General features: G+C 34.7%; 1 long non-coding RNA gene across 1 annotated transcript; it reads right to left on the bottom strand.

Annotated features, from left to right (window-relative positions):
* Positions 1-28,712: 28,712 nt before the first annotated feature.
* LOC150099582 (uncharacterized) lies at positions 28,713-53,945 on the bottom strand. The gene is made up of 4 exons (XR_016549385.1): positions 53,890-53,945; positions 45,953-45,985; positions 32,100-32,144; positions 28,713-28,862 (listed from the first exon to the last, which is right to left on the bottom strand). It is a non-coding gene; the product is annotated as an uncharacterized LOC150099582 (long non-coding RNA).
* Positions 53,946-72,089: the final 18,144 nt, after the last annotated feature.

Genomic DNA, 72,089 nt, shown 5'->3' with positions numbered 1-72,089 from the left:
ATATCCACAATCACAAAATATTAAGAATTATTTGAAATTCTTATTATTTTGTGTATTTTTGTATTATTAATAATTATTTGAAACAACATATTTGTAAGTTTCGTGAAAATTTAACGGCGTAAACAAATGGTATTAATGACAGAATCCTAAGAAATAATTCGGATTTAGAAAGGAACTTCATATTTTTTTTATTGTTAGAATGTGTGAGTAAATCTACGTTTATCTGTTATGGTTAATTAAACAGAATTAGTGGAGAGATATTATTTATTCGACAACAATTAATTCATTATTAATTATTATTTCTATCTTTCTTCACTCTGCAGTCAATTTATATTCCCTATTCCTTTTAGTGGCTATAACATTAATAGGAATGGAAAACAGCAATAATCATAAACATATTCAAAAAAAAAGGTAACAGAACGGACTGTGGAAACAACAGAAGAATATCCTTATTAAATGCAGGCTATAAAATATATCAAGATATAATTAAAAGTAAATTAACACCATGGGCCGTGGAAATTATTGGAGAAGAACAATGCGGCTTTAGGAAAGGAAGATCCTGCACAGATCCCATATTTACACTCAAACAAATTATAGATAAAAGAATAGAGTTTAACCTACCAAAATATATGGCCTTCCTGGATTCTGAGAAAGCATACGATCAAATCAAAAGAACAAAATTAATCAATATACTGTATGAATTGAAAGCTCCACCTCAAACCACAAAATGATAAGAAACGAAGAAATAAGAAAACAGTTATCAATAATTAACTTAACAGAAGATATCGCAAACTTTAGAACGAACTGGAAAAACCACATAGAAAGAATGGATGAGGACAGATAGCCAAATATTGCCTAGAAATATAAACCAAAGGGGCACCGATCAAGAGGAAGACCCAGGAGGAGATGGGCAGAAGACTTTTTAAACCCTTGAAAATTACAGGCAAACAATTTCCTAATTCTCGAAGACAAGAAGAACATTAATAGAAAACCTGAATAAAAATCGTATAAAAATTTAAACAAAAAATACTATTATAACAAAGCCTAATCATTAATTAACTGCACTGAAGTCTGATCAGTCATGCGGCAAACACTATCATGTATCACTAATGAAGCATTTCTTGCAAATCAACTACTTGTACTGCGATGTCTAGAACATGAGAAATTCCATCCGGGATTTTACTCTAACTTGACATTTATCTCACTACTGCCAGTAAATCTTTACTTTTTCCTAACTCAGACTGTATTAATTAGAATAAAGTGGAATTAATAATAACATTTTATTTAATAATGTATTAACTTTTGCTTATAAATTTTGCTTATAAATCATTTGCAAAACTTTAACCTTATAGTAATGTATCAGCTGTTTCCATTTTTTTATTTTGATTGAAATAAGTATTCAACTTTTAAAATAAATTAAAATGCTAAAGGAAATTAAAATGAACTGTTATTAAAGAATTCTAAGATTGTACGAATTTCTACAGACAAGGTATAATCAGCACAAATATTAATAGAGAATCTAAAATATAGCACTTACCACATGTTGCCTTACAACCTCTATCTATTAAACTGTGAACACGAACCAGGTCAACCGATGATTTCGCAGCTACGTACAGTGACATTAGGAATACATACTTAGTAAAAAGTATCATTTCGGATGGAACAGACTGGACGTGTAATGTTAGCTACACTGGAGAATATCATGTCCCTCACTACACGCATATGAGCTTTCCTTTTTTAATATGTGAAAAGAAACATGCGCAGTTTGGCTGAATAACAGTACCGTAAGAGATTAAAAGGTTAACAACGAACAAAAAAACTTATTTTATTGTTCGAATGAACCACCTGTAGAACTCCAAACACTGAGATATTGTTATTCTTCATAAAAAAAAAAAAATAAAATAAAATAAAAAACATATTATACAACCCATTATCATCGCAGTACATAAAACGTAATGTGGAATCCTCCCATTCAAGGAAGAAAACCTTCGAAGGATGCTTTCACGGGTATCCCCCCCCCCCAGTAATAATAATCCCTCATTACTTGATTTTTGATATATAATATAAACCAAAATGAGCAGGATACTCATTTCGTTTTGGTAAGCATTTTTATTGGTGAAGCATATTAAGGGTTTCACGCCCATAATTGCTTGAATTTGATCTAATTAATGCTGAAATAGACAACAATTTACACACAGGCTGTTATGGATAACTAGGAATAAGATAAAATGTTTAACACAGAGCACATGCATATTATTTTATGAAATTTTACACAAAATTGAAAGATAACTATTAACACACTTAGCTACTTTGGGAAGTCTAGAATTGTGGAAATAGTACAATCACTTTGTTTCCTATCATCTTTATCTATTTTTTAAAGATAAAATAAAATTTCCGTTCCATTTTATTTTTATCGTTCCAACCCCCAGGCCGTTGATTAGAGAGGTTATCTATTCAGCCAACCAGGCCAGAATTTATTATATACAATATAGTATATATAATCGAAAATACCTGGCATTATATGTTTCATAATTACTACAGCGTCACGAGTCTTTAATTAATGTACTGTGAGGGTAATATAATTATCACAATGGATCAAGTTCATTGGTTTACTTTATTTACGCTCACGGCTGTAGCTACTTACCCTGAGACTCGGGTATTATATCTGTTAAATGCGTGATGAACAACCCGAGTTTCTGAACGAGAGAAATCCCTCCACCTCCGTATCACACCGGCTATCTCATCTTTTGGTGATAAGTTCAAAGAAATATTTTAGATGGGATTCGTAATCCAGATGTTTTCAACCAAATTACACCGTCGAAACCGACTAAGCTACGGAGAATCTCCATTTCAGTAGACCACTAAAAATCTTAAAGAAATTACAAATTCATTATGCACAATCGCATTCTGTTTGCTCGTGTAGAACTCAAGTCGATGACCATACTGTAGAAAAAAACAAAGAAGAAAAGTAAAAGGAAGAATGATTATATATATATATGCATGAAATCAAACTTTACAGGTATACTTGTGCGCCTTGCGGAAGCGGTATCTGAGAAAAAACAGTAATTCCAAATTTCATCACCAGGGGAGTTGTAAACACCAAATGCATGGAATTTGCATATCTCACAAATCGGCAAAGATAAACACAGGATTTGCCCTTCATTGTGGTTGTTAATACCGTTCACAGTGATGGCACTGAGTTTTCTCCAACATGCTTTGCTCATAATGCTATACTACCTAAACAATTGCAATGCTGTATGCTGTGCCAAGCAAATTCCGTCGTCTGAACAAGTATCAACGAGGTCCACTATCTTCATGTACTCTCCAATGAATAATTAGTCGTTTTGGAGAAAAGGGATTTAGTTAAACCTGCAGATATCACAAAGCAATCAGTTCACAACAAGTGAATGAAGTAGCTACTGCAGTTGTGGAGCAGGCCATGAATAACACATTGGTTCTGCAGTATATGATGCTCTATCACGACACATGGAGGCTCCTTATCAACTGTCTGGAAAATTCTATAGAAGATTTTTCATTTCTACTTAATCAAGATAACCCTGACACAGGAGTTGCGATCGCAGGACTTTAAATGTTGACTAACTTTCTTTTTAACATTCCTTGCTCGTGTGAAGTTGGAGGCTGTGTGGCCGTGATTGGTTTTGTGAGAAGATGTGGCTCACTTTCATCTGATCGGGGCTGTGATTACCCACAATGATCTGCAATGGGCTACACACACCCGACTTGCAATTCAACAAATTCCTTTGCATTCTCTGAATGTTACTGCCTCTTGCGGGTTTACACCTTTCTTTATCGTTGGACCATTCTTCTTTGAGGACATTCGTCAGTCGGACGAATGTCCACAAATTTCCATGTTGGGCTTTAATTCTGTCTCATTCTAACAAACTAAATATCCCTCAGTCGTTATCTATCAGATTATTATGTTATCACAGTAGCATTCCCAATGAAAATGTCATTCTAAAAATGTTAACTTCATTTACATTCGCGATGTTTTAATGTTCATAACCATCATCTAGTTTATCTTTTCTAACAGCTGAGATCAAGGTATCCGGGGAGTTCATCGAAAAACAGTTTACCGAAAGACAATTCATCGAAGGCAATTCATCGAACAACAATTCATCGAAAAAGCAATTCACCGAATAAACAATTAATCGAAAATCAGTTTATCGAACAACAATTAATCGAAAAAGCAATTCATCGAAAGACAATTCCCCGAAAAAGCAATTCACCGATGAGCAGTTAATCGAAAAGACAATTCATCGAAATGCAAATGATCGAAAAACAACAATTCATCGAAAAATCACAATTCATCGAATATACAGTTCACCGAAAAATGAATTATGAGGCGTGTGTGGGCGAAGATGTGTGTGCAATTTTTTTTTTTTTTTTGTTTTGAATTATTTTGAGAGGTATATATCATTTTATTATCCTACTATTTATAACTACTATTTATCCTACTTCGTTTGGAAAGCGAATTTTTGCTGGGCATACTGGTTGCAGTGAATGATATCCACTGAGGCGAGTATAGTTGAGATGTTAAAAGAACATTTCATAAAGGGATTTCATCCTAGTGAAATTTTTTAGCTCATATTCTAACCGTTGATGAAACATGGCTTCGTCACTATGACCCAGAGAACAAACAACAGTCAATGGAGTGGAGACACAAAGGTTCTCCATGGCCAAAGAAGTTTCGAACCAAACAGTCAGCAGAGAAAGTTCTTGCCATTGTCTTTTAGGATATGGATGGTGTAATCCTTACCTTACCTGAAGAAAGGCGAAACTGTTACAGCAGCTCTGAAGGAATTGAAGGAGGTACTGAAGGAAAATCGGTTCGAGAAACTAAGTAGAGGCGTGTTGCTTTTGCAGGACAATGCACCTGTTATGAAATCCAACAGACAATATACGACTTGGGATTTCAATATCTACCTCAAACACCATATTCACCAGGACTGGCCCCATGGCCAACCTGGGGCGGTCCTGGTGAATATTTTGTCCTAGAAATTTTGTCGCCATGTGCAGTAGCATATTTTTCCACCCCTTCCCCTTAAAAAAAACTCTTTTAATGACGTCTTAAAACCCATAATATTATTCTAGGCTTCAACATCTCTGATCATAAATTCTAAATAGCAGCATTAGCTATTAAAAATTCATACGTTAATGAAAAAGGATCATAAACTATATTTTTTACAGAGAGAGAGAGAGAGAGAGAGAGATTTCCTCTTAATGTGCAGTATAATAAAATGATTCGAAACGTGTTATTGTACTTCGGGATCTTTTAATTTTTAAAGGGGGGGGGGGCACAAAAATTTTGCACTCAGGCGGCGCAAACCCACGGAACGGCCTGAAGATCAGTCACTAAGAGTTGTGTAGATTCTAGTTAATTGTTAAGAAAAGTTAATTGCTCTCCACATCTTTACTTGTGGCACCAAATAATGAATGAATTATTCCAGGGGAAAAAAAGTTTCTTTTCCAGGCATTAAAAAATACACAGCCTATATATTTACAAATGAATTGTAAGAATAAATTGCCGGTAGACAGTTTCACTTCCTGATCATGTTATCAGGAAATGAAAGTTTATGCTAAGAAATGTGTGAATATATATATGTGAATATATATATATATATTCAAGATACCAAGTAATTTTATATTAACTTGATTTTAATCCTATTTCCGAAGTAAGCAAACAGACAAGAAAGTCAAGTTTGCGCCTGTAAGTAGTGCAAGTCCAAGGCAACTCGTGGTAAAGGTGGATAAAGCTCTGATCACTTTTCTTAGTATACTTTATTAGTATATTACTTTTTATTAGTTATTATATATATGTATATGTATATATATATATATATATATATATATATATATATATATATATATATATATATATATATATATATATATATATATATATATATATATATATATATATATATATATATATATATATATATATATATATATATTAGTTAGTTAGTTATTAGTATATTAGTATTATACACACTAAGAAAAGTGATCAGAACTTTATCCACCTTTTCCAAGCGTTACCTCGATTGGCACTACCAAGAGTTGTCTTGGACTTGCACTACTTGCAGGCGCAAACTTGACTTTCTTGTCCGTTTGCTTACTTGAGAAATAGGATTAAAACCAAGTTTATATAAAATTATTTGGTATCTTGAATACATAATATACCCAAGTTAAAAAACGTTATATATATATATACAGTTCTGTAGTACGCAAGTTTACATTACTGAAATACATGAACTTAATTAAGAAAGGAATATTAGCCACATTTTTTTACAAAGAGAAAGCAAAGCATTCACTATGAAATTTCTTCACGTACCATGATGAACGGATGTCAAAAATAGACTGGACGTATAAATGCTTGTAATCTTTTTTTTTTTTTTACTAAATTTAAAAAATTAAAATAAACATCGATATTTCTTAGGCAACCAAAACGAAACGAGAGAGAGAGTGTTCGCTATGAAATAGTAAATTGACGGAAAGAAGAATAAACATCGATATCGCCCTACCTAAGTAAACTCAAAGAGACCACACATAACAATCAGAATTACATTAGTTGGCATGTCTTTCTAAATATAAAAAATGAATTCATTCACGGCGCCATACCATTTTTGCAGAAAATGTTGTGATATTTTCAGCTATTTTGCCTAGTTAAAGTTATGTTTGCAGCTTAGCTTCATTCTACATGTCTAGAAAGAGTGATATCTAATGTTAAGGGAAAAAACAATAAATTGATCATTTCGACTGACTGCACAGGAGCCATAAACTATCGCGAGAAAGTGCAGTTTCTGTGGACATCTGACCTACGGTTCAAATCTTTGAACGATAGTTGTTTCAGATGTCGAATAAACTGTAGATTACTAAGTGTGTGTGTGTGTGTGTGTGTGTGGTGTTTTCGTTTTCTTCCCAACAGTAACCCTACCGGGCGGTTATTTATTGTTTATCGTATGGCAATCTACATAAAGTTATAAAAGTACATTTACAAAAATGGGTACAGATATGTAAAAAGTAAAATAAAAAAAGGTGTAAATGATAAATAATTACAATAAAACAGGCAGTTACACGTTTGACGGACAAAGCACTTATAAGTTAAGATCATGTTCTCTGATCCAGTCTATAGAAGGCGGTGTCGCCTCTAGGAAGTCGCTCCTTTGACCTGTATATGCGCGAAGACTGCACTCAATGCAAAAATGATGGATTGATTTGTTCAGGTGTCCACAGTCACACTCCGGTGAGGGAATTTTCCTCCACTGGTACAGAAAGCTTGCACATCTTCTATTGCGTACGAATCCTGTTCAGTGTTATCCATGTCTTTCCAATTCCACACCCGGGATACAGGGGCACGCCGGCCATATGTGCAATGTGTGCGACGCACACAGGCGCCAGGATAATAAAGGCGCCAAAGAGGAGGAAATACTTTTAAAAAAAAACGTTTTTTTAAAGTGATTTTTTTATTGGAGGGGAGGATAGGAGCGCCAACTAAAGTTTTGCACACAGGCGCCAGACACTACTGGCGCGCCCCTGCCGGGATGTTGAGGCAGCAACTATCAAACTAAATTTTAAGTTGGACATTAGTATTTATGCTCCACACTCGTTTCCATTAATTTTTAGTATTTTAATTAATCATTCTCAGATGTTTATCTTCACGAAAAGGGGGCTTTCTTGATTTCAATCTGTTAAGCTATGGTTCTGATATGTCATTATGTATAGGCAATACAATATTTCTGAGTACTTTGTCATATTCTCGTGACAGAGCATCACTTCTTAAATTTGGTGGTATTATGTTGCTTAGCATTGTAAGCCAATAAATAGGAGTTGTTTTAATGGTTCCAGATATAAGTCGCATGGTGCTGTTAAGCTGACCGTCAATTATCAATGGTAGTATAGCTCCTGTATATATTGTTTTCAGGGCTCATCGGCCTAATCCCTCAATCTCAATTTTCCATCTCTTGTTACTCCTAGATATTTTAGCTGACTGGCTACCTCGAGAACTTCGACCTTTGGAAAGACCGTTATAGGTTGTTTTGATTATTTGAGACAGATGTGGAGTATTTTAGTCCAGCGCATCCCAAACTGTGGGCTGGCCCCCGGAGCCGTTAGTTTTGTTGAGAAGTCTCAGATATAAGTTGCATTGTGCTGTTAAGCTGACCGTCAATTATAATTGACGGTCAGCTTAATTGTTTATTTATGAATAATTGTTTATATATGAATAATTATTCACTTAAAAGTGAATAATTATTCATGTTGCGGAAAAGGTAAATAATAGATAACATATTATTCATTAACTGTTATTTGTGTTTCTTTCTGGTTTATCTTTTAAAAGTTCTTATATTATCACATTTTTGAAATCAATGGCTGAAATCAACAGTTTCACCATTGAATATAAAGTTGCATCGTAATCGAAGAATTTAAAGAATTTTTGTAGAACGCACTTAGAACTTTTACTAGATAGCTACACGCATCACAGTTTTCCTTAGTGTCAATAGTAATGGGAAACCTAGAGCATGCCGCCTTTCCACAATTAAGAAAGAAATGTAATCAAAAATTATGAAATTAGCTCAGATTGAGATTTTAATGAGAAACAACTACATATCCTATTCTCTGCAGTTAAAGGAAATCGTAAGGAGAAAGATATTTAATATTTAATATATTTAACATTTAATTTCATTTCCATCTCCTAATGGGGTATTAGGGTTGAAGTTATTTCCATTGTCGAAGTTCCTTCAGAATTCAGAAGTTTTGTAGAATACACTTAGAACTTTCACTAGAAAGCTACAAGCATCATAGATTCCATAGTGTAGCCCATATTTATTTATTTATTTATTTATTTATTCTATCAAAAGCAAGCAGGCCAGAAGAACATATTTAATATTCACTTAGACATTACACAGTCATCGAAGGCTTAGTCCATTCGGTCGAAGCATATTTATGCCGCAGATGTTTGCATATGGAAAGTCATTAGTGTGAAACCCATAAAATTCAAATGAAGAAACTACACATATGGCATCCTCGAAAACATTTAGTTGTTTAGGAATATACCCTAAGATAGCAGTTTGAGAGCGATCAACCACAAACAAAAGAAGAAACCAAAAAAAGTCACATCACGAAGCTGCAGACAAAAACTCAAAATAATTAACACAAACAGAAATCTTGAATGCGACGGATTTCACGCCCGTTTGTATCTTATAGCTTGATTTGATTTTTAATAATTTGTAAAATTATTAAAACTACACTTTCAACTTGTGAACTACACTTTCCAGTTGTCATGGTGGATAATCAACAGCTTATAATATAATATATATAATATAGTATAATTATATGTAATATAATATAATAATATATATGTGAAAAGTTTTTTAACTTGGGTATATACTATGTTAAAGATACCAAGCAATTTTCTAAACTGGGTTTTAATCTTTTTTCACAAGTAAGCATACAGACAGATAAGTGAAGTTTGTGCCTGAGGTATTTTCAGGTATGAGGCAGCTCGTCGTAAAGGTGAAGTAAGTTCTGATCACTTTCCCTTAGTATCTCCCCTAATGATAATAATCCTCTAATGACCACATGCAATAATCCAAAACAGGAAAGAGAATTGGTATACAAATGCAGTGTTTAAAATGAGTAAGTTAAAGTGAATAAATAAATAAGGATGCACTAACAAAGATTATCGGAAACTAGAAGACTAGATTTCAGAAAAATAGGTAATAAAAAGAAGTATAGAAAACAACAAAAACGACTGTCTTCAGTTTACAATGTAGAGTAATAATGCTTAAGAAACTTGCAGTGTTATGTTTTGAATAGTAGTCTATAATAAATGCACATTATTGCAAAAATTGAAATGTAACATAATGTATAATATAATATGTATAATAATATATATAATATATGTCACTGAATAATTGTATTTCCTTACTAATTCTCATATGATTAATTTATTATCAGTATACGAAAGTTGCTGGTAATTGCAATTACATATGGAAAATAACGGGAATATAAAAGTAGGGCAAGCAAGAGGAAATGCATCACTACCAGCCTAAGTATAAATAAGTCACGTAAACTGAATGAAAATGGAAACGTTATTTGGGAAAAAAAAGCAAAATCAGATAACATACATATAAACTATATGATCCATTTACAGTGTAATATCATATCACTGAAAACCAGTACGCGCGGTTAGCCTAGTGGCTATGTGCTTCTCAACTGTACTCCTGGGGAAGGAGTGTCCTAGGTTCGATTCCCGTCAATGACGTGAGGAGCTTAAGGATCTGCCATAGCCAAGTTAGCCGGTCTTGGGCGTGAACAGCAGGGTTTTTTCCACCAGTTTATCTGGAGTTTTTCATCCCGCAAGCAGGCAAACCGGTCCAGTGAACATACATGGATTACAGTCAGGAATACTGACCCGGCCATAGGTCTGCTTCGTCAGCTGTTCCGGAGCCCGGATAAAATTTTGGGGGGAATGAGATGGTACCATACCTCCTCATAAAGGGGACTCACGGCAGTGTATCATCATACGATTATTATTATTACTTTGAAAATCAATTAGTTTAAATACTTGGTAAATAAATTTGTTGACAAAAATGATAAATTTGTTGGTAATAGGAATTTTTATCTACAATATTGAGCTTAGCATAAAAATGATAACTAAAATATTTAAATAACATAAAAAATATTTAAGATGCACATGCAAAAATCTTGTCTAATTTTAGTTCTTGGCTAATTCTCTACAAATGATATGTGTATGTATACTTGTAAATTAATAGTAAAGAGTTATGTAAATTGCATAAAAATGAAAAAAAAAAAATAGAACAATTTCGGCTTACAGTAGAGGTCAATTTATTTATTTATTTATTTTTTTGTATATTCTTAAATAGTTTAAACACTTCCACAATGGGCAGGAATGAAGTCTGCTGACTTGGAAGATAAGATACAAATTGAAGTACAGGTAACTCTATATTGAAGTAACTCTATAACGCGGATGTTAGGTTCCACAAAAATACCGCGTTGTATAAATCGCGTTATGCGAGACTCAAATCGCATAGAAAAAGTAGATTTAGGTTCCCAAATCGTTTTTTCTTTTTTTTTAAGATTATATAAACAATGACATATTCAGGTAATTCATGTAAGTTAAGAAAACATAAACTATGCAACAAATACATAGTAAAAAATTATAAAAATTTTAAATTGTATTTATACTTCATAGATGTTCTTTATTTATATATGCAATAGTTCTTATTGCATACTTCGGCTGGTTTAGTTATCAATTCAAGAAGTCAGTAATAAGACCTTGCTTACCACTATGCTACAATTTTTTATTAAGTTCATAATACAGAACTAAACAAATATCCAATTGTCTCGTAAATTTTCTGGAAAGCTCCATTGAGAGATCATTATCCATAAAATAACCTTCTTGCCAAGTCTAATCCTATTGCTAATTTCTTTAAACTAAATTCTTTAACGGACTCATCACAATCATAATCTTTGGCAGAACTTTCCCCGCCATTTGGTTCGACGTCATCTATTAATTGTACCAGTTCCTCCTCGTTTACCCCCCCTCTCAACCGGTCAGGACGTCTATAGACGTCCAGATAAATCTGGATACGATGAATGCTATCTGTTGAAGTTATAAGAAGTGCAATTTGGCCAGCATGTCCATTAGAAGGTGTGATAAACCCTCCCGCTGAAGAGAACAGTTAATCGGATTATCTCACGCTCATAGCTGCATCTCAGTTGTCTATAACAAGGAATGTAGTTCCTCGTTCTATGCTGGGTAACTGAATCCTAGTTATATTGGATAAACTAAAAATATAGAAATTATTTTTATTTTCTCTTTTTATTGTACAAAGCAATTTTAATGCCTGGACAAAATAAAGGTTTTTGCATAGTTTCTTCATTTAAATATTGCCTTACCTTGGAACACTAATTTCATTTTTATTTATTTTTATTTTTTTGCTAATTTTTTCTAATCGCTTACTCCACAAAACATTTTCTTTGTTCTCGAAAAAAATTAGTTCACGATAATTATTTGATATATTTGAATTATTTTTGAAAAAAACAGGCTGCGGAGGTTCAAGATTATGTTATATTTTTGTTCAAAATCATGTTTCGAAGAATACTTCGCAGATTTCCTGAAGGACCTGCTTGAGCGACTCTGCTTTACAGAGAATAAAATGAAATTCTTTAATCATATCGCTAATTTTTTTCTTTATTTTCTTTATGTTGTGATCTTCTTGGTTTCCTTGTATAATTGGTCATTACAAAATTAAATTAAAGGTTATGATTTAAATTGATATGTATATATTTTCTGCTAGTTCAGATATACTAATTGTATCAGATGTTATAATGGCAAAAATAGTAAGAAAATAATCATTTACACTTTCCTTCCAAAACACAAAGAAAGGACATTGTATATTCACCCAATGAAAAAGAAAATATTACATATTTTTCTTGTGTTATCTGATTTTTTTTCTTGTAGTACAAAGAAGAAATCGCTGCCCATAAGATGGTAGAATACAAGAGGGCAAAAATTTATAGATTGATTACATTATAACTAATAGAGATATGTCAGAAAAAAAGTATTTATGTAAGAGTTCTAGCATCAGCAGATTTATTAGACGTTATTACTCTTGTATAAATATTTTTTTCTTCCAGTTTAGATACATGGCATTGCTGAAGTAGCTAAACCTTTGCTACTATTTACACTAAAATGAATGGACATGTTTCCCCAAGTGATTTACGTTTGTAACAGTTGTTTTACGAACGATTTATAAAATAAATTCCCTGAAATATCTGCAGATTGAATAAGTCTATAAACCCCCGCCCCACCCCACCAAAAAATAAGATTATGCATATGTTCCTTTTCTTTCAAAAACAATTGAAATCTTCTTTTTCTTTTTCAAGATAATTGAAAGAAATAATTTATAATTTTTCAATAATAAAAATGAAACTGATCATTACAAATTAAGAACTTATTTTAGCATAAATACTGTATCAGCCTGTGAAAAAATGTCTATATTTATTTCTATGTTAGGATGTCTACTAATAAACAATTGAAAACAAAACACCACATTCTTGATGTAATTCGCACTACAGCTTGAGGCACTTTAGTGTCCCTTCTGGCCAAGTGTCCTCTCTTTTCTTTCTCAGTAGCACCCAGAGTAATCTAAGCCTTTACCCTTTCCCTCCAGCTAAGAGGATTACTATCAAATATTTCTAAGACGTAGTATTTCTAAGACGTAGATTACTTCAGAAGTAGCAACCAGCATCTGAAGTAGAAGTAAAAATATTTAGATTATTTTAAGAAAAAGAAACAAAAATCTGAACTTTCTACTGAACTTTCTTTTGTGGTATGCATATAAGCAGTTTTAAACGTTGAAAATATAGCATAGTGTTTCTAAAATTTCAAATAATTTCAGCAGACAGTAGAACAGCTGATTTTAGATGGCAAAGAAAGATTACAGAATTAGAATCTTCACGGTACAACAATATTATTCTCTTATTTCTTCTGTCAAAATGGTAAAATGAAGTAATAAATTTTGAATACTATCTGGAAACTTTTTCAAACCTGTAGAAATTTAGAATGGTTATGTAATTGAATTGCAGGAGAGAATAAGGAGGAGAGAGGGGAGTAAGCATTAAAAATTCTTCAAAATCAGCATACATTTTGAATCATTCTGTATATGATATCCTTCATATTATATATTCAACATATCTGCGATGGTTACGCACTGGATATTATCGTAATGTGCATCCTACAAGAAAAAAAAAATATATATATATTTTGTAATATATATATATATATATATATATATATATATATATATATATATATATATATATATATATATATATATATATATATATATATATATATATATATATATATATACACTCTCATATAAATCAGTATAAGTCTGCTTGCCTAAATAAACTGAATAAATGCTGTATAATTAAATTTGGTATGAAAATCAACAATAAAAAGACGAAATGTGAACTGCATCCTGAATGGAGAACTTACAGAAGAAGCATAATATTTCAGCTATTTAGGCACAATTTTTAGTAAAGTTGGCAAATTTAAAATTTTAAATATGGAAGACAACAGAATTAGCAAAACTGGTATGGTAGGAAGGAAAAAGAACAAAGTTTCATGGAATTAGAGAAATTATTCAAAACACTAAAACTAGCTGTATGTTCGAACAAGAGTGTTCGAACCAGTTTTAAAAAAATATAGATCTGAAAGCTGGTTTAGAAAAAAAAAACACTATCAAAGTCTAGAGACCGCAGATATTAGAGAGAAAGATTAGAAGCGTGAATAGAGGGCATCAATGGCAATATCATATTAAAAACAACGATATGAGGAAAGAACTCAACATTGCTAGCATTTAACAATTTGTTAATCTCAATACATTAGGTTTTTTTTATTTTATTTATTTTTTTTTTTTACTGTCAGCAGCTCTTATGTCTTATCAATAATAGAATATATCTCAAAAATGCTAATATTTTATTGTAAATCAACTTCTTTTAATACACAGAAGTATTCATTTTTACTCAGGAATTGATAAATTTTTATTACTTCTGTTTTGTCCGAAGACTACAATGAAAATGTCCATGTACCATTAAAGAAACTTTCACTTCAACAGATGCTATAATGCAGAAGCCAGAAAACAGGTTGTTTAACACTGCATACATGTAAAAAGACATTTATGTATTGCGATGGCAAATAAGTTTGTTCAGTTTATGCGTTAGTAAAAGTTTACGCCTTTACGAAATTTATCTTCACTGCATTTACTTTTCATATCGGTATCAATGCAATATCATTTCAATTTTCTAGCGAATAACATTTTCAGCGAATTTTTTCTGCAATCAATAGTTTGCGAGATGAATTTTTCTGATTTTTCCTCGCGATGAATTGTTCGGACACGAACATAGCCATATGTAAAAATCGGAAAAAGTAATCATTTGGGAAAATAACTCTTTTACTTAATTATTTATACACAAATATAAATATACGCAAAAGAAGAAATCCATCGGAATCAAATCGGGACTGCGCGGTGGCCACAAGCAGTGGGATACGCGCAGTCGCCATAATGTGGAGTTGCTCCATCATGTTGGAAAATGAGGCCCTACACACATTCTCAATCTGGGGAAACACAAATTTCTCTAGCATATTTAGGTATGCCACTCTCGTAATCGTCTCCTCATGGAAAAAATGGCTCAACAATGCGATCATGCATGATCGCATTGTTGAGCCATTTTTTCGAACCAACTCGAAAATTCCAAATCAGAAAAATCAACTTTAAGAAACATCTCATCTCTGGAAAATGGAAGACTACAAAAAAACTTGGCGTGAATGTATAAAAAAAAGTCCTCCATCCTAAACTTATTTTCATCAAAACTGCAGAAACCGAGAAGAGAAAAATTCTACAGCTCATTTAATGAAACTGCTGAAAAGGACTTCAGCATCCTACGTTTATCAAGGGTGTCAAGCGCCTTTATCAGGGCGTTTAACCTGAAGGTGAATTAGCCTGTCTCATACGAGGATGAAAGGTTTTTCCTCTCTGAAACTTGGTTTTTTTCTTGCCGAAAAACAAGCGAACCGAATTGGAAAAACACGCAGGGATTTAAGGCCAGTTGCTTCTTCCTTAATTCAAAACAACTCAACCCAATTCCGATTTCTTTTAGCACTGTGTTTTCTAACTGTGATCTGCCGCCACTGGCATCCTTCAAAAGTCGAATAAGACTTCCAACCGCTGCTCATCTAAATATAACACTAGATGAGTATGCTTCTAAAAGGTTTACAGGTTTGCTTTTAAGACTTTTTATTCATCATTCCTTATTTTATTATTTTCCTTTCCTAGAGAATATTTTAACCTTTTTTTTTTTTTTTTTTAACAAACTGCACCGATCACCTCCTTAAAACCCAGAAATATACCCACACATATACTCATTAGTATTCTTAGCCTATTCTTTCCCTTATTAACTGCAATTACTTGCTTTCGAGGTTATTCGAGAGATAAGTGCATGTGGCACTCCTATCGTTGAGGAATAACAGAAACAGGAGTAAATAAGTGAAACATGATTGAAATATCTTCAGGAATAAATTTTTTCAAGTTTTCCAATATTTTTACTCTGAATTCCTGTATATTTTATTATTATATTGTGAAAAATATTTCCATCAAAGAATCAATTTATTATTATTATTAGTAGTAGTAGTAATATTAATGATTAATACTATTTTCCCTCATCCTCCTCAATATAATGATTGTTGGTATAGCAATGCTGCTTTACTAAGGAATAATTACAGAACAATATGGATTCTTATTGTCTTTCTTGTCCGATTTGCCTATTTCCAGAAGGAAAAGCCTAGTCATCTCAGTATTAGGCCTACTAACTTACGTTCAGTAAATTTATTTATTTATTACATTTATTAATGAAAATATTTTATTTCGATTCCGTATCTGAAACTTTTACAAAAAAATGTCGAACCCTTCCAGTTTTCAGTTCAGCTATATTCGGGGCGACAAAGAAAAATGTCGAAATTATGTATTACAATAACTCTCTGATTTAGCAGAAGTTTTCAGTACAAGAAGCTGAATGCACGGTTCAGTTTTAGTTCGTAATGGATCACTTTTATCATGACATTTCCGTAAAGAAATTCCTAAATGATATTAGCAATTTCGCTCTGGCTGGATGAAATTTAATGAAATTTTAATTTTAATCGACTAGACTTATTGTGACAAAATTTGGTAGAACGAATTTCTTAGCCTATTCCTCCCCTTATTAACTGCAATTACATGTTTTCGAGGTTATTCGGGAGATAAGTGCATGTGGTACTCCTGTCTTCCCTACAGATAAATCGCTAACTGTACAATGAAGCAGGATGTACACTTACATTAAATGCTCTAAAATGCAAGAAAATAACTATTACGTTTCAATGACCGCTTCCATATGTTGTCTGTATCATGAGTAACGTTCCGCATTGTTACTGAACATTTTCTAAACAATAGTTTGCAAGAAAAACGACTTTTCGATGAATTATGAAAGAATTCATCGAAAAATTTTCGGTGAATTGTTTTTTCGATGAATTGCATTTTCGACGAATTGTCGTTCGATGAATTGTCATTCGAGGAATTGGTCATTCGATGAATTGCCTTTTCGACGAATTGCCATTCGTTAAATTGTCGTTCGGCGAATTGTTTATTCGGCGAATTGCTTTTTCGATGAATTGTTGTTCGATGAATTGCATTTGGTGAATTGTCTTTCGATTAACTGTTTTTCGATGAATTTGCCTGTAACCGAGATCAAGCAGACTGAAACGGTGAAACGTTTGATATCCACACAGTTATATAAAGTGCCCACCTTCCTACAATAATATTAGAAAAACTTAACCCCTCCTCAATTTCTCTAGATCTCTTTCTTATTAATGATACTTCTGAGTGTACTGTAGATATTGTTTGTCGTGAAGCATTTCAAACAACAATCTATTGTTGATTTCATCTCATATTCAGAACATTTACACAGTGCCTCTCATCCAAGTATTTTCTTTTCCAGTAGGTTCAATCCTGTAGTCCTCAAATTAGCCAATATTTTTCATATCCCTCAGAAAGTACACAAACATTTGTCTCCTAGTTACTATTCAATTTTATTCTCATTGATTCTTTTCAAAGCAAAGAAAAAACATTATTCCTTAACATCTATGATACTTTGCATCTTATTAACTAACGAATCACCTACAATATGAATTCCGCCACTAATGATAAATGATGTATTTTCTTGCTGATGTTAAAGAATATGAAGTACGAGTAGTTTCTCGTGAAACTTTAAAGTTCTAGGCTGGGAGTATATGGACTATTAAGTAAGTTTCCGTCATGTGGTCTATCTGACTTGTGCATATCGAGAGAAATCTTCTGTATAGACTCCCATGAAGTATAATGGATGGATCTACTTTGTATGTAATGCTGGTGTTCCACGAGGCTCTATGTCTTCACATTATCTCTTTCATTTTTATGTGATTGACCTCTCGTGTTGACTGCATATCCAAGACACAGTTCTTGCTGAAGAAAGAACACTGCATTCCTCGTTTTTATTAAGCCTACTTTGTGAAACACAAATGAACCGAATTATAAAATATCTAATTTAATAATAACAGTCATCCGCAGTACTTACAGGACCTTGATGCTCACGACCTTTACAGAAACCTAATATATAAATATATATATATATATATATTCGGATTCTGCGAAGTTGCAATTCGGTGCAATCATGTAACCATTATCAATTCCTATTGGTTGCATGATTGTAAGACTGTCTAGCAATGGCTCTTCTTTCCCATGTCACTCCTGCAAATCTAATGATTTCTTCAATCCACTATGATTTTCTTTGGCGCAGTGGTCGTTTCTCCTCCCTGAAATCCAATCCAATATCTCTTTTGTCAATCGCTGGTATTGTCTTCGAGTAATATGGTCAACCAATTGCTATTTGAAATATTTCTCTCATTCTTTAGAGCATCGGTTCCCATCGGTACGCGTACCCCAGCGGGCGCGTGCTGGGCCCTTCAGGGGGTACACGAAAAATAATGAGTAATGGCGGAAAAACAAGTAAAGTAAACAAAATGCAAAAGGTTAGTTATGGAACAATAAATGTTAAGTTTGAATCACCGCTAATGAAGACACTTCAAAACTACCTCACATTAGCGAATGGTGATTGGTGAGGGCGTGACTATGAACCCCCCCACCCCCCTCTTCTACCAGTCATTACGCACAGTTCATGTGTCACGTTTGTCACCCATCCTCTCCAGAACAATCGTGTGTTACTAAGAAATGACCTTTGCGATAACGAACTTTCCACTGACTTCTATTTGCAACGTTTCTAGAACTTCTCCAAAAATATAAATATCCGTAGCCACACTGTTTGATCAGTTCAGTTATTGAGTGCGTTGTATTTATTTGTGATTCTTTTCAAGTAGTTTGTTCATTTAATGTTTAATGTTTAACGTAATTTCAGTTATTATTGTCAGTGATTTTTTAAGCGTGTCAGTTATGGATCAGGGGTTGAACACAGGAACGGTTTAAAAAACCAAAACTTGATGTGGATTATAACCTGTCGCCAAGTACTTCTCAACACGTGTCCGCAGCTACGAGTACACCCACACCGGAAGATAGTAAAAAGGGTCATGACTCAGTAGTACACAGAAGATAAGGAAATACTGTGAAGAGTATATTAAATATGGGTTTTAATTTGTAGGGGATGATGACGACTGTCCTAAACATTTGTGTGTTGTGTGTGGGTTAGTGTTATCCAATGGTTGAATAAACCCTCTCTACCCATGCGACATTTAGAAACTAAACATCCTACTGTATGTATAAAAACAAAGAAATACATTATTTTCAGCGCTTAATAAAGAGATCAAATTTAAATTCATACATGACATCAGGAAAGACAGACAATGAGAATGCAGTTAGGGTTTCTACCGTTTTGCTTATTCCATAGCTAAATAGTAAAAACCACATCATAACAGAATATGTAATTTCTCCTTGTAATTTCTCCTTGGATGCCGTTTTTTGTATGTTTGGGAAGAAGATGTCCTCAAAATCGATACTATCTCTTTTTCAAACATTACAATGTCTCGAAAATTTCAGGATATGTCTGACGATGTTGAAGCGGCAGTAGCAGATAGACTTATAAAAAATAAATTCTTTTCCATCCAGATCGATGAAAGTGTAGATGTTTCTGATTTATCTATTCTGCTCGTATTCGCAAGGTACTTGAGAGGAAAACCTGTTGCTTTGTTACCCATTGCCGGAGCGTACCACAGTGGAAGATATTTTTAATTTCATCGATGGTTATTTAATCGAAAATGATATTAATTGATCGAATTGTTTTGTGGTGTATGCACTGACGGAGATGAGTCTATGTCGGGTTGTTTTATAGGCCTACGCGGCCGAGTTAAAGAAGTAGCTTCCCATGTACCATGGAGTAACTGCTGCATTTATAGACAAACTCTTGCATCCAAGCTTCTTCCTAGTAAACTGAAAGACGTTCTTGATGATGCTATAAAAGTTTAAATTTTATTAAGTCACAACCACGAAATTTCAGATTGTTTAAAACGCTTAACAGCACATTACTTTTACATACGGAGGTACGATTGCTATCTCGTGGTAAAGTACTTACACGGTTGTTTGAACTTAGACAAAAAGTCCAGTTTTTTTTTTTTTGTCTTTTTTTTAAGACCATCGTTTCCTTCTTGCTGGAAAGTTTCATGACAGTGATTGGCTTTAAAGTCTTGCATATTTATCAGATATTTTTCCAGAAATAAACAAACTCAACTTGGTACTTCAAAACAGTTCAGTCACTATATTCAAAGTAACTGACAAAATTGAGTCTATGATTAAAAAACTGGACTTTTGGAAAGCGTGTATTCAAAGAGTTCAGCCTGAGGTTTTTGAAACTCAGCACAACTTCTTATCTAGAATGACTTGCACCTATTCCAAAATGTGAAAGAGAATATTTTAAGTCACTTGGAAGGTCTCAAAGTGTCCTTTTAAAAGTACTTCCCTCAACGTGGAATCGAAAACAATTTGATTGCAGATCTCTTCAATGAATAATTCTTCAAAGAAGCTAAACTATCAACCAATGAAAAAGAGAAGTTAATCGAACTTCTTTATTGAACCGATTCTTCTTTAAATTCTGATTTTAAAAGAAAGCATCTTATTCCCTTCTGGGTAGATGCCAGTGAGAAATACGAACAGCTCAGTGAGAAGGCACTCAAATACCTCTTGCCATTTACTAATACTGAACTAGTGGAGAGAACTTTATAATCTTACGCCTTCATAAAAAGTAAGTACCGCAACAAACGTAATGCAAGTCCGGATTTAAGACTGTATGTTGCATTTTTTGAGACTGATTTCAAGAAATTAAGTGCATCAAAGCAAGCTGATCAACAATGTTTCAATCGGCTAGTGATCTGTATACCAATTATTACAGACTTTTCAGATAAACCAAATAAATATTATTAATAATAATAAATCAAAAGTTTGTTAAATACTTGATCATCATTATCAATATTTAACATGACGCTATACTTATTTCTGTGTTACGAATATTGTAAAATTAAATCTGTGGTTTGCAGTTTAGTGTTGTAATTTTCCTTTCCCAACTTATTACCGCATTTCCACTATTTTACATTAAGATGGGCACTGAATAAAAGCGTCAGTATTTAAAAACAGCTATTCTAAAAACAAAGGGTACAATTTATAGAAATGGGTTTAAAAAGGATACACAAGTGGAAAAAGGTTGGGAACCACTGCCCTAGGGTCAGCCATTCTATAAGTCAAAATCAAATGACAGATTTTTTTTATCCGAGTATTCCTTTTCGATATAGTCTTGTGATATCAGGCATATGAGGCTTCTTTTTGTGGTACCTCGTTTCAAGTGAATATTGCAAAAGAAATTTTGGATAATAATGCCATTATTTTCCGATGGATCGGCATTTTCGTCTATATTAAGACTTTTAAAATTGTGGGTTAATTTATGTTGGACTATTTATTTTTTTTAACATTTGTTTGTGTAGATTTATGTTTTGCTTTGACCTCCAAAAGATTTTTTTTATTTCTCTTTGACAATTAATTTGAGTTCTTCTCAATCATACAATGGTCATTTCTAAAGTTGGAAGTGTTGATAACAGATCGATCACTAAATTTTAAATCAATTATTCAACCCCATTGATTCCTTATATTGGCCTCAATAGCATAGTATGTTTCCGATTTTTTTTACATGAAAAATTTCTTCACCGTTACGTTTGACCACAGTCCAAGAATGTCTCATTTGTGTTTCACTGGGCTGATTTATACAGGTTAAAATTCCAAGGTTGAGCTTAGAATTGCACGTGATGTGATTATCGAGAGATCTTTAGTACGCTTGTCTTCATGTTCCACTTCATCCTGCTATAAGTGGTAACAATCTGACACATTGCAAATAAGTCCATTTGATTCCTATCCTGCTCCTCTTACAATCTTGTGATATAATTTATCATGCGCGCCTAACACGCCAACCGGCTATGACATCTATAGACGTCTATCAAAATCTGGATACGATTCCGTAACACCTATTGAATAACATGGATAAGTGCAATTTGGTCTCACTATTTCATCCACCACGGCGTGTAGAGAGTACCGCTTAGTGAATGGCAGTACACTGCATAGAACACATTCCAAAAAACCACTGCTCTATGGCTCTTCATTATATTCTGAGCTCCCATGATATCCAGCGGTAGTAGTAACAGTTTATCAACATCCTTCAAATGTGGGAGTACTCATTAGCAAGTCAAAGCCACGATATATGTACCTTTTAGAACCCAATCTGGTAACTTCATGAAATAAAATGTAAAAAGGAGTTCATAATGTTATAAACATTGTTCTTTGACATTTAGCTTGAATTCTAACATAAAAAAATGTTATATAGTGAATTATTCAGAATTATTATATAGTGAATTAAGTGGAATTGACCAGAATTTGGCTTATGAGAGTCTCATTATTTGTGAGTGTAGAAATAACATATCCATGTTATCATCTGAATACTGTTCTCATGTTATATTAGTTCCCGAATGGATTCCTAAACGACATCGCTTGCACGATATTGAATAGAAAAGAGCAATTATTTATGTTGAATAATGATTCATTACACTTTTTTTTAAAAAAAGGAAGATTTTTTTTCATGCAGTATTTTTTTATATTTATTTTTCGGTCTTTTTTTTTATTAGAAGTGGTATAATATGCCCCCTTCCACTTAGAACTAAATCTGTTAAGACGCACATCGACGATGCAGCAACGCTTTCCAGTTCAACTGCTAATTGACAGAATTAAATTTATTCTTCCTCATTCGGTTTTATCCCTTGAGTCTCTTGGAAAGAAGATTATACATTTTATCTTTAATGTTGCAATTGATCAAATGAAACTTTAAAAATTATCTGTGTTTTCTAAGCTGTGTTTCCATTGATAGTAAAAAGTGTGATAAATTTAAACCCTCTCGTCTGCTGGATTATATCAACAAATAAAAATAAGTAAATGAATCAAACACTCGATATCTATACATTCCTTTGAATTTCATTCAAAGGAATGTATAGATATGTTTTTTTCCCCTTCTTCGTTTTCTTTCGCAATTGACTGTTGCATCATGATTTAAGTGAGTTTGAATTGAATTCTGGGGAAAAAATAAAGCATCCTACGAGATTGTTAAAGGTTTTGAGTTAAATAAAAATAAAAATAGAAAAAGCACAACGCCCCATCGATAAAGATCAAGAATGTAGTTTGTCTATAAGGGATTTTGTATTTAAGAAACAAATATTAATTTATATATACATATTTAAATTTTCGTTTAAATTAGATTTAGATATATAGAGATTGGATTCCCATAACGGTTTATCAAATATTCGCATCCAAACTCTATAAATGAATGACGTACACATTATCAGAAATATCAGAAAGCACAAGAAGATATCGATCAGCCATGCGCATGTTTATAATCTCATTCCTGATCATTATGAAATCCGACCGAAAGTATATGAACTCTATGTTCATTGGCTTTCGGTTTGAGTTGTTTCCAATGATGACCCTATTTAGGAAAGGATTTTGGAATAAATGGGCATGAGATTTATTCACAATTTCCAGAGTGATCAAAAGAAAAAATCTTGTAGTATAATAGTCTATGACCGGAAGCGGAGATAGTGGAAGGGTTCTTTAAAATTCAAAATAGATAACTGCATAGAGAAGGTATTGCAAACAAAAGCTCCGTAGAGTATCTATTTAATCAATTAATCTCTTCAAAGTAGTAGTGACAAAGACATAGGGAAGCTGTCAATATTTTAATAATTGACATCACTTCTAGATGAGTTACGAGAACGCTTCTTAGCCCAACCGAGTAAAGCCAAAATGAAAAATATTTAGAGTAAAACCGAAACAAAAGTCTAAGCGAAATTACTGCGCGAGATTAAACTCAAATGTAAAGGCAAAGTGGAATTTGCCAATGCTCACCCTTCTGGAGAATTTGATAACACTAGTTTTAGGTATGAAGCATGCCATTAGAAAATTAGTTTTAAAATGTTGAAGTTTAAAAGAAAATTTAGCTGTTTAGAGTAGTCTAACTATTGGAGACTGAGCGGGACGGTAGCCAATCAGCAATAGAAGACCCCAGGCTAGCATAGCTTATACACTGTGACTGATGAAGAGAGGCACATACGTGCTGCCATCTCGTGGCCCTGAGTCTAAATTTTATCTTTTTTTTTTTTTTTTAGGAAAATCTCACTTACTGACATAATTTATTGAATGTGCCATCAGATCTATATAAATAAAAAAATATTAAATCTATATAAATAAAAAGCTCAGAAAACACACACTGGTTTCTATAAATTAAGGAACTAAAAAAAATGTATTTTGATATTTTTTATGCAATTCAGTGAAAAGCAGCAGATACGAGATACGAAAAAAACATAAATATTGTAAATAAATAGTTTAATAGTTTAATTCAACAGCAATGTGTATATGAAGAGAGTAGTGAAATACAAGAGGGTCAAAATGGGATTATCAAAGTACCTCAATAATGAATATGGTTGCACCACACATCAATGCAAAATTCACAACGATGTTCATCCCGTTTGTAATGATGTCTACGAGCATAAGCTGGCAATAACAACCATTGCTCCTGCATGATTCTCTAAACTCACTCAATGTTTTGGGGTAGGGGATTGAGAGCAACAACGTGTCTCCCTAGAGCATCCCAGATATGCCCAACAGAATTAAGATCTGGAGACCTGTTTGGCCAGTCCACATGTACGATAGAATCTGCTTGAAGATATTGATGACGAGGAGCATTATCGTCTTGTAGGATAAAATTTCCAGCTATCATCCTCGCATTCGAAAGAAACTGGAGTGGTGAAACTCGGCACTCATGTATTCATAGCTCAGCTAGGAAGCGCACACAGGTCTCTGTGTCCTCAAAACGATTATACCTTCTCAAAACGTCACACTACCATAAGTGTCCGTTTCACGGATAAATCGATAATAGGGATAAACCCGTGCCGCTGATTTTCTTCACAGCAAACCCTTCCCTGATATTGCATTGTGCAGAAAATTGCACCTATTCTGTAAACAATACCGACTCCATTGGTCTTGGATCCTGTTATCGCGTATCCTAAACTGTTTCAATCGTTCTCACCTGTAGCGTGGTATCGAACTGTATAGAATCATTCTGATTATCTAGCATACAGAGCACCTTCCGGAGGTCTTCTGCACTCACTGGAACAGATATCAATATTCTCATTGCCAAGAGGAGGTTAGGTCGGATCTGATTTTGCACAGCACTTGTGTTTCGGCAAACAAATTATTGGATACCGTTCACCCCTTGTAGCTATAATCCCGTGGTGTTTCTTCACTGTATCTCTGGGTTCACAGTCTGTGAACCACGAAATGTCTCGCCTTTAACCATCTGGCTACTTCGGCCTGATTTTAGCCAGCCTATAGTCTTCGATTACTCGCCAAATGAATTCAACGATTAAATAATGTCTTTCAACTGTATCCAAGAATTCTGTATGACGAAGTATCTTGATTTCACTCAAGATACGAAACGGATAACTACTCCAAAACGCCCACTTCAATCCTGTGATCTTATTTTCTACTGAGAGTGGCATTTGTTTGTATACGATTACCAGACGTAGTGTCAATTTTTAGATTATGCACATAATTTCCATATATTTTAATTCCCACCCTGAGTTATCATGATTCTAATCTTTGTTCTTTAATTTGTAGAAACTAGTGTAGATGTGATACCACAATGAAAGCAAAAGACTTCTAAACAAACAAAAAAGCTTCTAACAAATAAAAATCAAAAAAACAAAATACACATAAAAGATAGTTTATGTGTATTTTTTTTTGTCGATGTACACTTCCAGATAATGGACCAGTGATTTTTTTACCTCCCTCCACGGCCTGTTCTGCACTATTTTGTGGCTAGATATTGTTATTTGTTTAGATATTGTGACATTTAGTTCTTTCGATATTGCTATATGTTTTTTTGCTCAACTCCTGGTCAACGCGTATTGAGACTAAATATACAGAGTGAAATTATTGAAGTTTCTTGGAATAATAATGAACGGCCTGCTTCGTCTTACAGTTGTAATCTATACTGTAATGGATATAATGCTTTTAAATTTGATAGAAGTTAATTCTCACTGGTCTTATTGTCTCGGTGATGCAATAATTTCAAACTCACCTCACCTTCATCTTTTTGCCTTTCGTTCGCTGTAATGCTGGTTCACTGCAATATACCTGAACCTCTATCGATATTGTCAACTTAAATAAATCATTTTTGGAAGATATCTTACACCAAAAACATTCTACTCAGTCTTAGGCTCAATTAATGAAGTAATGTGTAATGTGGCATTACTGAGGCTTGAGTCAATTGGTAAGTCTATAAGTAACACAAGTGTTAAAGATTTCGGTCTTCAAATACCGAACAATCCTTTGCCTGTAGATACCAATTTAATCCTCGAAACATCATACAATTTCAGTGAACTTTGGGATTTATTGAGTCGGTAGGAACAATTACTAATTTCAGATCTAGCTCAAGCTTGTTCGCAATGTTTTAATGAGCTTTGAAAATCAGTCAGGAAACTGTTTTTCTTGGATGCTTCAGGTGGCTCTGAGAAAACATTTTACTAAATTTGTTATTAGTTAAGTTGAGAAGCTACAGTAAAGTCGCTCTGGCTGAGAATATGACTAATGGTATATCTATGTGCAATATATTAAAACTAAGTATTTTGTCGAAATTATTAATGGGACGAATGTATAATATCCCAAAAACATCTGTGGAAGCGGGTAACAGAATACTGAGGGATATCATATCGAAGGATCGAAGAATGGGTGGATACAACTTGTTTTATTCGCCTGTCATTTTCGACAAACACTTCTCGTCGTATTCCGCGGAACCACTGCGGACGAAGTGAATGCCTGTCTTAAGAAATTTCCAATGGCATGATATAGAGAACCAATATACGTGGTCACCTTCATGGAAATTCTAATGCACATTTCTATCTCCTCAATATTGTTAACAATTGTCAATGGTTAATTACAGCAAACAGACTGAAAAATTATGTTAACACACCTGAATATTGAGAAAATTGTCCGAACTGTTGTGGAGTGTCTACCCATCTAAACAGAACATAACAGAAAAGTCACCTTATTGGTTCAGAAAGAGATAGCTAACCTCCTACCTCGAAATGATCCCGTGTCAATAATGAACGATTTGGTTCTTAATAGGATTAATGGATCTATTAGTGTATAAAATCAGTAGATATTCCTGTGGATGTAGGTGTCGTTCTTAAAACAATGCCTTGGAAATTAACTGAATGTATCAACAAGAAGAATACAAGAAGCAAATTCTGTAGGTTCAAATACTTAGTTTCTGTGTACATAAATCCACCATCTCACAATGTACCAGGAGAAAACACATCACCATCATATTACTATCAACGCTACTGTGCAGACTATGAACTGAATTAATTACTATTAATTAATCTGTTATGTTCATAAAAATATCATAGTATTACATGAATATCATAAGCCAGTAATATAATACAATATTATATGATTAATAATCACATTACAGTAAAAATGACCAATTTTTCTAATTTCATGTACGTATCACACATATACAGAATGATACACACTGCACTGCTCTGTATTGTACGCACATAAGTACACATCTGTATAATATAAGGCTAATGCGTGGAAAAAATAAAGAAAAAGAAGCAACACACACACACACACACACACACACACACACACACACACACACACACACACACACACACACACACACACACACACACACACACACACACACACACACACACACACACACACACACACACACACACACACACAATGAGAGAGAGAGAGATAAACGAGGGGTTGAAACAGGCCCCAGTAGTAGCGGTAATTTTATATGGTGATTGTTGTAGGCATTACTGGGTCTTTTGATTCCCGATGAACACAAATTTCCCTGCAGTTGTTACCCGGAAACTGTTTAGAAGAAGATGTTGCTCAACATCGTAACAATATCGCCACTATATCTGTATTGTTATAGCACAACAATACCAGGTGTCGTTAGGGTCGTATTGTATAAGCATAGTTCAAATCGCGTATGCAAGCATTCTTTGTATCCCTTGGCCTTCTATTATTAGATGGCTATCTAATATTAGATGGCCAAGGGATACAACGAACAACTGCGCGATCACCGGCAACAGCTTTAGCTGGTCGACTCCAATATCTTCCTCAATCGTTGGACAAGAAAAACTTAGGACACGTTTTTTTCGCGGTCCAATAGAGCAAATGCTAAGATGGGGGAAAGTCGTTAACTCATCTAATGGAGGTACAATACTATGATAGGTAAGTTTTAATATTTTGCCTAAGTAATACTTTGTCTCACGAGTACACACATGTTTGTGATTAAAGTAAATTATTAAAGTAAAAGAATTTCAAACAATATTCGGTTTCACTATTTCAGAATTACTGTATTTCATTTATAAATAATTTTTTAGTGTGAAATAATAATAATAATAATAATAATAATAATAATAGAAACATATCAAGTTATGAGAATAAACAATTTTATTTGAAATACAGAGCAAGGTGAGTTGTTTTATTTCTTTTATTATAGCATTTCTTTTATAATTGATTTAGAATTAAATAGATAATCGTTTAATATTTCACTGATTGATCCAGTCTTCAGTCTTCTTCTGAAGATGAAGTGTCGGTACCATTAATGACATTATCGAAACATTTCTGTTATAATAATAATAATAATAATATAAATATGAGTTTATCTTTTATAAGGCAATACTATTTTAAATACAATGGTTAATACATTATTTCTCTTTATAGCAAAATTAGAAACAAAATTAATTAAATCAGTCTTACAGTTCTCCTTTGGATTACAAAGAAAACAGAGCTGCTAATTCTTGTTTCGTTTGTGTTGCTCTTCAAAACTAATCTACAATCCGTGAGACTGTTATCATTTTCTGCTTGTTTAATCATCACCGATGGTTCGTGTTAAACAATGATCTAATTTGAATGTAATATTTGTAGGCTATGCAGGTGATTCAAGTGTAAGAGACGGTTGAAGTGTCTAATGATAAAAGATATTATTCTCAATTATAATTGAGATCTTCCGGATCCTGATGACTAATTATATTTTATTATTAATTAATTTCATTTTTTAAGAATAGATCTGATAGACATTTATGTAATATTGCAGTATCAACATGTGTAATGTGATCCATCTTCAAAATCAAACAGTTCTCGTATCTATAGTTAAACCAATGGAATTGCGTTAGCTTCCATTGAGATTCAGTAGTATGCTTTCAATACTGGTTGCAACATAGCAGTAACGTTAAAGTTCTTTTCTGCCACATGAAGCAGACTGTTATTAACCTAAAACAGGCAGATCTTTGGAAAGAACTCAAATAAACAATTTTAATAAAGCCCTAAATTGCAATTACTATAACATTATTTTATATTGTAATAGTATTCGTCGTGATTACTGAAGCTTTGGTTGATATTATTCAAATATCTTCAATAAATTCAGGAGGAATCTAAAAGAAGAAAAGTTGATTTTTTTTTGGGGGGTATAACACTTTAAATAATTAAAATGTTTAGGAATCAAAACAAAAAAATTTCCTTTGCAAGTTTATTTCTTCTCAAACTTCTTCAAGTTTTGATTTCATCTTCCATTTTCAGACGTCTGTTGTCCTTTACAATGCATGGAAAGAAGTCTACGGACAATCCCAATAGCAAGGTGCATTGCTTCATATAACGAGTCTTGTGTTTGTAACAGTACAGTATGGAGGAATATGATGCTCCCAACTCACTGAAACTGTGTCCGGGTGAAAGGGTTGCGAGAAATGAACTGACGGAATTTAAACAAGGCGTTGTGATAGAATGCCATGTAGCAGGACGATCTTTTCAATCTATTGATGACAAATTGGAACATCCTGAGATGGAAGCTCAGACAATTAATTACAAGTGTCATCCACAATAGATGACCCACCACACTCACCGAACGTGACCTTAGCGTGCTACGAAGGATAATAAGTAACATCCACCATTCGCCGAGCGAATCTTTAAATGCGGAGTTCCCGGCATCGATTAGAACACGAATATGCAAAAAAAAAAAAAAACATTAAAAATCAAGACTCACGACATGGGTTTCCATGGTAGGACCACAATGTGCAAGCTGAAACTTTATCCGAAACAATATACAGTGTCGTCTTCAAGGATGCAAATAGTTTTTATAATAGGTTGTGGAGCTTGGAAAGCTGTATTGTGGAGCGTCGAATCACGCTATACCATCCACCGAGCAGACGGACTGGTGTGGATGTGGTGGATGCCCAAGGAAAACAGAGTGTGTAACCCCCAACTATGAAATACCGAGGTGGGAAAGATATAGTAGTATGGTCATGTTTATCTGATTTTGCCTCCGAACTCTGTTTTGTGGTGCCACTATCAACATTGAACTCCCAGAGATATCTGAACATTCTGGACAATGCAATGCTTCCTGTTTTATGGCGTGTCTACAGAACTGACCATTGTCGCTTTCAGCAAGACAATGCACTGAGTGTCATAAGATTGCTGCTGTAACTGAATCGCCAGTGGACCCAGACATCAGTACAATTGACTGGTCTCACAGAGCCCTGATCTCAACCGTATTGGACATATGTGGATGAACTGGAGCAGCGGGTGACGTCAAGAATCCACCCTACAACAGTCTAGGACCTCATTACAAACCTACAGGGTGAATGGTCCAAAATTCTCGTTGATGGCAATCTTACTCTAATGGAAATATATGCCACATTAAATTGCCGCAGTCACCTCAGCAAAAGGCGCTCCTAGATCTTATAAAGGTGGGGATTCTCTCATGACTCTACAATCAGTGTATTTTATATATGGATTTCGTTTTAGTGATATTATATTTTTTGATAATAAATGTTACATAAAATTCATTATCTGAATTTATTATCATAATAGTAAATTCATTTTATATCATTGTGGTATATATGTGACTTCATTTAAAAAAATCTACCGTATTAATTGCTTCATTTAAGATCATTGTATGCGGTGATATCGATTAATCAAAATCTTTCAATTTACCGTAATTAGAATCTTTCTAAAATATAAAAATTCTCTTTGTGGAATTACGTTTTTAGCTATTGCAAATATAAGTTTTCTTACGAACGGAATATTCTAATTTATTTTAATTTTTTTCTCCTTTTTTTAAAAAAATACGGTGTGTTTAATGTGTTAAATTTAAAGCACGTTGCAAAGACGCTGTTTATTTATTTATTATTTATTAAATTGGAGCTACTTCTTAATAACATTATTTTATAAATTAGATGTTAATTTCTTTCCATTTAAGCGAATATTCCATACTAAAATTCGACCCTGTGCAATGCAATAGTACTGTAGATAGGTCGAGAATTTAATTTTCAGTTGTTATTAATTTTGTATTGTTTTTTATTTATTTATTTTTTTATTTTATAATTCCAAAATGTAATATAATAAACGGAAGTCTCAGGCAAATATATTATTTGAAATCGGTGGAATTTAAAACTAAGAAAGGAGACTGAATGGATGAACAAAATTATCACTTTCTACAGAAAAGGAAACCTTGTGAATTTTGTGGTATTTTAGAAAAGCAGAACTGATATCTGCAGTCTGTTTAGAATGGAAACAGATTCGAATGGTAATATTTCAAGCAGCAATCCTTCCAACTTATTCACTTAAATTGCGGAAAGGAAGTACGTAAGAAGAGTTCGATTTTCTTGAGTAAAATCCTGTTTATATAACTGGGTGTGCTTCATTAGGGTGATTACATTATTAATAATTTTTGGTTATACTCTTTAGTGTCGATGTGAATTTTCAATGTAAATCAAGAGAATATTTTCACTTCAACTTGTTTTTTTGTGTGGTTTCATGAGCATACAAATCTAGAAATATTAAATATTTCCAAAACTCGCTACTTACTATGCAGAATAGGAAACGTTCTTTGTCACTGTCGCCACAAGAATCCTATATCAGGTATAAAAATCATAGCTGAATCATATAAAATGTATGAAATTATATATATATATATATATATATATATATATATAAGCAATTTTATAAACTTGGTTTTAATCCTTTTTCCCAAGTAATCAAACAGACAAGTAAGTCAAGTTTGCGCCTGAACATAGTTCAGGTCTGTTGCAACTCGTGGTAAAGGTGGAGTAAACTCTGATCATTTTCCTTAGCATTTTCCCCTATATATATGTATATATATATGTATATATATATATATATATATATATATATATATATATATATCAACTGAGTTTTTCTATGAATTTCGAGTTTTCTTTTGAATAACTTATTACATCAGTTCACGAATACCAGGAGCATCAGGATGAAGGGATAGGATTATTTACCTCAGCGAATACAATGGATGGATCCCGAGGTTACAGTCATTAGTCGGACTTGACTGTCAGAGGCAGACATACTAAGTGGTATTGCGCAGATTGTACACTATTTTTAGAATGGATAGACAAGATAGCAGAAGAGAAGTTGTGCAGCTAATAATATCAGATAGTTTAATTCTGAGTACGATTTAAAGCTATGATTACAGTAATAGAACAATATTTCATGTTGCAGTCGGTTTATAGCTGTCTGCTGAAGGATGGCGTCTATGAACAGCAATTGCATAGCGAATTCCTTCCAAAGACGTAGTGAATCGGTTGCTGATGGATGACGAAAGAGTAATAATTAATATGGGTGATTTAATTATCCGAACATTGGTTGGTTAGATCTGATCAAAGGAATGAAACACAAGAAATGAAAACATAATATTCGCGAGATTAGTTCCTTAAACTTATCGCAGAAAGACTCGATATCAATTTATAGTTATTGCGCATTTAAAACAATTATAAAGAATAATAAAATCATACGTATAAACAATATTAAGCAGCCATGGTTTTAATTAAAGAGGTTATTTGAAACTTCTCAGTGTTTAATAAAAAGTGAAAACTTATATAAGAATAACAGATTAAATCAATCGAATTTTTAAAAAAAATCATTCAAATTCAAATTTCTAAAATCAATTACAGACCTGAAGTCCACCAAACATTGAAATACTTCTATTATATTTGGAGTGGAGCAAATGAGAAATCTCCAAAAATTAATCCTTTTTGATGCTGTTCGGAAGAGAACATTTCGGTTGATTAACAACTCTTCTCACAGACTGTTTTCACTACTGTCTCACAGGCGATCAGTTTCCGCATTGTGTGTCTTCTACAAATATATCATGGACGAGGTTCAACAGACAGCACTAGCATTCATTATGACCTTCATTTTTGCGAAATAATGCATAAACACGAGCAACAGCAACAACATTAAGAACTCCCTAAGGATTCCTTGCAGGTCGTCAAGAGGAATAAATAGAGGAATAGCAACAGTCAACAAACTGCATTTATTTGCCGTACACCTTTCGGGCTTATTTTCTGAGGAAGGGATATAAAATAAAATCTGCAGAACTTTTAGCAGCAAAGTAAAAAGTAAAATAAAAATTTCAAGAAATAAAAAAATATATTTGTTTTTCTTTTATGTATCATAAAGCTTCAATTAAATAATTCTCTACTGGGTTGATAGTAATTTAATTGAAGCTTTATGATACATAAAAGAAAAACAAATATATATATATTTTTTGGGAAAAGATGTTGAGTGTGGTTATTTAGTAATATTGTATTAGTGTAACCATCGCATAGTATCGCAATTGCTAAAAACATTATGATGAGTAACATTTAGTTTTATTTTTGGTTATTAGGATTTTTTGGAGAAAAGTTTTGAGGGGTAATGTTTAGTAAAACTGTGTTAGTGAAACTCTCATGTAGTGTTGAAATTGCAAAAATCACCTTAGGATGGCATCGAGTTTTTTTTTTTTTTATTTATTTCTAAAGGATATTTCTGAAATCTAGAAAGTAATTTTATTTTATTTATTTTTAATAGCGATCATCTGTTATGTGTTCATCAACCCACCATTGTAGAGGTTGATTTGACAAGAGAAAATTGTTGCGAAAATGAACAAACCTCAGGACGTGGTATTAATTCTAATGTGACAATTGCTGGTATGGCTGGAGGAAGTCGCGACCCTCCGCAAAATTTATATAATTCACATTTAGTTTCTGGATGTGAATCTAAACTCTCTACTTCTACTACTATTGAACCCTCACTCTACAGGGACCTTTATACTGTTTCGGTGGCCCGATGAAATAAATCTATCAAGTATCAAACTCAACAATTGGAGTATCAAGTTCGATTTTGTGATCTGGAACTCTTTTCACCAGAGTGTTTTTTTGAAATATTTCGAGATATGCTTAATGAGATCATTCAGCGTTTATCGAGTTCAGGAACTTTTTCTCACGTTTGGTTGGGCGTTAGTGCATCCAGTTTAGAAAGCAACATAAACTTACCATTCATGTTGCTTTCTGAACTAACTATCCAAAGGATAGTTGATGCTTTTTATGCTGTCGCCCAATCGAAACGTGAGTTTCTTTTGGCAAATGATCTGATTATCGATGTCGTACTTATCAATATCAGTAACAATGGTGGTAGTAGAAAAATCAATGTTAAAAGAAGGATGCTGCTTAGCCTGGATGAATTTGTGAAAATAAAAAAGCTATTGTGGAAATTAACAACAGACAATCTTTGCATGGCCCGAGCACTTGTTCTGGGTGTTTCTGCACAAATTGATGATGCCCAAACATACAGACAAGTGCGGTTAGATTGTAAAAAGTTACAAACAAAGAGGGCTTTAACTCTACACAAAATTGCAGGGGTTCCACTCATTTCTTTGGTATTCCGGAGTCAAGCATTTGACTCTGGAATACCAAATTGTAAATTTTTCAGCCGATGCTGATTTTTCTGTGGTATATCATGGTCCATATGCAAGTAAACAGATCTGTCTTTTATATCACTGATCTCATTATGATTTTGTGCGTAGTGTGCCAGCTCTGTTTAGGAATAACTATTATTGCCCCAGTTGCATAAAATCATTAAAAAATTCAATCAAATTGAAAATGCATAGATGTAAAAACATATGCATCCATTGTCGCACAAACGCCAGTCATAGTGTGCGACAGTAGTCACAGATCTTATTTTGGGCAACTCATGCAATAGATATTTCTATGGCAACGAATGTCTGAATTTGCACATACAAAATAATATTTGTTCAAAAATCCATCATTGCAGACAATGTTTGGCTACTTTCTCTACGGATAAAAGCCACACCTGTCCACCTGAAAATTTCTGCACTCACTGCAAATCAGTTCACTCAAAACAGAAATGCTTTGTGCAAAAATCGGAGGTCTCAAATAAACAGCTTTCTATGGTTTTTTGACACAGAAACTATAGCTAAAAATCATCGTCATGTACCAGTCTTATGTATAGCTGATTTCGGTAGTCATGAACGAGAGTTCTGCGGTGAAAACTGTGTGGGTCACTTTCTAGATTAGTTGTTTTCTGTCAAGAATATCATGAAACGGGGACAAGATGACAGGATCCTTCAGACTGTCAAACCAAAATACGAAAATATTCATGTAATTGCACACAATTTTCGTGGTTTTGACGGGTATTTTATTTTGGAATATGTTTTTTCAAAAAATCTCCAACCCCGTGTAGTGTTTGACGGATAGAAGATACTTGCTATCTATTATGACCCATTAAACCTCATATTTCTTGACAGTTTTTCCTACATTAGTGTCGTTCTTCGGAAACTTCCAGCCAAGTTCGATCTCCCAGAAGTTCGTAAGGGTTTCTTTCCTCATAAGTTTCACACATCCGATTCTCTGGATTATCGGAGTCATCCCCGAAAAATCATATTTCCAGCCAGAATTTATGAATAAAGAAACTCGTACAGAGTTCGAGACTTGGTACGAAAATCAGCTAGATACTGAATACTGTCTGAAAGCAGAACTTTTAGCTTATACGAAAGATGACGCACGTGTTTTGTGAGACAGTTGCAACACTTTTCGCACTCTCTTCATACAGCTCACCCAGATTGATCCCTTTCTCCATGACATTACATTTGCAGGAGTATGTTTGAGAGTATTTCTCCAAAACTTTTTGAAACCTAATACATTGGCCATACTTCCTGCTCAGGGAAGCATAGGAGCAAATGTACAAAGTCGAAAGACTTTGGCTTGGCTCAAATGGCAAGAACAACAATAACATAGCCATACAACATGCACGTTCTGTGAGGGGAGAAGTCCGCATCGGACCTTATTTTGTCGATGGGAAATGTGGAAGCTTAATTTTTGAATATTACAGTTGCTTCTTCCATGGTTGTCAATTTTGTTACAGACCAAGCACATTCCAACCATACAGAAACACTGATATGGTTTCCCTTTTTTGACCAAACGAAGGATCACGAAAACTACTTTCATGGCCAAGGATTCGACGTTATCCCAATTTGGGAATGTCAGTTTAATGCAGAAATTTCTGAAAACACAGCCTTGAAAATCTTTATCGGTGCTCTTAATAATCCAGATCCCATATTACCTCATAGTGCCCTACATGGTGGCAGAACCGACTGCTACAAAATGTATCACAAAATTCAGTCAGAAGGGGAAGTTATTCGCTATTTGGACTTCAGTAGCCTTTATCCATGTGTATGAAATACGGGGTATTTCCTATGGGGCATCTTGAAGTTATTATTGATAATTTCGACTATTCTCCTGGGGTATACTTTGGTATTTGCCATGCAAAAGAGGAAGCACCTACTGATCTCTTTTTACCGGTTTTGCTCATAACAGTTAACAAAAAATTAATCTCCCCCTGTGTGGAAAGTGTGCTTCCGAAATGGCCCAATTATGCTCTCATACGGACCCATCATTTACAGGTTATTGGTGCAGTCCAGAATTAGATTTAGCACGATCCCGCAGTTATAAAGTTATTGAATTTTACGAGGTGTGGCATTTTTCTCAAAAATTTGAAGGGGAAGAAAACTTCTTTGCTCACTATATTGATACCTTTCTGAAGCTGAAACAGGAAGCATCTGGATGGCCTGAAGGTCAAAACCAACAGGCTTATCTGGACGAGTTTTTGCTAAGGGAAGGTGTTATGTTAAATGGGGAACATATTAGTAAAAACCCTGGTAAACGTTCACTTGCTAAGCTTTGTTTGAATTCTCTATGGGGAAGGTTTGGCAGGAGAATCTTAAGAACTCAGACCCAGGTGATTTCCTCTTATGAAAACCTCGTAGAACTTTTTTTAGATAACAGTAAAGTTATTCAAGATGCCAGGTTAGTTTCTGAAGAGCAGATGATGGTTGCCTACTCTCCAATTGAAGGCACTGAGCCTGAAAATAGGAAAGGGAATGCTGTTATTTCCTCATTTGTAGCTGCCTACGGTAGGATAAAGTTATACAAGGTCATGGAACCTTTCCAAAGACGGCTTTTATACACAGATACTGATTCTGTCATTTTCATTGAAAAACCGGGCGATTACTCACCGTTGGGGAGCTAGGTGACGAACTCGATGGTGACTTTATTGTTGAGTTTGTTACCACAGGCCCCAAATCTTATTCCTACAGAACGCAGGGGGGAGCGGTTAAGATTGTGACCAAACGCAAAGGCATGACTTTAAATTCTCGCGCGGCCACTGAGATAAATCTGGAATCTATGATTGCAGCAGTAAGGGGTGAGCCACAAAACATCCAAATTCCTGTACGGTTTTCTGTCCACAGAGAAAAATGGAGCTGTCAACTCAAAACGACCTCCGTAACAAAAAGATTTGGATACTTTTGCGAAGCACATAGTGTCAACAGACACATGCACTTTTCCCTATGGGTATTTTAAAGGATAATTCCTTACACTCACATATCCCATAAGTAAAAGATGCCATCTATGGGACAGAAAACTAAACAACATTCTACCTGGTAGATAAAAATCCATGGTTGTTTCCCAACACGATAATTTGCAGTGTCGCCCTTCTCTTGTACATTTTTCACATCAATGTTATTGTTACTATTATTCCACAATAGCTTTTTTTTTCCCTTAGAATTATAAAAGAAAAATTCGTCTTGGCATGATTACATGGTTACTGTGATAAAATAACAATAAAGTTAATAATAAAAAACAAAATTGACAAGGAGATTTTTTTGATATTAAAACACGTATCTATTTGGTTTTACATGATCTCTGATTATATAAAAATAATCACAGTCTTATTATGTTATCATTTTCGATATGTTCATACATCCATTTACATGTATAATTTCTGGAACTACTCAGTCAGGAAAAACAACATTCGTGTTGTCTCTCATAGAACATTGTAATCAACTAATCAAACCACCACCGGAGCGAATCGTTTACTGTTACAGTGAAAATCAAGATAAATTTAAAAAATTTACCAACATAGAATTCATGAATGGTTTGAAGTTACCTGAATTTGATTCTAATGTGAGAAATTTACTCATAATCAATGATTTGGTTCACCAGTCTAAGGACAGCACGGAAATAGCTGATATATTCATAAAAGGTTCACATCACCGTAACCTCAATGTCATTCTACTGACACAAAATTTATTCTGTAAAGGTACACATTTTCGTACAATTTCTCTCAATAGCCATTATGTTATTGCTTTTAAAAATCCCCAAGACTCTTTGCAGTTTTCTCATTTAGCTTCCCAAGTATTTCCAGGACAAACGAACGTGTTAGTTCAGATTTATAAAGATGCAACACGCGAACCCTAGTCATATTTAGTTTTAGACTTTAGACAGGAAACACCGGATATTTTACGCTTGAGGTCAAGGATTTTGCCAGGAGAAGAACCCAATACAGTATTTATCCCTGAATGGCTGATAGACTCAAATGCTATGAATATCTCATCAATTACTTCTCTCATTCCTCTCCCAAACAAGCAATTGATGGTTTAAAACATTGCACCTCCAGCCAAATCACCACACTCTGTGAAATATGCAAAAATGTTTTATGTGGAAATATTCCATTAAAACACAACCAGACGTTACGCCTACGAAGGAAAAAAAAATTATAAGAGCACTAAGTAACAAATCTCTTCCCTTCATAACCAGAAGAAAACTGGTTTTACATCACGGAGGAGCACTGTTCCCATTATTAGGCAGTATCATTGTTCCTTTATTGACTTCACTTATTAGAAAATGAATATGTTTAAAACGTTTACTCTTCTCCAATCACCAGAGAAGCATGAACTATACACACACTCGATGACGAAATGAGAGCTATTTTAAAAATAAGAAATAAACATGCAGATGAAAAAGTAAAAGCATATTTAAATGTTCTGCAAAAGTATTTAGGGTTGAAAAACTAATTGGCTCACACAGAAGGAGAGCAACAGGAACATAGAGTACCACGTCCAGAACCTTTACTGAACAAACGAAATACCCAGAACCATTCCCATCAACCATCAACGTCAGCCAGTCCCAGTGAAGAAAATGCTTCCACTCCAATCCCTCCCCGCAAGAGAGCTCGAAGAAGGAGTACCAAATTCATCTCTCTATCTCCCCGAAAGCTGCGTGGGAATAAGTAACTGGTTTGGAAAAAATGGTAAGTGAAAAAAACAATTTTTTTAAAATTATTTTTTATTTTCAGTAAATGATCTGTAACAGCTTAGTTACTACAATATCATTTAACCACAAATCCTTAGAATAACATTTGCTAATAATATTTTGCATAGAAAGACCACGACATCTCAATATTAAAAAATACACACAATGCAAACCACACGCGACAGATTCCTTAGCTTGTACAGCTACAGAATTATAATGCCATTTATTAGTGTTAATATTCAGAAAGTTAACAATATCGTTTTCGGGTGGACGACCAAAGCTATTGAAAAAATCACCGTGTTTGTCTTTAATATAGATAGCTTGCCAATGTTGTCCTGGCAACCAGGTCGGATCTGTGTTCACGACGAACATCGACTGTTGTTTTCTGATCGGATATTGTGGCAATTCATCACGAGCACAAACTCCTAAACCCACTTTTCTTGTGGTGGGTTCTAACTCTAGTATGCTTACTAATTGTTCAGTGTTGATAGTCCAGTAACACAGAACGATCCTTTGTTACGGATAACGTACACTCAAATTCTGCATAAAGAACCACTGTGATGTTTTCAGGAAGAGGTTGAGAAAATTTAACTTCGAGGCGCACACTTCCTCTTCTTAACAGGCTGACATGGGGACAACGGCATTTTGATCTGGCGATAAGTCAAATCTATAGAGAACGTTTCCCTTTACGTATTCTTCATAAGAAATGTCATTACCACAGTCTCTGTTCCATTTACCTAGTAATGTGAACAGTGACATGTAACATCTGCTGTAATGCCTTTCATTGAAGTTCGGAGTCAAAGGTTGTGAGGGATACTGAATACCGTCAGCTGTCACTACAAGAAAATTCAGATTGAAATGATGAAAATTAAATGGATTTCTGTTGAAAGTGCCATTAAATTCATCACTACCGATCAGTCCAATAATTAATCTAGATGATATTTCACCTAGATGCAGATTGTCTCGTGTGGCATCTGACATACCCTTGGGAATCGAAAAATAAGACACTTGCACACGATTGATGGGATATGTCATGTTTGACTTGTCTAACACAGACAGGTGAGCCAGTTGAATCTTTAAATTTATTTTGATTTTGAGGACAAAAAGTGTAGCCTCTTCAATTTGAACATTAGCCTTAGAATCAGCATTTGCAGTCAGTAAACAAAATTCGGGAGAACTACGAACCATACGAATACGAAGAGTAACGTTGTTGATCAAGTACCGGTCTTGATGCATGATGTCAGCGTGTATTCGCCCAAGCATCTCGACACTTTGTCGAATTAACCAGACGACAAGGTCGATTGGTTAATTCGACCTTGTCGTCTACGCATCCCGCATTCACTTTTGGTAAACATATCACTAACATTAGCCACATCATCTTTAACAAATAGTTCATTTGTGAGTTGACTGTTTTTAGCAACTCTGTCATAATTTAGTAGGTTTTCAATATAAGCCCTGTAAGGATACGTGTCTGATGCCACATTCACTAGTTTATGTTGGAGAAAAAAGTAAACTTGACTGAACAGGGAATGGAAAAATTTATTCACAACACCAACTGAAGAATCTTCGATAGGTTTATTATCATTGTCAGTGATGCGCACACCAACACGTAGGTATGATTTTCCCAAATCCAAGTATTCTTCAGATGTACCTGGTATGCAAAATTTCACAGGACCTCCACTGTCAGTACTGGATATTGGTTGGTAGGTGACATAAGAACTTCTTTCCACACATATGTTGACACGAGGGTGGGAAAAAAGATCTAACTCTGACATCATATCCTCAGCAAAAGATGTCATCTCGCTTGCGCTTTTTAGTATTTGTTTTTTTCTTCTTGCTTCCTTGACCTCTCTGAAGTAATCGACTCAGAGCCTTTTCAGCAATGGTTTTCCCAACTACTGATGCTCTGTTTATAAAGGCTCAACGTACAGGTACCCCTTCCAATACATCTCCTAAGAAATGCTGACCGGCTTTTAAGGCTTGACGACCGACAAATTGAGCTGCAGGTTTTAAAGGTGGACTTAGAAAGGAAAAGGCACTTCTGAAAATGCTACCTAATCCGTACCCACGTTGTATTGGGGGGCCCGTAAACATTTGAGCCCCGCCTGCCTGCAATGTGTAATATCTGAGATAATCAGTCATCCTTCACTTGTCGGAACTGTAATTTAACTATTGTCTTGCCACCACGAAAGTGGAACAACTTGCCGCTGTCAGAACGAATTTCAATGCTAATTGACTGAAATGTTTGTTTTCGTAACGGATAATAATCAGGTTGAGCAAAAACGAAGGAACACTTGGTGCTGCACTGAACAACTCGTAACAATGGTGCACGTGTATCACCAACTATCTGTTCTTGTATTAAATCAGAATAAACAAAATATGCGGCTACACCCCTCTTTATATCAATTGGATATTTCCCTGTGATTGTACCTTTCAGTTTAACACCAATCTGATTAAAACCCAGTAGAAGACCCAAACCCGAGGCCTCCTTGGGAAACAAAAGGTTGTAATCTTTTGGGACTGTCAGAGAAATAGTTTTCATTGGGTTCTTTTTTCCAGTAATCACAGAACTCACATCAAACATTGCTTGAAGAAGTTCAGAGGGTGAATTGTAACTGCCATTGGGAATCTTGTACACTTTGTAAAATCCGTCTTTAGACTTTTCGAAAAATTTATTTCCTGTGATGTTGTTGTTGTCAATATTGTTGACTCCTCCTCGAATTGCATCATATGTAACTCATCGTAACCGGAATCTATGTTATTAAATTCTCCCGGAAGATGAATTTCGGCAAGAGGTGAAAATCAAGAACCATCGCAAAAGTGGCAGTTACTTGTTTTTATAGCAGTACTGCTAATATTTGTGACCTCAGAAATTGCCATAATCATTTGGGAAGTAGTTTCAAAATCAGGCAATCAAACATGCTCATCAAAGAAATGTTACGCCTTGCATAGGTGATATATGTAAATTCCTATTTCTGCATATTGCATTGTAAATAATATCTGTGAAATTAATATGTAAACTTAAAAGTACAAACAGTGTCTTTGATGAGTTATGTATGTTTAAGTAAGAACACTTTCGAAATCACCGTGAATTCACACAGGATTTGTTTATTTTATTTTTTTTTTTGAACTTTAAGATCTTAATTTTAGACAAATCAAAATATTCGGATGAATTATGAATAAAATATGAACTTGATTAGAATATGAATATAGAAGAAAATACGGATGAACTATGAAAAAAAAAAAGTGTGTTTGAGTTACATTAGTATATATAATTAAATTATTCAGAAAACCCTAAACGACCCCATCACGACATACTCTAAGAATTCCCACCCTTTAACAGGAAAGAAATATCCCAAATGTATTGGAAAATTAGTACAGCCATCTATAGACAAACAAACATGATGACAATGACGGATGTGTGTCATCCTAGGAAAATTCCAAGATAACTTATCTCAAAAACATCGCCCACAATTCCATAGCCAAACCAAAACACCATGTGATATCACTGAGAGACATATGTTTCCCAGAAATTTCCAAACACATAACGTCATGATTCTTATCTCTAAATAGCACACCACGTAATGTCCCCGACAGACGAGGACCCCAGCGAAATTCCAAACATTCTAAACTCAATAACAACAAACATTCACGTCACGATTCCTTATCTTATCTTGATCTTGATCTTGTCAGAAGTGGCCCACCAATCACAACACGATTCCTTATACACTAATATATCTCCCTTTTCCATTCAAAACAATAACGTCACTTATTTACATCTCAAAACAACAAATATTCACGTCACAATTCCTTATCTTATCTTGATCTTCATCTGGTTCAAAGTGTCCCACCAATCACAACACGAATCCTTATCTCTGCCATCACCCATAATTCCATAAGCGAACCAAAACACAAGAACTGAAGCCATTGACACATATACCCCAGGGAAATTCCTGACATTCCATTCTCTATAACAACAAACATTCACGTCACGATTCCTTATCTTATCTTTATCTTCATCTGGTTCAAAGTGTCCCACCAATCACAACACGAATCCTTATGTCTATCATCACCCATAATGCCATACGCGAACCAAAACACAAGAACTGAAGCCATTGACACATATGCCCACAGGGAAATTCCAAACATCCAAACCCATGAAGCCACGCCCACAACGACGTCAACCAACACGTCACGATTCCTTATCTTATCTTGATCTTGATCTTGTTCAAAGAGGTTCCCCTACTACTACTACTACTACTACTTAGCCGTTTTCTTGGGTGCGGGCAGCAGAGTTTTCCCCCAGTTTATCTGGGGTTTTTTCATCCCACAAGAAGGAAAACCAGTCCCGTGACACACGGACTACAGTCATGAATATTTCAACAAAATCTCAACAAACTCAGATGACAATGGAGGATGAAATATATATATATATTTCATTTCATTAAGGCACACCTTGTAAACTCAAAGGGCTCTCATGCTCGTCTATAGCAAGCTATTACAAATATCCATATCCAAGGGGGATGTGGCTCTTCAACCCATATCTTGGTTAGAGAGCCGGTATACTATCTACTCAACCAGACCGACAACCACATTTTTAATGAGGTAATTCATGATGTTTATGGAATTCAGACAGTATCTTTTTTATTTTTCTTTATCAAAAGTTATTTCGTAAAAAATATTTTTTTTTCAGCTATGTTTTCCAGGAACAAATACGGTACACAATAAAAGCAATACTCAATCACGGGCAATAATTAAATTTAAATCAGTGATGCGCCTTTGGTGGTTGAGAATTATTCACAATGGCATTTTGTATAAATAGAGTAGGATTTTAGTTAATGGGTGGAATTAACTAATATTGCATCACCTATTTCTGAAGATACATGCTAGGATATTAAGCGAAGTAAAGCTGTGTGCCAGTGTGTAGGAACAAGCTAATTTACATAAGTACAGAAGGTCAAGGAATGTATATTACTACTTTTTGTTAATCATTCTCAGATCTATAAAGGCATCTAGTTCATTCCTAAATATAGTAGTGGTTGAAGTAATTCACTAATGGAATTGATATGATAAAAGGTAGTGGTTAAGAAAGCTACATATCTATAGAAAAATATTCATGACAGTTATATAAATGGAGTGCCTGATGAAAAGAATTAATTAAGGTAGGTAGGTCGCATGTGAAGAATTATCACACAGTCGCATTTCTTAAACTACAGAAACTTTCATTTCACTTGAAAGATGGCAACTGTTATATTTCACCATTCTTAAACTTAGTGACAGGAAATTTGCATAAATGTTGAAAGCAGACGTTATGAAGTTCATTTATATGGCAGATTTGTCCAAGTGTATAATGAAGTTGTCAGTGTATCTGCTCTTCAACCCACATGCTGCGGTTCTAATCTCGTGTTGTTGTTTGTGTGTTGTTTGTGTTCATCTGCAACCGATGTTCATGTTGCAGATGAATTTCATTACGTGGTAGGAGACCACTATTTCGCTTTTTGATGGTTTGAAGAAATTTGAAATTTTTTCATATTTAGCCTATACAGCAGGACTTCTACACTAAAGAAAAAGTAAAAAAAAATATTTAAAAAAATATAAAATTAATAAAACTAGATATCAAATCCTTAGTCCTTCATGGCACAAAACTTCTGAATATTCTATAAGTTAACAAACAAAAATCGTTGGTTGGAGCGACATAAAATATATACAGAGAATGCGGATGATAATGAGGTATGTTACTAATGGTTTCACAGTTATATGAAGCATTTACAACTTTCTTTCTTTCCTTGACCATAGCATTATGTAAATATTGCTATGCTCAATGACTGGTCAGAGCCAAGTAGCGTGGCTTCTTCGAAACCTAATTAATTCACTCCGAGCATGTTTATTATCGAAACTACATAAGTCTGTAAATGACGTGTATTATATTACCAGAGTGCCTATTTTACGGATATATATATTCCGAGTTTGGCGATATACGCATTTCACCTCTGTATGCGACCTGATAACTCATCGTCAGCTGAGAATACCTTATAAAGTTTCTTCCTTCGTATGTCAGGATTCGAACAGTATCTTTATAATTAATAGACAATGAGAAAACAGAGTGTGTTCTGGATGCTCATGATGTATTTCATTTGGTAAAATCAAATACTTAAAATAGCATACTATTGTAAGTATTTTCATTAATGATACCAAGTAAGGATAACACAAAATCTGGTTTAAGGTATCAAACAAATAAAAAGAAATAAAGTAGCAACTTACCCAAGTCTCACTATTTGAAATACAGTCCGAAAACTGAAATCAAAAGAGCGTGTTATATATATATATCTGTGTGTGTTAAAGAAACCAAGCAATTTTATAAAATTGGTTTTAATTCTTGTATGATTAAATCTTTAATTTAATGTATGATGCTATACATTAAGGCAAGGGTGTGTGTTAAAGACTACCCAGACCGGTTTCTACCTTTATTGAGGTCTCGTCAGTGAGAGCCATACCCTGAGATTCCAAGGTTGAAGTAATGTAGTTATATAATTTTTTATATAATGCAAAATTTATAAATTTAATTATAAAAGTTGCCAAAAGGTACTTTGATCTTATTAAATAAAAATCTCAGGTTGAGATAAAGATGTATAAGTTTTTTTACCTTAAGTATACTGTACTTTAAAGAAACGAAGCAATTTTATAAAGTTGGTTTTATTCCTTTTTCCCAATTAAGCAACAAGCTGGCCTCAATAGTGGTCGAAACCGATCTGGGTAATGGCCGTTCCCTTAATGAATAGCATCATACATGTCCGCAAGGAGATGTGCTTTGAATTATGAGAGACACTAAGACAAGGAGTGACGAGATCTTGGTCCACCTTTACCTCGAGTAGCCTCAGTCCTGAAAATACTTCAGGCGCAAACTTCACTTACCTATTTGTTTGCTTACTATTGATATTTCTATAAACTTATCACCTTTTTTTCACTTTTTTCAAACACTGTTATATTAGTGCGTATTACATTCCACGCTTTTGTCTGTCTGGATTTTGAAATCCCAGAGTAATTTTGCTTTTTCATTCTCAATCAGTTTTTGGTGAAATTTATGCTCCAATAGTCATTAGATACTTTAAACCCATAATTTTTACATAAATATCAGTGATTTATCTTAGATACATTATCGTGCCTTTTACGAATGTTTGCGATTGTTTGTGAAAATACTAGTGGTGCTGGTGGAGGATATGTGGCGTTGGTGTAGATGATGATGGTAGTTGCGGTTCGTTGTAGTAGTTGGTGAAATGCGTAGTGAAGGCAGAGTTGTAGAGTAGGGTTAATCCGTCGATGAGTCATTGAACTCCCTGGAGGTGTCATGTAATAATAATAATAATAATAATAATAATAATAATAATAATAATAATAATAATAATAATAATAATAATAATAATAATATATAAACTATTACTTCGCCTTCTCAGAATCTAAAGGCAAAGCACTCTTTCTTTGGGAATGGTGTATTGCTATGCATTATGTGAAAGGCCAATAGCCAGTGAAGTTTAGTACTTTCTTGTGGTTTCATTAGTGACAGGAAGACACAAGAAGATAATTAGTCAATTTCCGTGAAGACAGTAGTGTGAGTGTGTTATATATGAACATTTCAACAGGAAGTAATGAACTCGAATATGATTTAATTGGTTTCACCAATACTTCTCCGCTGATAAAATACATCTGGTTGTATGGTGGCAAATAATTTGATGCATAGACTATGTAGAAGGAATGTATGGGAATTTTTGGATGTGGGCAGTGACTTTGAAGTATGATTCGATTTGTATAAGAGGGAGGGCCTACACTTGAATATGACTTTCATCAGGAGTTTTAAAAAAACTAACTGATATTAGATTAACACAGAGAGTCAGAGAAACTAAATTATAATGGTAGGAATGGTCAGAATATGATTGTAAAAGCGCCACTTGTATAACTGCGTTAATGTGGGAAATGGACATTATCATGGAAATTATTACGAGAAGAGTACGATTTCGACTTTATGTTCGTCGAGTTCGGACCCACCAAACGTGAGCAAAGATATCTACGTGTATAAGCCACAAGAGAAGAATAGAGATCTTTTAGTTTTCCAACTGTATCATGCAGACTGCAGAGAAGTATATGTAGAACATGCAGGGGGGAGGTAATTTTTATGTACAGTTTGTTGCTTTGGTCAATATATCGGCACCTAAGATTGTAAGCATTAGTGAGACCTGACTATCAGAATCAGACGTGGTAATTGGAAAAGAGTATAAAGGATGCACGAATTTTAGGAAGTACAGATAAGACAGGAGGGGGAGGGAGCGTTCTGCTAATGATATTGGATTACTTGAATCCAGTTTGTGTTGAAACCCACGATTGTAGTAATTGTAACATCATTTCATGTGGAAGTAAGTTTCAAGTCATCTGGCGTGAGATGGAATCTAAGAAGATCAAATACATAGTGCGGTATTGTTAGGCACGATGAATTCATTGTCAAATACAGATGATAGGCTGAAAAAAGAGTACGAGGGACTTTACTTATCCAAACATTGATTGGGTAGTGTTGTGTCCTGAATAAGCATTAAAAAGGTTTATATTAAAATATTCAGGTCACAACATTAATTCTACTCAGGCAGAGAACATGGAACGTTGGCAATAGAAAAAATAAATTGTTTGTGAATACAAGTCAAGATAAAGTTTAAGGAATTGTATAAAATTGTATACAGTGTTTAAATATAATCTGTATTAATTAAGTGTGGGCCTGATAATAGAAATCCATGTAAGCTGGCAAAATCCGTTTGAAAATCCAGCGTCTTGCAAAGAAATAGTAAAGCCTGTGAGTCAGGGTTCAAAGGTCACTTTTACCGTCCTGCATTATGAAAGTATAGGAAAGGGAAACCTAAGCGTCTTCCAGGAATAGGAGGCAGACACACGTGCTAAAAAATAATAGATGGAGCTAATGAGATTGACGTGAACACACGTGACCGAGTTGGCGCGTATCGCAAATATCGAGATTCAACGAGAGGAGAAAATTGAACAAAAAGGCCTTTCATGAGAACTCTTATCTTTTTGGACCTGGATTCCTTATCTCTCGGAGTGGTCCTGCTCGTCGTAGGAGGAAAGTCCCTGGCCAGTCGCGGAAGGCACTTAGTTCGTTCGTCGTAGCGTTCGTACTGGGCCAAGCTATGCCCATGTTCTAGGATAGTTGTGATGTTGTCGTACGATGGAGAGACTAAATTGAGCTGTCCCTTCAAGGAAACGATACGGTGTCACCTCCCATGTTTCCCTCGGAGATTCTACTCGCACAGATCTATGGAAGATATCCTCCAAAGCGATTACATTTGAAGGCCTTGATGATTAGACAAGGCGGGACAAGTTTTAAGAGTTCAAGGACAGAAATGATAATGTAGACTTTTGAAATACTAATTCCAGTTGTAAGAAGAGTGTGAATTTCCTGTGTGAATGTTTACATTGGACCGAACTTAAAGAACTGTAAGAGTGGCCTACAACTAGATACGTGTCCGAGAGAGTGTGTTAAGAATTGTTTGCCCAAGAGGCCGAATAGACACGAGATTATGTTAAACTAAAAGTGTAATTGCGCTGATGTGTTCACTAATAGTCACGTGTGTCCGAGTGGCTTAATGATAATCTATGAATTGTATTTTATGATTGTATTTAAGGTTATTAAGATTTATTATGTGTGATAAGTACAAGTTAATTAGAGCTTTTCATCTGAGTTGAGTGCAACCATATTATCCTGTTTTGAATGTATTATAGTGTATCACCTTAAAGCTCATTAAATTGTTTCATTCATGTACTTACCTGGCCTGCCTATAATATATGAATTCAAAAGTACCGCTCATAAAAATAACAAACGAACCAAGCGGGATAAACCCATGAATACTACTGCAATAAGTAAGCAGCGACTGTAAGAAAGAAAAGGACAAGCTAGGGGGAGATAAATTTATGCTTGATCAAATAATCATTAACTCTCTAAAGGGATCACCCTGAACAAGAATCCTTTTTACCTTGGTATTAGCTGGCGCAGCATAAATATAAATGTGTTAATACTTATAGGGTGAACCTCTTCAGATTGTTTGTTTAGGATATAGAGAGAGGCCAAAAGGACTGCAAAGCACTGAAGGAGAGAATATTTGATTGTAGAGTTTAAATTATAAGGGATAAATGTGTATAAGTAAGGTACAGTGTTAGACGAGTTTTGAATTTAAGAAAGATAGAATATTGGATTAGTTAAGGAAGGGTAGATAAAGGGTAAATAACTAATTAAGTAAAGAAATAGCAAACAGTATAAGAAAAGGGCAATAACATAAATGACGGAGTCGAGAGGATAGTAAAGACAAAGGATAAGAAAGTCACAACATAAGTGGTGAAGCCAGTAGGATAAAAGAAAGATATAAAACAATAGAAGTTAATCTAAACAAATAGAGTACAAACGTATAATAACAAATAAGTAGAGAGATAAATATTATAAGAAAAGTACTAACATAAATGGCGCAGGCAGCTGGTAGGATGTTATTAGATCCCGAAAACTAGCAATAGATCAATCACAGTGAGTTGGTTTTTGAATTCATATCAGGCAGGAATTAATATAGTAATTAGAATATTTAATAACAATTTAGTGTGAGCCAAAGTACAAACATGTCTCTGCCTGCAAGTTCCAACATGAATAACGAGGAATTTTTTAGATCTATAAATCCTGCACAGGTATTTCCAAAATATTCTGGTGAAGACACTGATGATGTGGTATCATTCTTCGAATATATTGAAGAATTAAGAAAGCTTACCCACTGGGGTGATTTTCAGTTACTCATATTATTACGTAGTAAATTAGTGGGAAAGGCCAAAACATATCTTCATTCGTCACCGACCCTAAAAGAAACTCTGGACTACAATAGGTTTAAAGAAATCTTAATTTCACAATTTTCGAAATGCAAAAATGTATGGAAGCTCCAAATTTATGGAAGCTCCAAAAGATGGTACAAGCAGATAGAGAGAGCGTATCTGAATTTCATGACAGGATACTCACCTCTCAAATACCTTGAATGTCCTAGGTGAAGACAGACACCACCTTGAATGGACGATCTTCCAACACTTTAGAATTGGCCAGAAGAAGGAATTAAGAGAAACAGCCTTTGGAAAAATGATAACAAGTCTAAAGGAGTGTTATGCTGCTGTAAAGGAAAGAGACCAACTGATAGGAGATATATGTCCAGCAGTTAGCACTGGATCCCTCCACATGATTCATGAAAAAAGGGATAACATTAAGGATCCTAGAATCTGAAATGAAAATCATGAAAAGAAAGAGAGACAAAAGACACAAAAAGGAAGTGACGAAAATAATACAGAAGCAATTTTTTAAGCTACTGCTAGCAGTCCCAACCTTAGCGAAGTTCGCCAGTTAGTTAAACATGAAGTGGAGAAACTTCATCAACCCATGCCTTGACAGTGTGATTGGTCAACTAATGACAAACTCCACAAAACATCAAGAAAACTGCTTCACTAAAGATGAGAGAACAACGGAGATGATTCATAGAGAAGTAGAGAAACTTCAGAAGCCTCTGTCAGATAAATTGGACTATATAGTGGAAAAGATGGCAGAACTGTCCAATCGAGAAAACTCGCACACTCCTTTGTTCTGGGACTGAGATCGTGACATGAGTAATCGCACAGAGCCCCCTAGGTGCTATAGGTGCAGCAAACTGGGGCATGTTGCCCGAAATTGTTGTGTCAAGCAGAGGAACCTAAGGAAGGAGTATCTGAAGGAATATAGGTCTCACATATGGATCAGAGACACCTGGAAAAAAGATCAAGAGGGTCAGACATTATTCCCTGCTAACTATGTAGAAGGCCAAATCTGTAATAAGAGATTTAAAGCATTGGTGGACACAGGATCCCAGGTGTCTTTCATCTCAGAAAGCCTGTTGAGAGAGCTGGAATCCCATGCACAGGGAAAAGAGAAATACCTCAGGGAATATATAAGGCTAATTGGGATATCCTCAGTGGTAGTACATGTGAATAGTACTATAAGGGTGAAGGAATGGCTGCCCGAATTTAATATGTATGCCTGGCACCAATTTCTAGTATTACCAAGAAATTCTCCCCCCACACCCAAGGTTGATACTGGGAAATGACTTTGAAGAAGTATAAATTCACTTGCGGTTATAGTAGTAGGGAAATGAGTTTTATGGGTAGGAAAAGAAAGGTAAGAAAAACAAACAAGAAAAGATCACGAAGCGAAAGTGCAAGAAAGCCCCTTGTAGGGTGGGAATCAAAAAGGGCAAGAGAAAGAAAACACTCTGATGAGGACCCTAAGTTCGTTGCATATGGGGCGTCTACATCAACTGTAGCTGCCTATTCAGAGATTTCTGAAACCCCTGGCAAAATAGACAAATTAGTACACGATAACATAAGGGTTGCCCCAGAATCCATAAGGAAAAGAAAAATGAGGTCTGAGATAGTAAACTGTGAAGATGTAAAACACTCCCAATCAAGTTTCCTCAAAAGGAGAAAACTAAGTACAAAAGAAAATGGGGAAAAAAAGGGAACAAATGATTCAAAAATGTTCAAAATCTAAGAATGAGAAGGTCAAGAATACTGTACAGAGCATCTCCATCAGATATGAAACAAAACAAAAGAAGGGGAAGACAGAGAGCTGTAAAAAAAAAAAAAAAATTATATAAAATTTTTTTAGGAAAAGGGGGGGGGGCTATCTTGTGTCCTGAATAAGCATTAAAAAGGTTTATATCAAAATATTCAGGTCACAACATTAATTCTACTCTGGCAGAGAACATGGAACTTTGGCAATAGAAAAAATAAATTGTTTGTGAATACAAGTCAAGATAAAGTTTAAGGAATTGTATAAAATTGTATAAAGTGTTTAAATATAATCTGTATTAATTAAGTGTGGACCTGATAATAGAAATCCATGTAAGCTGGCAAAATCCGTTTGAAAAACCAGCCTCTTGCGCTAAAATAGTAAAGCCTGTGAGTCAGGGTTCAAAGGTCACTTTTACCGTCCTGCATTATGAAAGTATTGGAAAAGGAAAGCTGAGCGTCTTCCAAGAATAGGAGGCAGACACACGTGCGAAAACATAATAGAGGGAGCAAATGAGAATGGCACGTATCGCAAATATCGAGATTCAACGAGAGGAGAAAATTGAACAAAAAGGCCTTGCATGAAGAACTCTAATGTTTTTGGTCCTGGATTCCTGATCTCTCGGAGTGGTCCTGCTCGTCGTAGGAGGGAAGTCCCTGGCCAGTCGCGGAAGGCACATAGTTCGTCCGTCGTAGAGTTCGCATTGGGCCAAGCTATGTCCGTGTTGTAGGATAGCTGTGATGTTGTCGAACGACGGAGGGACTAAATTGGGCCGTCCCTTCAAGGCGACGAAGATTCTGCAGGAATGGAAAGATGTATTGTAATGGCTACATACAGCTATTTGCTGATGATGCAAAGATAGGAAGGGTAATCAGAAATGTGGCTGATCTGCTGCTGAATGATTTGAATAAGCTAGAATTGTGGAGATGTGAAAATAGATATAAATTCAAGGTTACCAAGTATAATGTTATGCACTTTAACATGATTAGTTATGCAATATTGTATTATATTGGTGGGATTATGCTAGAAGAATCTGATTAGACTAGGGATCTCTGATTGTTAGTAGATTTAAAGTTGAAGTTCAGGGGCCTTTTAGCAAAGATTGAAAACACAACTCAAAAGATAATTGCAATACTGAAGCGACTTTTCACATGTTAAGTTTAGGATGTCATTTTGGTTCTTTACAGGGCTTTCTTTACTTTTCACGGGTTCTTTACTGTTGTGCACAAATCTGGTCTCCTGGTTTCCAGTGGATAGAGTGCAAAGGCGACTGTTAAAAATTAACTCTGGCTTGTGGAATGCTGATTATGAAGACGGACTGAGGATTTATAGAGTGCAACCTCTAGCAAACAGGTGAAAATATTAGAAAATGTTCCTCTTGTCGGCTACTAGATTTGAACTGAAGTCGTCCTTCGTGCGGTCAAGCGCCATGGAGTGTAAATACGGCTTCCACCGAGCTACATAGACTCTAATTCCTAATTTCTCCATTACATTTTTTTTTTAAAAATTAAATACTATACATAATATTAATTTTATTACAGTAATAGTAATTGCGCTGATTGTAAGAGGACATCAATCTTTATACCTTTTTTTTATCCTTTGGCTCTTCGCATATCTTTTTCACCACAAGTAGAGGATCGCATCCGTCACCGCAGATGAATTTTTGACAGTCGAATACAATTGATGCCATCTAATATTGAAGAAAAAATTCAATTAATTAATCTGTTCCTAAGAAATACTAAACGATATAGCTATTTTTCTCTTCAGTAATACATATAATTCAGGAATATAATTTTAAAATTTCAGCAACACATAATTTTAGAACAACCGGAAACAAAACTAAATAATGATAATAAAAATAAATATTAATGCAACATTTTTATATGCGTGAGTATAATTAAGCATAGTCAAAATATTTGGAGCATATCATTTCTGCAGAGAAATGTGTTAGCTATGAATGATTCATCTTTACAAGACGTCAACGCAAGTTCATTTTCCATGTCATAAATTTCATTCACGCAGGAAAAAAAATAATGAAATAAAAAGAATAACCTACATCCAATCCTGAATATATTCGTTTATTATATATTTCACAGAGAGATTATTATCATTCAAGATATGTACCCTTCATTCGTTCATTCCTCAAGTTATTTATCGATCATTCCAAATAACATTCCAGGACTTACCACTGCTAGACTGATCGACACTCGCTCCCATCTTCAGGTGGAATGTGTTCCTTGCCTAAGTGTACAGGCTTTGCTCTTACCAGAATAGAACAAAAACAACTTGGTGCAGAGTTGCCACCGTCAAGACGTAAATTAGATTGCTCTCGGAAAAGATTTCCTCGCGACTTATTTTGTAAACGTATAATGAAAGAAATGGAGGTAATATAAGACCCATAGGTAAGACTGATCACAACATGGTTACTCCAGGATATAAATGAGGAGGCAGTGCCGATCCCATGAGGGAGTGTGGTGGAGGTATGCTGGAGGATGTTGAGGAAGTGCGGAATCTTTATATTATGGTTGATCGAAATTTCTAATTTAAGGAACATGTTGCAGAAATGATTAATATAACTCAAGGACTGCTGCAATATTAAGAGGAACATTAATCAGCAGAGATAAAATTATTTAATGATTCCACTTTATATGGCCCTGCACACAAAGTCCATGTGAGGTCTTATCAGGCCTTACGAGGCTTTGTGAAGAGACAAAATGACATCAATATCGTTACTTCGTTTCAGCATTACAATTTTACTCTGAGTTTTATTTGCAATCTTTCCTATATGACCGTTGAACTTCAACTTCCTGTACACAACATCGCTAGACGGATCAATTTCTTCTAGTATAATCCCATCTATGCGAAATAGACACTATGTCACTGGATATCGATTCTGACTGAAGTGCACGATTTGACATTTACTAACATTGTGAATCAGCCATTTCCAATGCACACAATTCGACCTTATTAAAATCAAACTGAAACTCCTGCATATCAGACGCATTCCTTATTACCCTACCTATCTGTTCATCACCAGCAAATAGCTATGTGTAGCATACCACACGAACTGATCCTTGTGATACAAAGTGGTTACCTTAAATTATGCAGACTCACATCCCACATATACCACGTTTTAATATCCGTCAGTCAGCCATCCTTTTATCTAAACTAATATTTTATAATCCAAATATATATTCTCCAATTCTTAGTTGAACAAAGTGCAGATCTCTGTTCTTATCTAGTTTCAAATTTATGCACACATCTTTGCACATGCCTGATTGGTCCGAACCGGATGAACACAAAGTCGAAATACTGTTCTCAGCTCATCATTATTCCCACGACAATACCCATTCTCATTATTAACATTGCTCGTACATGCAGATTCTCACCATTTCTCTCATCATTATCATTTAGATTCTCCTGCTCTCATACCAAATTTAGTTTTATAAGTCATCGGATACTAAATGCATTCAAGTGTAGGCTTCTCCTCTTATTCAAAGCTAATCTTCCCTCAAACGCACTTCACACACACATAGTAAAACTCTATCCGTTCCATCCAATCAGCGTACGCATCGAATCGTTTGGCATCACAACCCTTCCTATTAATTCGTATTTATGATAATAATATTCTTAAATTTTCATTTTCTCACTCTTCACTCACGCTTCTTCCAACAACCCTTATGCTCAATCATACTTATCGCTAGTTAAATAGCTAATACATACTAAAATCACTATCTATCTGACTTTTCTTTTCTTTTTTTTTTGCAATTGCATATCTATATTTTTAATTTTTGCTTCGGGGAAAGTTGAATTTATAACCGCTCGTTAATTCCATTTCTTATGAGATACTCACTATACTTTTCAGTAAGCATATACCGTAAGTAGACATATTATTTAAAATTAAAATAACGGAATTAACTCTCGTAAAATAATAATTATTAATAGACGTTTTTCCTGAGTATCACAGGCAACTTCAGTACATATAAAAAGGCTAATTAACCAAAAACTGACAATTCCAAAAGATACTCCTTAATAGCTAATGAAAGATAACTGAAAAAGGTCATTAAATTTCCTAACTTATTAAAAAACACAATTAGAGAAATAACACACACACACACACACACACACACACACACACACACACACACACACACACACACACACACACACACACACACACACACACATATCTATCTATCTATCTATCTATCTATCTATCTATCTATCTATATCCAAGGCTCAGAAAACGAAGTCTCACAACACGAAAACACGGATCCTCCCAACAGAGATGACAAGGACGAACTAATTAAAAGCAATCCCCAGACCCAGCAACCAGAATCACTAACTCAACCTCCCACTAATTCAAAACCTCACCCTATAGAAGAAACTACTCAAAATGGCCTTTCTCCACCTGCAGCCAGCCAAGGAGAAACAGAGTTCCCAGACGATGAGGAAACTGTATTTCCACATGACGACCTAGAAGAAGAGGAAGCTGAGGGCGAACTTCCTCACACTGAGGGTCCCCTAACCATGAAGCAGCTGTCATTCTTCATACAGAAAGTGCGAGGTTCTCCTCACAAACTCACAAGAATCCCGGAACTAATATCTCAACTTCAGGACCTACACTCAAAACTGAAATGTAAAAAGAGCAGAGCAGAGGTTAACAGGAGTAAGCGAATCTACTACCTAATTAATGGTCTACAAACACAGTACCAGGACCAATATTAGATTAAACTTACAATCAAACTTTCATAAATCTATATAGATCTATATAAATCTATAGACATAAATAATGTCTATAAGCCTTTTCTCTCTCAATGCAAGAGGATGTGCCTCTCCTCTACGCAACAGAATAGTCTTTGACCAGGTACAAAAATATCATATAGACCTAATACTAATGCAAGAAACAAACATCAACTCCTCATCCAATTTATCCAGAAGATGGGCAGAGTGGCCTTATGACTTACAGCACTCTGCAACCCAACAACATCATGGAGCAGGAGTTAGCTTAGGTGTACATCATAGATCTCCCTACAAACTAAAATTGATTGCTGATATACCAGAATATGCCTTGTATGCTCACATAATAGCACCCAACCATAATACCCTGCATGTATTCAACATCTACATACCACAGCAGGATGCTCTGGCATCACAAATCCTGGATTTCGTTCAAAACCATCTGTCAAGTATAGACCAAGAACATGTCATAATAGCGGGAGACTTTAATTGCACTCTTGACCAAGAGAAAGACAGACTTCAGTGTGCTGAACATCGTAGCCAATTAATAAACAAACTTCAAACACTGGTAAACGATAATGAACTCATCGACGTCTTCCGGCATCAACATCCTGATAAGAAATCCTACACATGCAGGTCAGCAATCACAGCGACAAATAGGCCACTCTACCAAGCACGACTGGACAGATACTACATTTCCAAACATACCTTGCCTCTAGTCAGAAACATCTCACACATCCCTTCCTACATTTCAGATCATTGTTTCGTCAAGCTGCAACTTTCATTATCCTTGGAAGCATCCAAATCAGGAAGTGCCTACTGGATCTTCAACAATACTCTTCTGAAAGATCCAGATTATATAATTAACACTCAGGCTTTAATAACCAACCTCACTCACTCGAAAGTGGATACAGAACCAATGAAAACATGGTGGTCCCATCTAAAATCACGAATAAAATCCTTTACGCAGATCTACAGTCACCAGAAAAATCAACAGAAGAACATTAGAATCAGTATCTCCCAGAAGAAAGCCCTGAACATCATTCTGCCTTCCAAGCCATGCAAAGACAGGCAGAAATATCGGTAAAAGGTGCCCTACTTAGATCGCGGCATACACAAATAAATCTTTCAGACGCCCCCACAAAATATTTTTTCTCTTTGGAAAAAAAATGCCAGGCAGCAAATTCCATCTCTGCTATCAGACTTCACGATGACAGCATCACAGAAGATCCAAGAAAAATCACCTCTGAAATCCTACAATACTACAAGAATGCATACAGCACTGCAGGAACATCCCATTATGCCATTCACGAAATACTGAAAGAAACAAAAAAATCTCTGCAACAGATCGGAACCACTTAGAAAAGAAAATCACGCTACATGAACTGAAAACCGCATGCACATCCTTGCCAAAGAACAAATCTCCTGGCCTTGATGGTCTCACGTCAGAGTTTTTCCAAGTCTTCTGGAATCAACTCGGACCACTTCTCCTCGAAACACTGCAAGAAGCCTACATCAATGGCCTCCCACAATCCGTCACGACCTCAGTAGCACGATTGATACCAAAGAAGGGAGACCACACGGATATCCGAAACTGGCGTCCAATCTCCCTAATTAATATCGATTGCAAAATAATTTCCAAAGTTATAGCAAACCGAATAAAGCCAACACTGCCTGAAGTTATTGGCCAACATCAAACGTACTCTGTCCCAGGAAGATCAATACATGATAACCTCCATTTAATAAGAGACCTCATCCACATCGCAAACAGCCAACATGAAGACCTAGCACTCGTCAGCCTTGATCAGGAGAAGGCTTTCGACAGGGTAGAGCACGAATACCTTTATGAAGTTCTAAAGGCATTTGGCTATGGTCCTCTCATCATTGAAACAGTGCAATTGCTTTACAGAGATGCACACTTCCGTTTAAAAATCAACAACAGGCTCACTCGCACTTTGTCATACTCTCGAGGGATCAAGCAAGGATGCCCCCTCCCTGATCAATTATACACACTGGCCATAGAACCCTTTTTAAAAAGAATACACGACACCATCATCTCCAAACGAACCAGAATAATAGAACCACATCAAAAAATTACCTTATCAGCATATGCCGATGACGTCACTGTAATAGTACGAAATGAAGAAGAAATGACAGTAACCGAGGAAGCACACAGACTATATGCACAAGCCTCAGGGGCCAAATTAAATTCTGCCAAAACCACGGGCTTGTGGTCAGGCAGGTGGAAGTCTAGAAATGATTCTCCGATCGAATTTACCTGGTCAAGCGAAGGACAAAGATACTTAGGTGTGCACCTTGGCAACACCAAAATATATAACACACTGAACTGGACACAGCTGCACAATCGTTTTAAGCAGGTGCTAGGTAAATGGAACAGCGTTCGTTCCATGTCTTCACTTAGAGGAAGAGTACTAATAGTTAACCAGATGGCTGCGAGTGTCTTATGGCATACCCTCAAAGTACTCACACCTCATGAAGAATTTCTCTACGACATTCAAAAGGAAATCAAACGTTTCCTCTGGAAAAAAACTCACTGGACAACATACCCTCAACTCTGCAAGCCACTCAGCAAGGGAGGTCAAGGCCTGATTTCCCTTGAAAACAAGATTCGATCCTTCAGGATAATCCTCCTCCTAAAGACACTTCAATGCAATCACACTTATGTAACCACCTTCGATTACATCACGAAAGCATCCACCAGAGGACTTACACTTTCCACAATCCTCCGAATGGCCAGTCCTGCACCATCTCCTCCTAAACTACCTTATTTTTACAAAGATGCTCTACAGCGATGGAAAAACACAGGACTACATCACACACTCACAGGATCAACAGAGTCAGCTGTACTTACAGAACCACTATTTTCAAACAAAAACATCACAAGTTTCACAACTGGCCAGCCTTTTCTTTTCCCTACATGGAACTGGGCAGGAATAAGAGTCATAGGAGACCTCCTAACCTACACCCTAAAGTGGAAAGCATTCATAAGCCTACCAATGAATAACCCAAAAACTGAAAAGCAATATCAACAGCTGCAAGCCTCCATTATAAAAGCCTATCCATATATCGCTACACCTCAGGAAATCCGTATTCCTTCTAGAAACAGCTCGGGGCCAATATTTCATCTTGTACAATCTGAAGCCTCACTTCCAATTCTTCCCTCCAACTACAAGAAAATATACCACTTCCTCATGTCAGTGTCCCCATCCTCACCATTCTTATATTCAGCCTTAACACTCTCATCTACAAGGCTGCATATACCACACAGTTTTCAGTGGGATCTGCCATATAAATCAAAATGTGCCAAACCAGATTCCGAAATACAGTGGAGACTATGGCATAACATCTTGCCAACTCCTTCAAAGCTCTACAAATTTAAGCTAAGAGAAACGGATCTGTGTCCATTCTGTGACGTTTCAGGCACCATGAACACATATATCTGACCTGCCCTGCAAACAAAGTGATAATCACCTATGCCCTCAATTCCGCCTCTAGCACCTGTAACTACACACACAGCCAAGAAGACTACTGGAATTTAGTCCACACAGAAGAAAACAGACACAGAACATGCAATTTCATCTTCATCTGCGCTAAGGCCGTCATCTACAGCTTTTACCTAAAACAGACAAGAAGTAACCAGCACCCATCCATCACTGAAACTGCACAAACCCTCATGCATATCCTCCGTCGGAAACTAAAAAGCAGGCTTCTTTTGGAACTTGAGCACTTCAAAGAAACAAGAACTGTCGCGAAATTCTTAGAGGAGTGGAATCCAACTGGTACCCTCTTCTGGATTGACGACGACAATGTGCTTCATCTGAATGATAACTCAGACTGAAACTGAACTGTTAATTTTGAATATTCATTTATTGCATTCTCTATTGTACATCGAAAGGAAAATGTTTTCTTTCTCTGTACATATATACTTATAATATGTAAATAGTCATTGTTGCCTATCGTGTAATGTTTATTTTAACAAGTTAAATAAAAAACAATCTATCTATATATATATAAAGTAAATTAAAGTGTTACAAGTTTCTTTACAAAGCCGTTCCATTTGGAACCAACTTTTATGAAGACTCTTGTCTTGTTCCAATGCACTTTATGTCTAGTGTTGATGGTATTACCTGCAAGTCCAGACTCTTCATGTCCAAGGTATTGAATATAAGACTGATGTTCTTCTAGTCGAATGAAAGCAGATCTTCCTGTTTGTCCGAAATAAGATAACCAACACGAGCAAGGAATCCAGTACATACCTGAATGACTGAGATGAGGAAACTCGTCCTTTGGCGAAATGAGAAAGGTGGCAATTTTTCTGATGGGTCGAAAGGCAACAAAAATACTTAGTAGTTTTAAAACATTTGCTTGGCGTTCACTGATGCCTGGCACATAAGGGATAGGAATACGCGATATTTCTTCTGTCTTTGAAGAGGAAAATCTATCAAAACTACTCAAAGCTATTTTGATGAAAGAATTCTTATATCCATTAAATAGAAAAGATGAAATAATATATTGCAGTTCCTTCTATAATAGTTCCTCTGAAGAAATAAAGGAATGGGTCATATGAACCAGTGTTTTAATAGTTCCTGCCTTTTGACTGGGATGGTGATACGATTCAGCATGGATATAATGGCCTGTATGAGTCTCCGTCCTATGCACTGAAAAATGTAGGTTACCATTTCGTTTGCGAATAATTAATAGATTTAAAAAAAGCCTAACTGCTTATTTACTTTTACTTCTAGGGTGAACTGGATCTTTGAATGAAGCGCATTTAATTTATAGAGAAACTGTTGTAATTCATCAGGAGGGCCATTCGAGATAGCAAAAATGTCATCTACATTGGTACATATAAAAAGGCTATTTGTTAAATTACTATTTTTACATGTACTGAAGATGCCTGTGATAGTCAGTCGAACATTCTACTAATAAATAGTATTTTACGTGAGTTGATTCCGTTATTATAATTTTAAGAGTCACCATACCAAATGGCATCCATCATTTTTCAGTCAACATTACTTACCTGACTTTCGTTACACATTACAGTTCGTGATTCCATGTTGTTTCTTATTTTGTAGTTTGTTTAAATATTACTCGACTTTCTGTAATTATCCCGTCGGCTGTCTAATAACGTTAACTTTGCGATGGAGGTTAAAGAATTTTCAATATCTTCCTCAGTATTTTCTATAATCTCCTTAGCGGAGTGAGCCGTCTTGTCGATGTTTTCTTTCTTAGCATTACTTTTTTTTTTCGGAGACATTTTATCTCTGTTAAATATTGCAATATCTTAATAAAAATAGGTTATAAAACACAAAATATTCTAAAAGTACGAAAATCTACATTAATATATCATAATACACTAATTCGCTAATCTAAAGAGCACAATAAAACAAATAAAATACATCAATTTTATAAGAGCACTAAATTTAACCATTCGCAATGCAGTCTCGTACCAAACATCATATATTATAAATAGTATCTATGAATTATCAAGTTTGTATAACTAATTAAAATATTATTATTTTATCAATTTGCATGAATTAATTCTGTTTTCTGGAATAAAACAGAAAAAATGTTCAGCTCTGAGAAATTTGTATTTTTATCTGTTTTTGTGTACGAGTACATGTAGTTCCTTTGGAATAGAATAAATATTTAAAGGTTAGCAAAAGCATTATTACTGTTGTTGTTGTTGTTATGTTTGAAATTTAAACATTATTGTTTTTATTATTTTAATATCAGAATGAATTGTAATGGGCAAAATATAAAGAAATTTCAAAATTACAAATGCAGTAAATTACAAAAATAAAATGCAAACAATACAGGATATTGTGTGTGTAATGACGTGCAGAGTTTTTGTATTACAAACGTCATATATCTAGTACGACATGTCCACTTCTGTTTCTGATTCATATGACAGTCACATATTCTTGTTGTTTTATATTTCTCTCAAAACTCAATACAAGATTTAAGAACCATTTGAAATAACATTCTCACCTGTTTAGGAATCTTTTCTATACATTCATATAACTTTGGCATCATTTCGTCATCTAATAGAAACAGAAAAATAAAAGATACTTTCAACATATTATAAAGTGAGCTATAGCAAAATATTTGCAATACGAGCGTGAAATGGGATGTTCTGATAAACACCCAGAACAAAATGATGTTAACGCAACTCATATAAACAAAAGAATGAATTAGAAATTTAGTAGCAGAATTAGAAAGGTAAATTATGTTCTATACTCTTATATCGTTGTACGTTCTTTGTATGTGTTTATATCAGTTGCTATAATATTATTTTTACTCGTTATAGTATCATATTTGTTTTATAATATCATTAATATCATCTTTATCAGAATTTTAAATAGAACTTCCCTCTTATATAAAGACACTAATGGTTATGAGTAAAGGCTAGCTATAAATATATTCTACACGAACAAATATATTTTAAATTTGCAATTTATTAAATATAGTGCGACTATAGCAGGTTATTATGTAGGATAGTAAGTTGATATTGACAATTAATTTATGTAGCCTGCTACACAAATTCAATGCCAATCTCAATTTACCTTTAAATAAGGCCAAGAGGAAGGAGAGAGAGAGAGAGAGGTTAAAACACGAGATTTAATTACTTTTCCTATGTAGCATTGAATATTAGTTAAACAGAAAAAGCATCTGTTCCCAATGTCTGTGTGTGTAGGTTTAAATCCATTCATATTTTAATATCCAATTTGTAAAAAATGTTGCTTTTCCAGTGTTTCCTTCAAAGTAATCGCCAAGGTTCTTGGCTAATAACTAATTGAAATTTCAACAGTTTTTAAAAACTACTAGGATGATTAAAAATTGACAGCAATAAGAGTATTCTTCATTCTTTATTTAGTTTTTGTTTAGAACTAATCGTTTTAATCGCAAAAATCATTGATTTTTGATAATGAACACTGAGGCACCAGTTGATAGTTCTCCTCCCATGTAGTTAAACATTTATATGAGGACAAACTAAGGAATGTCGATACATCACACTATCAATAAGGATATGTTGAAGTACTTTTTGAAAATAATATATATCGCTAGACAAAAATCCTACGGGTTCTAAGAAATTTTTATAAAGGAGGTGATGGACTGTATTGGGAGTGTCGTGTCCGTGATCGGGCGAATCCCTCACAGGTGTGAAGAGTTAAGTATAGGAAGGTTGTGAAGTGCTCTTTGACTTTTCAGATAATCAAAGTGAAATCGATAGGAAAATTACAAATTCTGAAGGTAATGATGACATAAACGGCATGAACAGGAGTGGTTTATTTGCACATACTTATTACTTTCTTTCACTTTCTTTAGCCTATGTTATTAAATTTAGAAAGATGAAGGTTCTCAATGTTTATCGCTTTTTAGTGAAGCATTCACTACAATATACAATCATAACCCTCTGGAGAGTTTGTCTTAATCTTTCGTATGAGTAGTAATCTCTGACACTGAGGTCCAGACCCTTTTTCGAAATGTAAATGAATATTTAAATATAAACCTGTGAAAATATATTTCACTAAATGATTTTTGAAACAGTAGCAGCTGTTTGAAATTTGAAATAGATAGAATAGAATGACATTACATAGAAAGTAACACATAGATAGAATGAAACAAAGAAAGGAAAATAAAATCACGTTTTCCTTTTCAAATAAACAAATATGAATATGCAATGTAATACTTACTGCACATCGCGATAAATGCGGTGTCTAATAGGCGATTCACAATCTTACGGAAGTGAGAGTTAACCACTACATGCGAAGAAATTAGAAATAAAAAGACTATGAAAGCTTTCATCTTGATGGAAGATTTCCGAGAACTCATTGAGTTAAAAAATGACATAGCGCTCCTTTTAAATGAAAACAACGCTTTGTACACCTGACTGTTCACATCCGATTTATCCTCCAATGAGAAGACCTTAAAGAAGTAAAAAAAAAACTCTCCACTTCTTATCCCATTTTGATTTGATGAGAGACAGACTAATGGATCTGTCCATTTGTCGTCAGAAAAATTCAGTCCTTTTTACCAATGAGCCATCTGTCAACATTCAAACATTGAACAATATATTTAAAGAAGACATTTTTTTAACAAACATCGTACCAATAAAATACATTAGAAACGCATCAAACAAAAGAAGTTGGTCTGCTTTAACTATTAATGAAAATCATAAAACACTGTTATAAAGTATTATAAATTATTATTGAGCAGTTCACATTTTCGAGGGTACTTTAAATTGGGCATAGGGTATTGCTAATGTAATTTTCTTTTTTTCTAGGAATATGTTTTTTTTTTCAGAAATATGATTACCAAATACAAGAATAAAAATGTACTTTTAATACAAACTGGTAAAATAACACAGTAAAATACCACATACAGTAAGCAAAATATAATACAGTAATGCACAATACAATACAATACTATAATAAATAATATAAAAACGATGTTATATGCAACACAGTAAACAAAATACTAAACATTGAAACATCATGTTCTTGATATTTAAAGGTATTGATTTCTATTTTAAACGAACTTATACGCTATAACAATCTTTTCAAGGTACAATATTCTGGCAACATCCGCATTTTTAGTTTTCATTACCTTCAGCTGCGAACGAAGTCAGTAAAACTGTAATCTAAATACATGCATACTGGAGGCCTGAGATATCTTGAAAAAGTTCCAAGTTTTGTTTCTAGAACAGGGTTAGCGGACTATATATTTTTTGATTGGCCATTGTGGATAGATACTTTACAATATTCGTAGTAAAGTATACTCAGACTCCAACAGTTGTCAATAAAACATCCTCCAAATAAAAAACCTACCGATTTCTCTCTTCTGGACCATGGCATTTGTCTTTCCATGTTTAATATCTTCCAATTTTTGTTTTTTTTTTCTAATTATTCATCACCCAGTATAGCTGAAAAAGAGATTGTCCAAAAAAGCAAATTTAGTCACATTCTTCAATTGTCCAGTGACGTTTCTGAAATGCAAATTGCAGATGTCATCATTGATAATTAGGCGTAAGTGTGACTGACTTAACTTGGTGAGCAAACCCCTACGGAGGAGGAAATGTTGATTGCATTCTTTGAAATACCCACCCCTTCATCCACTCATAAGCGTTTCACAGTTTTAAGTCTAGGCCTGCAAAAGGACAATTTTCATTCACTGATGACCACAACCATCGACACGACATGGAGTCTCACCATTGATCCAATGAATGCTGTTCTCTCAAGTGTAATTTCAATCTTGCAAACGCTTTAATTGCAGTGTCTCCCAACTTACAAAACTCGCAGTAATTTGGATATTTTCACCTTTTAAATGGCAGTTTCAAAGACCGCCAGATTACGTCCATTTGTCGATGAGCAATGCCAGTATTACGTGTGCTGGGTTTCACTTGAATATGAGTGCACCTTTTGAATGGACGAATGTGAAATATCTGTATTTGATTTCGACGGATGATGAAGATGCCTAGTATATTAGCAATATATGCTAAAGCTGCATCTTCTGTAAAATATTTCACAGCCGTGTAACTTTCCGATTCAAAGATTATTTACAAATAGTCAAACTAAGACTGCTCTTCACACTAACTCTTTTCGCAGTTCAGTAATTACTGTAAGTCTCTCCTAATCTTGCACTTATTTTTGTCACGTAACGTTTGAATCAATTTCTAAATACCTCATTAATACCACTTCCAAATAGCTTTTGTAAGTGAGGGAATTAGGCTGAAATATCTTCTGATTTTGAAGAATGGTGAAATGTATTGTATAAATTGCGTGAATTGTGTAAAGTTTATGTCTAATTAAGTTACTTATTATTTTCTTTAAGTATTGAGTAGTGTAATTGTTTTGCGGTTATTGCTTCATGACTGTGTATATTTTATATTTTAAATCTGGAACTGCTTCCAAATTGCTATGATTTTCCCCAAATCCACAACTCGCTTTTCGATTGAGGGAAAATAGTAAAAAAATAAGAAAAAATATTCTCATAACAATGTTTGTTATTCCTTTTGCCATTTTTTTATCAGTTACGTTTTTTTTTTTTTTTTGTTAATACTGGTACAGTTGCTTAACTGCTATAGTCACCAACAGTTTATGCTTCCTGCTTTTACAGGGATCAATTTCATCATTCCCAAAATGAGAAGGAAAAAGTTGAGGATTTCTGTGATTCGACATTGATGTGAAGGTATTTTAACATAAATGTAGGAAATCGCTTCTAGTTTTCTTTTCTTTTTTGTTGTTTATTTATTTAGACTAGTTTGCGGATTTAGTTCAACGAGGAAGCTTCTGAAATATCGAATTTGCTGTTCGTATTCTAATGCATACAACTCGAACAACTTTCATCATAGCTTCTTCTCATGCGTTCTTGTATTATGCTGATCTGTTTGCATACATTTTTTCTTGCCTGTAAGCATTCATTGTAAATCTAGTAGTAGCTTTCCTTTACAATACGATATCACTAAACGTTGTTAGTAATATTATATTTTGAAATTTGTGTAATCAAAATAATTTCGTATATTTATATTTTGACTTGTATTAATTATTAATTACATGCTTTATTTAGTTAGTTCCTAGTTTATTGCAATATATTCTATATGATCATATACACAGGAAATGAACATTAGCTTGGATTTTTGTTTTCATTAAATGAGTGAACTAAGCAATTGAAAGTGTTTTCTGCTTATCAAGTAGGCCTATTTGTAGATGGTTCGATCCAATTTTTTTCTTTATGCAGAAGACGTTATTAATCTTTCTTATCCTTTAACCAGTCAATATTCAGATCACCTACAATACTATATTTTTACTTGGATGGCAACGAAATATTCCGTTTTGTTCTTTAACACATATCAACAAACTATTAAAACATGTTAAATGCATTGAGTGCATTTACTATAATTTTTGTTGCTGAAATTTAAATATTTCGTCTTTTTAATATACTATAATGTCACGTGCTTCTTAGTATTTGCACAGAAACATTTCTAACCCTTAAATGTAAAACTTGTCTTTATATTGTAATATTATATTTCTTCTCTTTACCCATAGAAAACTACCCATACTTGACTTCATTATTCATTATTTTTATTATTTTCCTTATAATTTGCAATTTCAACGTGTAGCAAGCACATTACATCTAAAATTTTAGATGTAATGTGCTACATACAAAACCATCATAGGTTTTATTTTTTCGGAGAATGGTAGGATAATGCATTGTGTTCCGTTCTATCAGATGAAAAATGTGTAAAAATATGTCTTTTATCAAGATAACAATACGTAAGTATTTGTATTCGTACAGATGGCTCTTTCGAGCAATAAAATAATAAAAAGAGGATATTACGTGACAGTTTTGAGGAAAGAAGTCCTTCGATTTCCTTTAAACATCTTGTACTGCATCAATTCAGTTTCCTTCTCATTGGTAAGGTTACTCTTATTCACCCACGATACCCAGTTTATTCAGCTGATATTGAGTCATGCGGAGGTAACATGCGTTTCTTTCGAAAGCAAAAAAAAATATTTGTAGGGAGGCTTGTCATGCAGTTGGATGTAGTTAACAATACACATCTTAACGTGGCCATACTAATAAGATGAAAACTTTTGTATTTTGCACATTTGTAATACCTCAGTGCGCTATCGTAATCTCACCTATTGAAGTAGCTCATATGAAGTCATAAATAAAGGTTATAAGGTTTCCTGTATTGTACTGCATTGACGAATCTCAGTTAGTATATTAAGTGATTTGTCTGCAGAAATTTAAATATTTTACGATCTTCGAAAAAACAATCTAAGCGATTTTTAATAACATGTTGTTATTGATGTCTCCGATATTCTCCTTTTGCCTAATTTCCAAACTTCTAGATATTTGTGCTATGCAAACAAAACCTCAAGAACAATAAATACTGTAAACTTCAGGATGTTTGTTAACAGGGTGTGGTCTTTAGGTGAAAGTATCAGAGCTCGTATAGTCACAACGGCCTCAGAAGCCACTTATATCTCATTAGATTTCAGCAGGTTGGTGATTTTCATAGAAAGTGTAGCAATATAAGGGAGAGAAAGCCAAGAATCCGTAGCGAATGTCATGTACCTGTTTGGAGAACGAGCAGAGAATAATGACCTTTGTACCATTTTCTTAGAATATCCGTGGATCAACAATTGTTGGAAAAGAGAATGTAGGTCTTCTTTCAGTGTACCATCCTCTCCTGTAAGAGAGATCGCTCTTTTTTCAGCGCATGTATAGTACCTACGTTTAGCGAGGTATGGTGCAGTGACGACAAATGTACAGGTAATGAACAAAAAAATGGAACCATTAAGCTACCAGGTCACGTTATCGATAGTTGCAATGCAGCGTCTAAGATGCACCAAACAGAGATGCAGTTGATATGCAAATGTACTTCCTTCCGACATTGCTCGGGACGTGTGCAAAAAAGGCACAAGGAGTTGTGCCGCCGTTTATTGAATGGAATCCAGACAGGAGCTCAGCGACTTGAAAGAGGAGTGATTGCTGTAGCCAGGCTGGCAGGTGCATCTGTGACCAGAACGGCTGAAATTGTACGTGTTATTCGAGGAACAGTCTTTAAGATTATGTCAGCATGGAAGGCGACAGGACAAAAGTCAATAGCGAAATGCAAATAGTTGACAAAAGCATTCACTGCAAGAGAGGGACATTCGAACATCAGTGTGTCGTAGCATGAAAATTAGGCGGGTTACTGCTGAGCAATTGTGTGAAAAATTCCACAGCGGTCGAGAGAAACCGATTTCAACAAAAAATCTACCGGTTATGAACAAGAGTCTCGTTATTACATTGCGCGATGTACAAGGGTGGTAAATGTTCTCGGCCTAACGATGAAAAAAAGAATTTATAATTCCAAAATTAATTTTTATTTTTCAACGTAATTTACCTTAAGACTAATACATTTATTACAGCGAGCTCCAGCGCCTTTATTCCGTCCCAGTAAGATATTACAAATACCTCTCTACAGCTGCAGTCACCTTTTGATTGGAAGAAAACGCTGACAAGCGAGGAAGAGTTTTACTTTAGGAAAGAGATAGAAGTCACAAGGACCCAAACCTGGGGAATAGGTTGGATGTTCCAACAATTCATAGTGCAGATCCCTTAATTTTCCCATTGTGAAAACACTTTTGTGGGCAGGTGCATTGTCCTGATGAAAGAAGATGATTTCGTTCTTCTGCAAACCGATTTTTTCTGAGGAATTATTTCATTTAGTCTTGTTAAAATATCGGAAGAATATTCTCAGCGTATTGGTTTACTATTTTCAAGATAATTAATAAACAAAATGCCTTTAGATTTCCAAAACACCTTTCGTGCTGATTGAACCGAATTTGTCTTCTTTGGCGCTGAATAACGGCTGACCGCCGTTTTGACTGCTGTTTGGATTCTGGTCTGTAATCGTGAATTCACATCAAATCATTATTAAAAAATCGACACACAAAATCAGTTTTATTCTTGTTAAAACTGTCCTAACACTCTACAGAGATTTTCATGGGAGTGCGTTTTTGATCTGCTGTGAGTAAGCGCGGCACCGATCTTGCGCAAAGCTTTATCATTTGCAATTCTTCATACAAAATATATACTACACGTTCTTTTGAAATGCCTATAGTCTCAGCAATTTCAAACCTTTTGACTCACCGGTCATTCAATTCCATATCGTGCACTTGATCAATGATTTCTGGCGTTGTTACACTTTTTGGACGTAACTCACTTGGATCATCTTCCAGGCCCGTACGGCTATGTTTAAACTCGGCAGCCCATTTCTGAATTGTCGAAAACGAAGGAGAAGAGTGCCCGTAATCTTTTTATGAAAATAGAATGAATATCTTTTGGTGTTACACCTTATTTTACAAAGAATTTTATAGCCGCACGATACTCAATTTTATCCATTTCAAGGAATACAGACAACACTTTTGCTTCAGACAGCTGTATAAAACCAACTACTTGATAGAATGACTTGCAATTTCACATGGATGTTTATGACAGATGTACCAAATTAGAAAAAAATCTTCCCGATAGTGTGGCGATCTACGGTCGAGGCAGAGAACCTTTCAGACACCCTCGTATAATAGTATATATAATAACAGTAGAATAGTCGTATAATGAAATAACAAAAACTTCCATTAGCAGTACATAGTGCGTGCTAAATGAGTCTCCATGATTTCATTCGCCAACCTCTTGCCTGGCATTTTTGAATTTTGGCAATATGGTATAAAACCGTATGTGTTAGTTTTTCTGTAAATATTGTTTAATGATTGCGTAAGTTTTTCTGTAAATATTGTTTAATGATTGCCTACGTTATCTTGTATATATTGAAGAATGATTGCGTACGTTGTCCTTTAAATATTGTTTAAAGATTGTTTTAGTTGTGCGGTAAAACTCTGTTTAACATCCCGCTGTCGATCCTGTATTGTGTTCTACTGTATTCTGTTGCCATTGCAGTTCAGTTATAGGAATGAGCAGTAGTTACTTTTTCCGTCTACTGATTGCTATTGACCTGATATACAGTATCTTATAAGCATTATTGATAAGATATTAATTTTTGAACAGGCTTTGGCAAAATACCCAGTCACTACTTTCGTTATTATCATATTGTATTCCTAGTAATATGCATATAAATAAAGAAATACAATGAAAATTTCGATTATATACACTTTCCATAATAAATTTATATCAATTATAAGTTACAATTTTATCACACTACGGAAAATAAAGAAATAACATAAACTATAAAAGTATTATCAATTGCTATTGTTAAGTGATAATTTCACATGTGATAATGAAGAGTATCAAAAACTCTTCAGTCCATCCTCCTACCTAGCTCATGTGGGGTGTCCGTTGACTTACATCCAAGCAGTGTAATTAAGATTAGGAGCCATAGAGCAATAATTATGCTTTAAAGAAACCAAGGCTAACCTGGGAAAACGAGATGAAATATGAATATATATTTTTCTTGAAATAGGAACATTTCACAAGTTAGGGAATCCGGGTTAACGAGTATATGTTATAACAGAT

This window comes from Typopeltis vanoorti, chromosome 14, assembly GCF_054136105.1.
Source record: "Typopeltis vanoorti isolate ZY-2024b chromosome 14, IOZ_Tvanoo_1.0, whole genome shotgun sequence".
In the NCBI taxonomy this organism is placed as follows: domain Eukaryota; kingdom Metazoa; phylum Arthropoda; class Arachnida; order Uropygi; family Thelyphonidae; genus Typopeltis; species Typopeltis vanoorti.
Note: the sequence above shows the minus strand (reverse complement) of the source record. Positions and strands in the feature narration are given on the sequence as shown.